The 71,382-nt window shown below is 43.7% G+C and overlaps 1 protein-coding gene across 1 annotated transcript; it reads left to right on the top strand.

Annotated features, from left to right (window-relative positions):
- The first annotated feature begins 17,547 nt into the window (after positions 1 to 17,547).
- On the top strand, positions 17,548 to 47,465 carry LOC115080421 (mesotocin-neurophysin MT-like). Its single transcript, XM_029584566.1, has 3 exons — positions 17,548 to 17,670; positions 44,578 to 44,782; positions 47,267 to 47,465. The coding sequence occupies exons 1-3, from the start codon at positions 17,548 to 17,550 to the stop codon at positions 47,314 to 47,316; spliced, it is 378 nt and encodes a 125-aa protein (XP_029440426.1). The 3' UTR covers positions 47,317 to 47,465.
- Positions 47,466 to 71,382: the final 23,917 nt, after the last annotated feature.

Here is a 71,382-nt window from a genome sequence, read left to right as displayed (position 1 = left end):
TATGGACAAGTCAATGGCATATATTGTAGCAATTTTCAAAACCCACTTAGATGGGTAAAACCCAGTTTTATGTGTGTAAATGATTTTTTAAAATCAGGTCTAATTGTACTATAGGACAAAAGTCAACCTGTGCCAGGCCTTGATGAGGGCATGATTGTAGGGCGTCTTCTTTCCAGTCTCTTCTCCCATTTCTTTCCCTTCCTTGCATCACCTTCCTTTTTCAATCTTTTCATTCTTTCTTTCCCCTTGCCTTTATTTTTTTTCCTTCTCATATCCTTTTACGTGACCCTTTTCGCCTTGCCTGTTCTCTTTTTCAGTGTTCCATGTTCTCTGTTTCCCATTCCCCTGCCTCGCTTCTCTCCTCTTGCTATTGTTTCGCTGCCTTTTCTCCTCATCCCTTCTTAAGAGAACCTTATGACAGTAAATTACTGGTTTGAACCCATAAGCAGAGCTAATGTGAAGAAGAATTTAGAGATGATCAATAAATAAAATTGTTAGTTCCTGTTTATAAGGGTTCTAGTCAGGTTCTTGGTATAGATACATAACCATCCAGAACTGTACAAGACAGTCTTCACCTGAGTGCACAGGTGTAAGACATACATTTGCCAGAGTGGGTTAGGCCAAAGGTCCATCAAGTCCAGTATCCTGTTTCCAACAGTGGCCGCCAATCCAGGTCACAAGTACAGGGCAGGATCCCAAAAGGTCGATAGATTCCATGGTGTTTATCCCAGGAATATCCCAGTGGATTTCCCTAAGCCCACTTTAATAATGGTTTATGGACTTTTCTTCCAAGAACTTGTCCAAAACATTTTTTAAACCCAGCCACTAATACCGTTTACCTCTTCAACAGATCTGAATTGTAGCGTAAGAGCCTGACCTAAATCCCTTACCTGTGCATACCCACAAATTATCCAGGTGAGCTGCCATATTGCATGTAGGGTTGCCAACGGGCTCCGGATTCTCAGGACATGTTGATCCAGTCCTGGTTTTAGTCCTCTGCATGCAGGTACCTGTAGTCTTGCTTTTCTTAGAGAATGCAATAGGGAAATCAGAACAAATTCCTGCATCAATGGGGAGGGTAAAACCAGGACTGGATCAATCTGTCCAGAAAATCTGGAGTCCGTTGGTAACTCTCATTGCATGGCCTCAAATCTGATGCCAGATTGTTGCCGTTCTTACATCGGGTTCCATTATGAAATTGGAAACTTGATGAATAGCCTAGACAAATGGACGTGGATGATGTGAGATTCAAAAATATTATAAGGTACCAAAGTACAAACTGAACTGGAAACCAGTCGTCAGTTATTAATTATTTTCCTCCTCAGTCCCCTCCAATCCACCTTTCTCTTTACCCTCCTGACCAGACTTTTGCTGAGACTAGTAGCCATAACAGAGTCATGTCTTGCAAAATCAAGCCACATTTTCAAAATCTTATTTTCCCAATGTGTGCGTGTACAATCTAAGGATGAATGAAATTCTTTAATTCCAGGGCTTCATGATTTATAATAACCAAAATGTGATTTTTTCTTTTTTAAATGAAATGTTTTTAATCTGCTCAATTGGCCTTTAAAGTGATAACTCTCTAATTAGTACTGTATTCTGGGCAGTAGACAGCTTTCCCCTCCTGTCACCCACTTTATTAGCAAGCATTAGCCCTAGACCTGTCTTTTATTTGAGTAATGAAGTCTCCACCAGATAAAGATGATAAATGCTACTTAGTAAACAACTGTTAAGTGTTTGGGAAGATGCAATAGTGAATTAACCAGTCATGCTCATTAGAGATCAAGTTTTCAAGACATTCTTCATGACTAAAATAATTTATGCTGGGAATAAAGACCTTAATAACACAAATGAAGATAGGGTCAAGGTGAAAGGAGAAATCCTGACTATTTTCACTATCTATTGATATCATTCATTAACAATCAGTAATATTTTGCATCAGTAACTAAGATTATGACACATCTTAAGTTTAAACTTTCTTTTTCTTTCCTTTTGACTCCTTAGTATACACAGAATATTTACAGGGATCAGAGCTGGTCAAAGATTGAGGCCAAAGTCAGAAAGTGGAAGGAGTCCACTGATCAAGTTACTTCACAAGGGAAGCCTACTGGGCAGAAATATAATTTCATGGCCATGGTAATAATGATACACATCAAGAGCTATTTTTAATTCATATTTTCAAAAATGAACTCAATAAAAGCAACAGCCTTCTTGATAGCAAGGCAGAGCCAGTGAGAGGCCACACCTACAGCTCGTAACCTTTAACGGCAGCGGAGCATGTGCACATGGGTTAAGCAGGGGTTTCTGTCAGTTTAGAAGAATGTTAAACCCATGCCAGGTCACTAGAGTGTTGTCATTTTCACCTGATGATTGCAATAGAACACATTTCATTCCTCAGGTAAAGCAGATGAATGTATTGGTGGGCAAAGAACCACTTTATGCATTACTAAGGTACTTTTTTTTTTTTTTTTTTTTTTAAATTCTGCTTTTTGGCACTTCAAAATTAGATTACAATCAGGAGCTGTAGGAATTTCTCTATTCCCAAAGAGCTCATATTCTACGTTTGTGCCCGAGACAATGGAGGATAAAGTGACTTGCCCATGGTTTCCCACCCATTGCTCTAACCGCTAAGCTACTTTCTGATGCCAACTTTCCAACTGCTTTTTGCTTTTGTTTTTTTTCTTCCTAAGGTTTATAACATGGTTGGTGTTTTGCATGTTTAACACGTTTGATGTCCTGTGGATTACAAAGCCAACCTTGCCACTGCCTCTTCTTTAGACACTGCCTCTTTGGAATGGTTTTGTGAGTTGATTTTATGTACAAGAAGAGTTGGTCTGATTATGTAGTAACAATTGGTCAAATCCTTTTAGTGTTGCCAACCAGATATCAATACCCTTGAGCACAAAACTATTTCAGACATTGTCATGTGGGTAGCCAAAAGGTAAGGCTGTTGGGTTTCCACTCTAAAAAATGTTATGGAAATAGTTTGCACACCCAGAGTATTTTCACTAGGAAATAAATCAAAATAGAAAATTGACATCAGAGGAATTTCTATAATTGTTGCATTCCGCGGCCGGGCCTGCTCACCTCTCCCAGCCGTCTACAAGCTCAGGTTTCACCTCCTCTGAAAGTCCCGGCTGTCCTCATTGCTCTCAGGCTCCCTCGGCATCCCAGGCCTCATAGCAGAGCTCCCGCCGAGGTTCCGCATCCAGCGTCTCCTTACCCTGCCTCTAGGTGCACACGCGGCCGACGTCATCCTCTTTAAAGGGCCAAGCGTGGGAAACCCAGCTGAGACGCGCTCCGATGACATCACTCAGTCCCAGCATAAATAGCGAGGTCCTGTCCCCAGGACCTCGCCTTGTCAATCGGGTCGATCACTCTATGATAGCAAGTTTGCTTTCCTACGTTTCCTGTGTCTCCTGTTCCAGTCTCTCTGTTCCAGCGTCTCCTGTGTCTCCAGTCCCAGCGTCTCCTGCTCCTTCGTCTCTCCATTCCTGGTACTACCCTTCGGAATGATCTCACCGTACTGACTTCTGCTTGTTCTTGACTACTCCTTGATCGCTGCCTGACCTGACCTCTGCCTGGAACACTGAATACTTTCGTCTGCTGCTGGGAACCCGACCTCCTGCTTGACCTCACTATGTCTGGACTGACCTTGCTACTGACCCTGCTTAGCTGACCATCCTGCATATTGACTCTGGCCTTGATTCTAGCTATACACTTGGACACTCTATTCTGGCCTCCTGCAACCACCAGTTCTCCTTATCTGAACACAGACTGTGCACCCTTGTTCCTGGTGGGCACTACTTTGAACTTCCTCTCTAGGAGATCCTGCGAGGCCCACCTAAGACCAGACGGCCCGGGTAACCAAGGGCTCAAGCTGAGGGAACCCCGGGTTGCTATTAGTGAAGCTCCAGCTAGCCTCTGTCTCCTCCTGTGCTCCGCCTCCTGGTGACAGGCACTCTCCGGGTCTGACCGGAGGGCCATACCAATCCTGCACCAGGCCAAGGGTCCATTCCCTGCGCAACAATAATCAAATTAAAGAATTTTATTTTGCTGGCAAATGGATAATTTTTCAGGTTCTTCACTTCTAGAAACAAGTGTAATTATTGAACAGAATAAATATTTCAATAGTGTCAATATTTTCAATGAGATATGATGCACTTCTTATGCACAAAATTTTGTATATTTGACTTGCATCGTAATTCTTTAACACGGTATTTTGAATAGAAACCGGTTCCTGTACAAGGATTACTTCTCACCAAGATACTATCAGGAAAGTATTTCTCAGTGAATTACTTCTTAATGAGAACAAATGTTGAATTCTTAACTTTAATTCAAGAAATATGATTCTTTGTATCAACATTTTGGGGGTCATTTTCAAAGGAGTTACATGCATAAATGTAACTACTATTGTAGCAATTTTCAAAAGCCATTTACTCACGTAAAGTGCACTTATGCGAATAAATCCTATGGACGATTCAATGGCATATATTGTAGCAATTTTCAAAAGCCCACTTACTCGAGTAAAGTGCATTTACATGCGTAAAACCCAGTTTTACGCATGTAAATGCTTTTTAAAATCAGACCCTTTATTATTACAGGCTCTTCAGGATATTCTGGAATCCTTTCAGGTAAGCATGACCAATTTTTCTCTTTAACTCAGTGCATCTCAATGATTAACTATGAACTCTTGTCTGTCCATGTGTGTTTGCACTGCTGCAATTTACCAAAATTATGTCACAGTTCGTTGGTACACACTTATCTTTATTTTATTTCTGGGTAATAAATTTTGGGAGCGCAGTTTTATGAACGCTGGATAGAGGGCGCTGAACCAGGAATGAAGTGAAACTTTGGTGGCTTGTTATCAAGGAATAGCGTAAGCTGCATGATGCGCAGCCTGGACCTGGACTACCACTCTGGCTCAGGAAGTCCCATGATACAGTGATTTACCTACTACACTAACGCAAATCAAATCAATAACAAAGACTGACTTCCTTACAACGCCAATCTTCTGAAGTCTACAATGCTGCCAGTGTGTGTCTCAACATTTAATTGAGTCTGGAGTTCTTGCTAACAGAAATCAAAAGATAATTATATCAGCCCTGTCAAAATACGCAGGCTTTGTGAGAAATTATAGAGTAAGAGAAATATTAAATAACGGCTCTCTGCCACACATTCCACACTTATTTCACTTATTTGCCAGTAAAGACAGAAACAAATTATAGGATTTCTATATTCCAAATATTTCAAAGATGTTTTCCTCTAATGAAACAATATAGAAGTACCTTTAGCTACAGCTCCTGAGATCAACACTGCAACACCTTTATCTACAGGGGGAGTGCACACAATTTGAAGTCTGTGGGATTTTCTGAAATACTTTTTTTTCTGAGGTAGAATGTACTTCTGTTAAATCAACTCAGACTCTGACCCATCAATCATCTACTTTTCTCACATTCAACTGACTTTCAAAGCTGACAAATATCGCAGGTCAGCTGAAGAAAAATAACCCTAATTTTAACTAATTTCTTACCTCAATAAACATCACTTTCACACACTGTCACACACACAACTAGTGTTTCCTAAGGTGTTTGGGTGCTCTTCTACTTAGTCTAGGCCTCTGTGACAGGAATGTGAGCTGGTCTCTCCCCTTTAGTTTCTAGCTCAACTCTGCTCCCAGTTTCACACTGTGCTTTCTGAAAATTCTCAGTAGAGATCCTTATTCCTCTGATGTCATTTTTAAATACTACTTACCTACTTCAGGAAACCTACTTATTCTTCTAAAAAAAACCACTTAAAACCCTAGTGGCCAAGGAAAACAGTTTTAAAAAGAAATTTTAGTAAGCTCAAAGCATTCTTTTTATGTAATTTGCTTCTTAAATCTTCCTGTGCTTTGGCTTAATTTAGTATTGTTACACAGACCTGATCTCTTAACTGCTTTGCATAAACACTGAGATGTTCTAGCATTGCTATAGTGTTACCACGGCGTTGTCTATGGGATAGCTTAAGGAGTATTATTTTTTCCTCTGAAAGCTGAACGGATCTTATTTTTGACAATTTTAACATTGCCCATAAAATGAATAGGGGAAATCTGTTAAAACTCCATGCACACAGTTTCAAACCACACCATTTTTTCAGGTTAGCTTCTCAATAAAAGTAATAAGTGTTCCACTCAGGCCCACTCAGTTAGCCTTACCCAGATGCCAGAGAAGAGAGGCCCTATCGCAGGTCCCCCATGAATAGACCAGGCACTGCCAGGTATGCACACTCTGCGGAGCAGCAGTCAAAGAGAGGAGTCAGCCTGGGAGGCCACGAGTGGACCCTGTCCCACCAGCAACAGAAGAGAGAAGGAGGCCCACAAGGCCACCGGTGGTTTCCATCCCACCGTCAATCAGGAAGAGAATGAAACACAGGAGGCTGCTGGTAAACCCCATCCCACCGGTGGTCAAAGAAAGAAGAGGCCCAAGAGGCAACCGATGGGCCCCATCCCACCAACTGCCAAGATGAGAGCTCCACCAGGAGAGAGCCCATTTGATTGCTTCTCCTCATGTGCCAGCCCTACAGAATTCCAAACTCTTGTAGCTAGTGCATGCTCAATGCTGATCTCGCGATCCATGAGATTAGCATAGAGGAAGTGTTAGCCGCAAGAGTTTTGTATAGTGCAGAGGCCAGTACACAAGGAGGAGCAGCAGAATGACCTCCCTATTCTGCTTCTGATGGAAAGGCTACTTGAGTTATGTGCTTGTGAGTGAATGGGAGTCTGCCTGGGTTTTGTATTGGTGTTAGTGGGAACCTTTCTAGGGGGTGTCGGTGTAAATGGGAGTCTGCCTGGATGTGTGTGTGATTGGGAGGCTGCCTGAGGTGGGAGTTGTGAATGAAAGGCTGCCTGGGGGAAAGGGGTGAATGGGAACCTACCTGTGGTTGTGTGAAAGGGAGCCTGTTTGATGATGAGTATGAATTGGAGCTTGCCTGGGAGGAGAAGATGTGAATGGGAGCCTGCCTGTGGTTGTGTAAATGAGAAAGAACATGTAGTTGTGAAGAAACTGTGTGTGAGAGAGAGCATGTGGGTGTGAGAACCTATGTGTAAGAGAGAGCGAGAGCATGTATGTTTGAAAGAGAATGTTAGTGTTTGAGGTAGTTGTGGGTGGATCCTTAGGCCGGTAACAGATGACCATGCTCCCGGGGGAAGATCCCAAGAGAGACCATCGGTCAGGCTCAGAGTATGGAGACAGACACACACTAGTTCTTTTATTAGACAGTATATGGAACCACCAGAGGTGGCAGTAGTGAGCTGGAGTGCCTGGCTGGGCTGTAGTCCTTCAGGCACTGGAACAGCGATCCTGGGTAACTGAGCTGTAGAGAAACTGAATATAGTGAGTAGGCAGGGTAGGCAGAGTTCAGGAACAGAACCTCAATGGTAACACTCACTCAATGGTCTCTTGGAAGCAGCCCAGGAGCTGGAATGGAGTAGGCCCTCGAGGAGCGAGTATCTGATTCTAGGGGATGCTCTGAGAGAGAGAAGGAACTCACTGATGTTGTAGGCAGCGATGACTTCCTGGCAGAAGTGGTATTCAGTAGCAAGTCCGGAGACGAGGGCCCTCGAGGAGCAAGTACCGGTTCCAGACTGCGATCTGAAAAGCAAAAGAGAAAGCGAGGCCCCCAAGGAGCGGGTAACCCTGGTAATTCCATGGAGGCAGAGTAGCTTAGGTAGGATAACCCTTGCTAACTCGATCCGTTAGCAATTTCTGAGACCTTAAATATCCGGTGCAGATGACGTCACCTCAGGGGGACGCCCCTGAGGTTTGCGCCACTGCTGGTACTTCAGTCGGGGCCGCGCTGCTCATGCGCCCTTAGGCTCTGGGGAAACATGGCGGTGTGCAGCATCTAGCCGATCCAGGGACGCCAGAGGAGGATGGCAAGAGGACGCTGCGACAGCCAAACTTCCAACAGGCAAAGAGGGAGTCGCCAAAGCTGTAAGGTGGGCGTAGTGGAGACTCGGGCAGCAACGGTCGCAACAGAGAGAGAGCATGTGGGAGTGAAAACCTGTGTGTATGTGTGTGTGTGTGAGGGAGTGTGTGTGTGTGTGGAAATGGGAACCTGTGTGCGAGAGAGAGCATGAGAGTGGGAGCCTTTGTGTGTGTCGGAGTGGCAGCCTGCTTGTGAGAGTGAGAGGCTGTATTTGTGTGTGTGTGTGAGCCTGCATGTGAGAGAAAGCATGTGAGAGCCTGTGTGTGAAAGAGAATGTAAGAGTGAGAGCTTGTGTGTGTCTGTGAGGGGAAATAGTAGCCTGCATGTGAGAGACAGCCTGTGTGTATGTGAGGGAACCTGCATGTAAGAGAGAGCATATGAGAGTGGGAGCCTGAGTGAGAGAGAGTTCTGGGAGTGGGAGCCTGTGTGTATGTGAAAGAGAGCATGCAAGAGCGTGAGCCTGTGTAAGAGAAAGTGTGTGAATGTGAGATAGTGCATGTGACACAGATTCTGTGTGTGTGCGCGTGTGTGTGTGTGTGTGTGTGTGTTTATGTATGAAGGAGGAAGGAAAGAAGACAAGAAGAGAGAGAAGAAACAGAAAGAATATCCTGAAAAAGGAATTAGGAAAAGACAGACAAGGGGAACAAAGAGACTGGGACCAACTGATTAGAAAAATAAAACAGATCAGATAAATATATATTTTGACTTTCAGTGATTGAAATATGCCATTTTTGGAAAAGTACATTTCTTATATATTTTGCTATTTCTTCAGTATTCCAGTGTTCACAGAATCTGGTTTCTCAGGCTTTCCATTTCAGTTTTGTCTCCTTGTTCGTTTCTAATTTGTAGTCCCTTATTTTGTATTGGGTAAAGGGCTGTCTGTGTTGTGCAAGTGTAACAAAGGTACATTATTTTGGCTAGCATGTAGTTTCTCTGTAGGGATTTGTAACAATTTGACTTGTTTTGTTTGCTCACTAACAAGTACATTTTAAAAGCCCGCCACGCGTAAAAAAAATGGGGGTTATGTGCCTGGCCGGGCCTTGCGCGTACCGCATGCATTTTACAAAGGGCCTGCCAGACACATAACCCCCATTACGCACTGAAGTGCCGGGCCCTGAAAAAAGGGTGGGCCGAAGGTATGGTCTGGGTGGGGAGAGGTGGAGCGGAGGCCAGCCAGCACAGCAGCCATTAGCTGCTGTCCCACAGAAATGCATGCCGACAGTTGGCCGACACACGGAAAATACTTCTGCTCCAGAGGAGCACTAAGTAGTAAAATAAAAACATTTTGGGTAGCTAGGTAGGAGTTAGGGGTCGGGGTGGAGAGGGGAAAGGGAAGGAAAGTTAGGCAATGGGGTAGGGAAGTTCCATCTCAGTCCGCTCCTTAATTGGAGCGGATTGGGAAGGAACTGAGAAAAAGGCCGATCACGTCACCACACGTAATTTGAAAATTCCCGCTGCAGATACGAGTCACCATCTGCCCGACATGTGCATGTGGATGTTAAAATCCGGCGAGCAAATGTGCGCGCAGACATCGGATTTTATAACACGCGTGTGCCAGATCGGCATGTCCATGTGCGCACGCCGGGAACCGCCCACGGTTTTGAAAATCGACCCCTAAATGTTGTGTTAGTGTTCTAGGGCTTGGTGTAATGCTTGCCTTTGCTGTCTTTTTGTAGATAAGGTTGCTGCTGTTTTGAGTCTTGCTGTTATGGTATGGCATGGCAAGGTTCTAGGCGTTGTTTAAATCTTAAGTTCTTATGATGAATATTATGATTACTGCTGTTTTGTTGCAACTATGATATTCTCTGCTTTTTTGGAAAGAGGATTCATAAAAGAATACATTGATATTTGTTTTATTACGTGATTGGACCTGATGTTTCTGTTAAGTGTTTGTTTTCTTTTTACATGACGTGTTATTTATAAATTGCAATAAATATAAGAAATTAATATAGATTAATAAGGTATTTTTAATACTGGTATGTGCTTGATATAATAGAATTTAAATATTTTAAAGCATTACTCATAATGAAACTACTTGGAAACCCATTGATGGGTGCACTCTTAGGCATTATTTATTTATTGATAATAGTACAACTAGTAGGGCTCAGATCTGTATGTTAACTGCCCACCCATGTTAACCTTGGACCCCCCCCAAAAAAAATTCATTTCTGGCTATGCTACTGAAGTGTCCTGTATGTTTTCATGACTACATTAGTTATTTTAAACACTTTTAGAACTAATTATATTTTTAACTTAAGACAGACATTTTTTCCCCACCCGTGTTTTTATGATTCCATCTAGCGACTGCCACCACCAAACTCCATTTTCTGACATTTGTTAATCACAGGGACCCCCTGGGGAAAACGGCTGGGATAACTTAATTAAAATTCACTTTTCACTCCAAATTTTAAATGTGGTCAGGTCACTGTAACCCCTATACCACACCAACACTATTAAAATATTCGTTTTTATTAAATTGAAGAAGTGTATTAAATTTATTGGCGTCAGGTCCTCCAGGGTACTTCCTGGGGGCTGTAACTAACGTGGGAGCCTCTCCTGAGGCTCCCCAACAAAATTGCCACCTTTTTGCATGTTTAAACTCGGTTTACTTTTCATTAAACTTCTAAAATTGCCCTCAGGCACTCTTTTGGGGAAGCCTCTCCTGATGCTCCTTACCAAAAACGCCTCCTCTTTTTGAACCTTTAAAATTGCTGGTTTTCGTTCTATTTAATATTAAAACTTTTAAATTGCCATCAGGCACTTCCTTGGGCAGCCTCTCACTGACATCATCCCCAATGTCAGGAATGACCCCCAAGCCTTTACTGCTAATGCACTGGGGCTTTGATTACAGCCCCAACGCTATCTGCCCCTTCAATCTTGCAGCGGCAGCATTCCTAGTGCTGCTGCTGCTGCTGCACTCTGGCCCCAGCTGCATTGTCGCAGCCCTCATTTATTTTTAAAAATTTGCTCACAGCATTTCTTCAGGCCACTGGGAGCTCCCCAGGCTCCCTCGGCCCCTTCCGCCCTCTTCGCGGCCACCAGGAGCTTCCCAGGCTCCCGCGACCCCATCTGCCTGGTTCACGGCTAATCGTGGTTCTCTGCCACGTCAGGGGGAGGGAGGGGGGTATCCCTAGAGCAGCTGGCCTCCCCTCCCATGTCACAGCTCACCGCCACTTTAATTTTGAGATGAAGCTCCAGTACCACAGCAGCAGGGTCACATTGCTCCTCCCGAGTCTCTCGAAAATAGAAAGAAACACCGGGATATTCTCCAACGGGCCTCCGTAGCCCCATCATAACATCGGGCCCCCTCTCCTGGGCTTTCTTAAGCCCCACCAACCACCGGGCAGAAAATTATTTTTTTTATTTATCCCCATTTACAGAAAGAACGGACCTATGGTGCCATTCTGCAAAAAGATGGCTCCAACCACCAGCAGGACTCCAGCTCTTAAATCTTCTTTTGGCTTCTTTGCTCTTCCCAATGCTCCTACTTAGCACACCAGCATCACATGTAGGCAAGGTCTAGTGAGATCTTTGTCACTTTGAGGGCACAGACCAGCTGTAGCCATACAATGCATGCTCAGCTGCGGACGTGGATGGTGGAAGTGATGGGAGAAAAGGAAAAGGAGAAAGAGGCATAAATGGAGGACAAAAATGGTCAACAGGGGGACGCAAGACACATGAGGGAAGAGATAAGAAGGAGTAGAGAAAACGATGACGTGAGTGAGAACGCTGAGGGATCGGAACAGAGGGGGCTTTAGAAATGATAAGTCTTTTTTTTTCTTCTTCTTCTTTAGGGGTCATTGCAGTTCAAACATTTTGGAGCAAAAATATATTCCCTGAGCTTGAGGCCTAAGGCCTGGAAAAAGGAGAAAAGTACTGCTAAGTATGGCAGTAAAATATGATTCTGCTTTTCCTTAAATGGTGTAGATACTGGTTTTGAAGCTCCAGCTCTCTAGTCTTAGTCCTTCCTCACAGCACTGTGGGCAATTATTTCTGAAACTGGAAGCCTAGTGCTACTTGTAGCTCTGCAATGATTCATTCATGTGAGACAATTCTAACACCAGCAGCACCCCCTGCAGGCAGCTCAGATGCATTTACCGTCATAAGCAGTGTAAAGGTCACTTCCAAACCTTTCTTGTCATAGATAAAGCTAAGGAAAGCAGCTTGTTACAGCAGCCTGCTGACTGCATTTTAAAGTGTTTCACAAGTCATACTGCGTATACACACACAGTCCATACAGTACAGAATAATTCAGGGAAGCACAAAAAAAAAAAGAGCAAAGTGACATTTGTTTGTCTAGCCGAGAGATGGAAGCCTAAAGACAAAGTACTCCAGGACTCAAAAGTAATCTCAGACACGTAGCATCTGTCACTTCCAACACATAAACCACACAACAGGGTCGGTTCTATCATCGGGCAAGGTGAGTCAGTTGCCTCAAGTGGCAAAATTAGGGAGGGTGACGGTAAAAGATGCTCACCCAAAATACTCCTGTGCAGTCACTTCACCTTGCTGCAGGATTCCAAATAGGCGCCTCGGACCCCATCCACTGCAGCCTGAAGAAAGAGGCCCAGTGAAGCCGCGATGGAGCCCCATCCCTCCACGGCCCAAAGAAAGGATCAGCGGGGACCTGGCAGACTCCATCCCGCTGTAGCCCGAAGAAAGAGGACCGATGGGGTCATGACGAACCCCACCGCTCTGTAGCCCAAAAAAAAGGGAGGCCCTGAAAGTTTGTGTGTGTAAAAGAGTGAGAGCCTGTGTGTGTTTGAGAGAGCCTGTATCAATGTGTGAGTGCATATGTGTGATAAACAGAGAAAGTGTGCATGAGTGCATGTGTGTGTTTATGTGTGAGAGAGATTAAGGTGTATGTGAGAGAGCTTATATGTGTGTGTGTCTGTGTGTTTGAGAAAGGCTATGTTCATTTGTGTAGGGGCGTGTGTGTGTAAGAAAGAGAGATTGTGTGTGAAAGCCTGTATGCATTGTGTGTGTGTGTATATGTGAGAGAGAGATATAAGTGAATGCTTGTGTGTGTGAGAGAGAGTGAGCCTGTTTGCATGTATGTCAGAGAAGGTGTGCATGAGAGCCTGTGTACATGTGTATGTGTAAGAGGGCAAAGGTTTATGAGTGTGTGTGTGTGTGTGTGTGTATATGAGGGAGAGAGGATAAAGTTTGTGTAGCCCCCCCTCACCTACTCCATGACAATGTCATGGTGACTGGAAATCAAAAGATTCCAGGTATGGAGAGTGGATAATTTTTTTTTTCTTATTAGTTTTAATTGTTGGTTGTTTTTTGATGTGTCTGTTGTTTTGACATATTTTATTGTTTTTTTGAGAACTTTTATTTTTTTTTAATTTTAATTATTGAATGATGTTCTGTTCATCAGCTGTTTTGAAATAGTTATTCTTTCTATAGTTTTACTATTTGTAATATTTAGCTGGTCTTGGGGGGCCTGTGACTGGCTGTATTCACCCAGGGCACTGCCAGACCATACAATGAGGTGAAGACATTACTGGAGCTCCTCTGTACCCCAATTGCTGACACCAGCCTCCTCGCACCGGTCTCCTCCATAGGTGTGAACGTCCGCAGCCACACGTACTTTAAGAGCTCTACAGTGGGAAAGCCGCTTTGCAGCGCCAGTAGATGATGTCACCCATGGGACTATATGAGGCCTGGCTGAACAGTTCCTCCTTACCTCAGCAATGGGTCTCCTGCCTTGATGCACAGTACGTGTTGCCTGTGTTCCTGCTTTGCCTTGCCTCACCCAGTCTGCCCTGTCCTGCTTTGTTCTTGCCTCATCTTGCCTTGCCTCTTCATGTCCTTGTCCAGTCAGTTCTGCCTCGTCCATTCCACTCTGTCTCTCTTAGCCTCTCCAATCCATCCTCCTTAGCTTGCTCCAGCCTGATATCATGGAGTTGATCTTCCCCTTGGACCTGGACTACTTGCTTGCCTGCTGCCTTCCATTGACCATTGCTTCAGACATGGACTACGCTTTCCTAGCTTCCTGCCCTGATCCTTGGCCTGTACCCAGTGATTCTTCTTGCCCTAACCTTAGCTTGGCCCCAGACTATCTCTTTCTCTTTGCCCTGTAGGACCATCACCTAAGTCCTGTCAGCCCCCTGAATCTAAGGGCTCAACCCATGGGGAAAGGGGTTGGTGAAGTCCCACCTCAGTCCCATCCCTTGGCATGTTGGCCAGCTGTCAGTGTGGGCCTAGGGGATTCTCCCACTAGGCTGTGCTAACCACAGCACAGCACAAGAGTCCACTCTCCTAACACTATTATGATTGATATGTTATATTGCTTGATTTTATTATTCTTTTATGAGGAATGATAGTCTAATGATTTTTCATTGTTGAGCTGCATACAGAGTCTAGCTTCTTGCGATTTCCAGTCCACTTTTTGTCTGCATGTTTCTATTTAGACTTTATGGTCTTTAATCCAAAAGTGTTGTATGTGATGTGGGGGTGAAAGATTGATGTGTACGGACCAACAGAGGGATTTTGGGGTGATAGTGTCTGGTGATTTGAAGTTGGCGAAGTAATGTAACAAGGCGATAGCTAAAGCCAGAAGAATGCTGGACTGCATAGAGAGAGGAATAACCAGTAAGAAAAAGGAGGTGATAATGCCTTTGTACAGGTCCTTGCAGAGGCTTCACCTGGAGTACTGTGTTAGGTTCTGGAGCCCATATCTCAAAAAGGATAGAGGTGAGATGGAGGTGGTCCAGAGAAGGGTGACCAAAATGGTGTGGGATCAGTATCGGGAGACTTATGAGGAGTGGCTGAAGGATCTGAATATGTATACCCTGGAAGAGAGGAGGTGCAGAAAAGATATGATAAAGACCTTCAGATATCTGAAAGGTTTTAATGATGCATGAACTTCAAACCTTTTCCTTTTGGAAAGGAAACAGTAGAACTAGGGGCCATAAAATGAAATTCCAAGGGGGACTACTCAGAACCAATGTCAGGAAATACTTTTTCATGGAGAGGGTGGTGGATGCCTGGAATACCCTTCTGGAGGAAGTGGTGAAGATGAAAACAGTCAAAGAATTCAAAGGAGCATGGGATAAACACTGTGGATCCCTAAACGCTAGAGGATGGAAATGAAGAAAAGGGTGTATGAGGGTAACTTGCTGGTGTGGCGGTTACTACTCTTAACCAATTAGCCTTGATGCTTTTGATGTGACTGCAACATTGCTCTCAGCTTCAATGACAGGGAGAAAATGGGAACTGGATTTAGGCAACAATCAACAAGTCCCCCGACTTTTATAGTCTAGGTAACTGATAGATGCAACTGCAACATAACTCTCCGCTTTGACGGTGAGGGGGCGAAGAAAGGAATTGGATTCAGAAAACAACCAACTTGGGCCCTGATTTTTACAGTCTAGGGTACTGATATGCAGACTTAAGGGAAAAAGCTTAAGACTACTTCTGTGGTCAAGTCCATAAGCAAAGCACATCAAGCAGCACTCTTTTCAAGAAGGCTCTCACCCAGTAAAAATATTGCTAGCAGTACGTTTTTTATGCAGGTATCTTTTGGCTTGGGGATACCTGCATAGAGCAGCAGTTGCTATTCTTAAGAGAAACATGGGGATAACCTGCATGGCACAGCAGATACCTTAAGAAGCTTGCTGGGCAGACTGGATGACCATTTGGACCTTTTCTGCCATCACTACTATGTTACTATGGTATCTTTATTCTGTATTTGGTGAGAGCCCGTGTGTGTTGTGTATGTGTGATTATAAAAAAACAAAAACTGATGATTGTATGGTATATATGATAATCACAATGAAAAAAAAAACACACAGCTTCGGAAACCTTTTAGGTAGTGTTTAAAAAAGTGGGGAAGACCACATATACAAATAATAGGTGCTGCTTTTTACGTCCTTTCTTAACAAAGACTAGCATTCACTTATTATGGTGAAATCATACATTCATATATCACCAAAGTGATTGTGCACCCTTTAAATATAATCATTGGGCTCTGCACTTTTTTGTTTCTAAAGGCACTCATATTATATATGCTACGACTTAATGCGCTCTAAAATAAAACAGAAAAGCGCTCTTATCTTATAACACCATGATACTTAATCTGCTCTAGGTTGGAACAATGGACACTCATGCATTTTATGCGGTTGGTTTCATAATACACGGTGTCACCTCACAGTAACAGCAGCACAAACACCTTCCACTGCCAGGCACATTGTGAACTAACACAAAACCCAGCAAAAAGAGGTGGGTGTGATGAAGAAATGTCATTTTGGCTTCCCCCCCCCCAATTCTTCTGTCTAGAGACGCCACTGATTTTCTGTGACCTTAAACATTAGTACAAGAAGGATTAAGGGGGGGATGCTGGAGAGGCTCACAAATGCATTGGCCCCCGGGCACCGGAGACCCTTGGTGCGCCATTGGGTGCGAGCCATATGAGGCCGCAAGCAGCGGCAAAGAGGAGTGGAGATTTGGCGGGCCGCGAGCAGTGCCCAACCTGCTCGCGACCCAGAAAACCACACAGTCGGTGGGCGTGATCGAATGATCGAGAACGATGTAGGAGTCGGGGCCGAGACCGAGGGGGGGGGGGGGGGGTTGGCGCAAGGGAGAAGACTCGCCTAGGGCACCTAATCCCCTTGCACCGGCCCTGCCTACAGTGCCAACATTTCGGGGGTGGCAAATGTACTAGCCCTGCACTGATCTATAGTTTCCCAGATGATTCCATGGAACCCTTTTTGAAAAATGGCAACACATTGGCCACTCTGCAGTCTTCAAGCACAGTGGCTGATTTTAATGATAGGTCACACATTGCTAGTCAAAGGTCTACAGTTTCACATTTGAGTTCCTGTAGAATTCTGGGATGAATACCATCCAGGCTTCATGGATCTGTTAATCTTTAGTTCGGCACATTACTCTATTGCTTCTTCCGGGTTCGCAATTCACTATAACCAGCTAAGCTCCCGCTCGCTGCACCTCTGACCTTTTAACTTGTATTGTTTTAAAGCACTTGATGTACTGGACACAGCTGAAGCCCAGCTTTGGTCTTGAGTGCACTCCTAGCTAGAAAAAGTGAACCTTCCCACTTGTGAGCATAATCTTACCTTCGGAGTGGGTATACATCAGGCAAGTCACACAAAGCATTTCCTTTCAAACTTGCATCACATTCTTTTAAAATTCTGAAGATGTTTTCCTGAAGAAGGAAGCAATCTTCCTCGGCACGGAATGCAGAAGAGGTGAAGCATGGAACGACTCTGAGCTGACCTTGTTGACTCAGAGAATTACAAGGATCTTCTTAGCCTTCCAAAGCATTATTTCTTTCCACGTCTGCAAATCTAAGAAGAAAATTATTCCTTCTCCACTGACCTCACATCCTCAACCTTCCATTATTAATTGAGAAATTTTGTGTGAAAAGGAATTCTGATTTTTTTTTTTCCTGTTAAGAAACTGAATTATGGTAGTGGTGATGATGGATAAGGGGTGCAAGTTAGTAAGCAGCCCTGCCTGGGGGTATATATACAGGTGTTCTCCAGCATGGAAACAGAAGCTGAATCGGTAGAAATTGCCTCTCCCCGAGAAGAGAGCTCGGAGCCACCTGCTATCATGACATACAGTGCATTAGTTGTCTGCATATTTTGCCTTTGGGCCCTTTCTTCGGCTTGTTACATCCAGAACTGCCCCATTGGAGGGAAGCGTTCTGTGCTGGATGTGATGGACGTCAGGAAGGTAAGTGTTCATTTTCTGTTTTCATGCATTTAAAGACGAACTTGAGTGTTGTCTTGTTTTCAAAAAGAATCCAAGTCTGCCAAGGTGATATGAGGGAGATGGGGGTGTGGGAGAGGGAAAGGTGAGCAGAATCTCATTTTCCTCCTCCTTCTCCACCCCTCCCCCAAACAAAATATGATGAAGCTGCTTTAGATGCATTTAGGCTGTAAAAGCAGAGTTCAGAAGTTAAAGCTAACAAGAACAGAGAAATCCCACATGTTGGTTCTTATGGATATAAAGTGGAGGTAGAATATACTGTACAATAGTAGCCGTACAAGTGGAAGTAAGGAATCAATGGATTCTTTTGCAGGCTGTGATGCTTTCTACTGGATCAGCGTAAGATTTATGCAAAAATATCAAATACATCTTTTTGAGGCCACCTGCCACCTGCGAGACTGCCAGTCCATTTTTTTCAGATGTGAACAGAAGTCCCTGACATGGCACTTGAAAAGGGCACCTATGTAGTTCTGCAAACTCATGTACAGCTCAGCGTTTGCTCACTTCCTATGCTGGCCCAATAACAAGGCTTCACGACCTGCAAAAAACATCCAGTTTTCTCTAGGATCAATACAGCTACTGTAACACTGCGCTGCATATTCCAATCAATCATGTTTGTACCCTTGTTGACCACAGTTTTTGCGCATGTTCTGACTCTGTTTTGTCTCTCTTCTGTTAATATTGTTCCTTTTAATTTTCTTTCTTTTTTCCTATCTTCACCTATATTTGTCTCTCTAACAAGCTCCCTTTCATCTCACTTCTCTCCCTCTTTTTTCTGTCCCCTGAATTATCAGTTTGGCATGTTTCTCCCTCTCTTTTAGACATCCATGTCATCTTATCCAACTCCACCTTCTTCCCCTCATGATTTCTCTAATCTCTATTTTCCCAACTCTCCACATCCCCATCTCGCATGTCCCCTGTCTCCTTCAAGATTCCCCCACTGTGACTCTTTCCCCTCTTGTGTTTAACCTCTACCTCCCACAGACCCCTTCTTGCTCTCCGCCATTCTCTCACCTTCTTGCTTTCCATGCTCATTCTCCTTTCCTCTTGCTTGCCTCCTCTCATTTTTTCTCTTGTGCTTTTCCTTCCCCTATCTCATCATCGCTGGCTTTCCTTACAGCAGCAGCAGCAGCACACACACACACACACACACACACACACACACACTGGAAAGGCAGACTCATTTCTATTCTAGCCTGGAAGCATTGGCCATAGGAGGAGTGGGTGCTACTCCAGCAGGGGCACTCCTCGCAGCCACAGCTCGTTTTCTTGCCCCCAGGCTCCTGCTCCTCCTCCGTTCTGCTCTGTTACAGCTATCCTCCCTCTGTCGTAGCACAGGTGTCTTGCTGTTGCACCTGCGAGACTGCCAGCCCATGAGACCCGCCAGGGGATCTGGGAGACTGGAGTGAGGGAGGTCAGCCTGGTAGTATTCCAAAAGCTCCAGGAAAATTGCCCCAACTTTGTCACTGAAGAGTCAGCAGATAGATGCATTTCATCAAAGACAAAGTAAAATAGAAGAAGCTGGCAGAAAAATACCAACTAGTCCATCCTATCTACCCAGTCATTCCTGTCTACACTGCCAAGGATATATCCCAGTTGCCAGCCATGGAGAGGGACCGTCTATGGGATATCATTCCTTTTCCAAGACAGTTTCTGCCGTCTTCCTGGACTGTACTACATTACCCTGGGTAGCTGAGCATGCAAGATTCCTTTTTCAGTTTATACTCAGGGCCAGCATGCTTCCTCTTCCACTTTTAACCAAAAGGTCCCACAACAACTCAGACAAAACAGGTTGTGGTAATCCAGAGATTTTAACTTAGTAATTATCTCACTACATTCAGGGAACTATATAGACCTGATACTTGTTAAAGAACAACAGCATTATCAATCTCTGCATGCCGGCTTTTGGTGTGAGCAACCTCTGTGGTTGCCATTGACCCCCAGCTAACTTAGTCTGCAGGGCCAACTCCCCCTCCCCCCAATTCCTTCCCCCACTGCTTGTGGGGCCAAAGAAGAGTATTGCTGCAATGCACAAAATGCAGGCAGAAACAAAGCACAGTTGCTGCATCCCGGTCTCTTTTCTGAGGTGGCCTGCAGGTCTGAAGATGTGCAGCTTCCTTTGTTAATCTACAATTCCTCTCCCCCAGCAGCCAGGCCAGCAGGAAAGTGAGACCGTGGTCAGTCGCTTCTAATCTGCCCTTGCAGCCATCAGCCTTTCCCCCTTCTGCATGAAACAGTGGATCTTAGCCACACAAGAAGGAAAGGAGCTGTGACAGCTCTGGGATCAAATTGGAAACAGCTGACCGCTAGCCCTGATTCTCCGTATGCCAGGATATGATCTGGGGGAGGAAGCCATTGGAAGATGAGGAGGAGAAAGTTCATGGAGGAAAGCGAAGCAGCTTTAAGCTCCAAGGAGAGAAGAGATGAAATCTAGGAGGGTAGGGATAGCAGGGACTTAGGGCTTTGAGGCGGATTTGGGACTGAGAGATTGAGCAGGGATTCAAGTATTTGATGGAGAGCTAGGATAGGAGCATTGAGTGGGATTTGGGGATGGAGGACATGAACATTCAGATTGGGGTGCAGCAAGAGACAGGGAGATAAAGGCATGAGAGAGTTTGTTTAATGGATGATGTGAAGGACCTGAAGGGCTGGATGTAGTGAAAGGGACTGAGGGCTCTGAAAAAGTGAGAGAGGATAAAAATGGGGGGAGGAGCTGAGGAAGGGGTGAAAGAAAGGGGAATTGAAGGCAGAAGAGTGCTGAGTGACAGGAAAAGAACTGGGGCTGGCAAGGAGATGCAAGCCAGAGGAAAGTATTTATTTATTTTAAAATGTTTATATTCTGTAGTTACAAACATCTGTTTTTCTAGGTGACTCACCATATGGAACACTCATAAAATACACCAAATAACAATACATAGACAAACATATTGACACAATTCTTAAATTTTTTTTTTAAATTCCTGTATTTTTACTCATCTACAATAAACTTTCCTGTTCTTCTAATGCCTTCAAAAAACCTAAAGTTTTCAGCTTTTTTTTTTAACATTTTCTATTTTGCTTCCAATTTAACTTCTGATAGAAGGTCATTCCAGATCTAGGACCAACCACTGAAAAGGACAACACACACTTTTTTTTTGTAATCAATATTTCTTTAATGAGGGCACTTTAAGCAACCTTCTGACCTGTGATCTAAGTGACATAGACAGAGTATAAGTCTCCAAGAATTCTTTCATACAGGCTGGGACTCCATCTTGATGAGACTGAAACACAATCCACAAAATCCTGAATTTTATTTGTTGGGCTACTGGCAACCAATCTTTACAGAAAAGGGGTAATATGTTTGCCCCTTCTTGCACCTGCAAACAAGTTAGTCCACTGCATTTTGGATCAGTTGTAATGCTTTTATTTTTTGGAATCTGAATTTATTAAAATTTATATTCTGTGTATGTCACAGAGTAGTTCAAAATTGATTCCAGATGAGAACATACATAAATTATAAAATCAAAACACTATGACATAAAATAAAATAATAATGATGCAAAAAACAATATAAACAAGACATTGTTCATACAAGGAGCCATCAATCAGAAGTCATTTCAGAGCAGATTCAATCTAAGTTAAATACCTGTTTAAACAAAAATGTCTTCAGAGCCTTTTTTGGAAGGCCTACAAAAAGTGTACTTTATTTAAAATTAGACTTTGCATAATAGTTCTCAAATCTTCTCTGGACAATAAAAATGTTAATCTGTGGAGTACACACAGTTTTAAAAATTACTCATTTTAAATCTAATATGATCTGTAAAAGCTAACTCTAAATCTAACCTCTAAATCTTAAGCTGTAATGGGCACAGGGAAAATCTCATTACTTAAAACAATTTCTTCAAATTATTAACACCTTTGTCTCGACTAATCCTCAAAAGTTCATGACCGATTTATCATTTCTCATTCCATTTCCAATTAAATGTTTTTAATTTACCGGTAACTTTTAAAATTTAGAACCTGCTGATCCACAAATCTCAGCAGGGAACAATAAAACATCCATAATTATATTATTATTTCAACATAAACAATACAATCAGACAATAAACAGTACAAAAAAATAAAACTAATTACATTAAAAATAACATCTAAATCATACCACCCTATGATATAATAAAACAGCAATTATCATCAGTAACTCTTATTCTACCACTAGTTTCATTCCACTAAATGTTACCAAAAGCGTCTATAAAAACAATGGTTTCAAGCTGCTTTCTGAAACTAAGTCATGAATAACTTTAATAGATTCAAGAAATGCATTCCAAAAAACTGAGCCAGCCACCCCAAAAATATAATCTTGTGATTCCTTTAACTGGACCTGGAATAACTAGCAGAAATTTAGCATAACAGCATAAAGACCATGAAGGGGAAATTTTGGTAGGAGATGCCTTATTGAGAGGTGTACCAATGGTAATAATGGAAAAAGGGAAATTAAGTGCTTTCTGGTGCCACAGCTTGCAGAGTTGGGCAGATTTATTTATTTATTTAGTTGTTTTGTATACCGTCGTTCCAAAAGTAGATCACAAAGTTTTACAGTAACAGCATTCATATACATGGGCTTTAATCATATATTTTGTGTCCACATTCCACATCTCAACACCATAGCAAGTACATATTCTAGTTCATAGTTATATATAATCTAGGATATCAACGTAGCTTTTATATAAATTTAGTTCATATTTCTAATTCAACACAACAGTAAATACAAATTCTAATTCTTATTGATACTTTTCTTGTTCAACATAATAGTGAATTCAACGTCTAATTCTGTTAGCAGTACCCTTTCTATCATGCATTAACTCTAGTACTGTCATTGCAAATATCAGCATATTGGCATTTTACATTGCCTTTCAGAAGAGCCAGGTTTTTAGTTTATGCTTAAAATTCTCTCTTTCTGTAATCTGGCATAATGGCTCTGGAATTGAATTCTACAGCTTGGGGCCTGCTATTGAAAACATTTGGTCTTTTATTTGTGTTAGGTGTGTGTCCCAAGTGGAGGGTACCATTAGAAGTCTTTTGTTTTGTTATCTTAGGTTTCTCTTTGTTGTGTAGGGTTGAAGTGTCATATTGTTGATGATATTGAAAATTAGGGATAACACTTCATAATGAATTCTGGATTGTATAGGAAGCCAGGACAGGGCAATCAGTGAGGGAATGATGTGTTTGAATTTCCTTGTCCCCATTAAGGGCCGGATTTTCAGAGGATTTACGCACTTAGGGGGGTTACACGCGCCAGGCCTATTTTCAAAAGGCCTGGTGATGCGCGTAAGGCCCCGGGATGCGTGTAAGTCCCAGGGCTTTACTAAAGGGGCGGGGAAGGGGGCGGTCCAGGGCTGGGGGCGGGGTCAGAGGCTCCCGGCACAGTGGCCATTTGCTGCTGTGCCAAGGATCACGTGCTGGCAGTCGGCCAGCGCGCACAACTTACTTCAGCCCTAGGGTTTCGGAGCGACCTGCGAGGGAACAGGGGGAACTGAAGAGTTGAGACAGAGAGAATTGGAGAATGAAGGGAGAGAAGAGATACAATCTAGCTGTGAATGTACAGAGGCAAAGAGAAAGAGAGAGAAATATCATCAAAGGGAAAATCAATGTCAAAGAGATATAGGGGAGGAAGGGAAGAAGACAGGAGGAAAGAGAAGAAACAGAAAATGGAAAGGAGATTTAGTTATTTTCTGCTTTTTAGGCACTTTCAAAGCAGACTGCATTCAGGTACTGCAAATATTTCCCTATTCCCAGAGGGTTTAAGTTTATATCTAAGGCAGTACAGGGCAACGTGGCTTACCCAAGGTCACAAGGAGCAGCAGTGGAATCTGAACCTTGGCTTCCCTGGTTCACAGTCCACAGCTCTAATCATTAGGCTATTCCTCCACAAAAGACCAACAAGAGGGAAATGGAAAAAAGAGAGCAGGGCCAAAACAATTGGAAAAATAAAATGCATAGACAACAAAAGAAGAAAAATAATTTTATTTTCAGTTTAATGTCTGAATGCCAGCTTTGGGGATGTTATCTCTTACATCTTTGTGTTCTGCACAGTGCAGAAAAAAAATCATTTTTGTTTTTCTTTCTCCACTGTTGCACTTCATGCAGTCCGGTTTCTTGGGGTTTCCAGTTTTTGTTTGCATATTTCTATTTCTAAGTTGAGGTCACTTACTCTGAATTCAGTGAGGGTCTGCCTGTGTTCTATGTGCGTGACCGAGGTGAAGTATTCTGCTAGCATGTGGGGTCTGCATCAGGATCTGTGCCCATCCTGCTTGTTCTGTTTTATCAATAGATGGTGCATAGGTGTTAGAGCCTGGTGTAATAATTTGCAGTGCTGCCTTTTCATAGATAGGTTTTTGTCAATTGAGTCCTGGGACTTGGTGCTGTAATGGAAGATTCACTATTTAAGTAATCAGTGAATTTTACAAGATTTTCTTTTACTTCACAAAGTGCCTGGTAGTGGAGGAAGTGTGTGCTGCTGTTACTGAGGTGACATCTGAATTTAAATTCATGTATGCATTTTGAGGTATTGCGGGTTATAAGGGAAACCCAGTTCTGCTTTGCATCCATTGTTTGGGGAGTTTCTGTGGATATGGGGTTTATTTACAGAACTTGAGGTGCTGGGTTTCTGCCCATCCTAGATAGACCTCAGACTTTGTTGGTGTTGTCAGACCTTGCTGGGGGTGGGGGGTTAGGGTAGGGATCATGCCGGGGTGGGGGAGATATCCCAGAAGAGGCTGCGGATAGTGGTGTGAGAGCATTTCTCTTTTGCAAAGGACACCGCTTGGCCCTAGGCAGAGGGACAAGAATTATGTTAGAAGGATCCAAACTAGCCCGGCGGTTCCCGAGTCCCGACAACCTGCAGTCACACAGCAGCAGGCGATGCTCTGCGGACGTTTTCCTCTCTCACTCGCCAGCCAGTCACCCCTGGTTTTGCATCCAGCTCCATACTGCAAACTGCAGGAGGCTAGAAAGGCCATGGCAGCTGATTAATAAATGTTTCAGTACATAAACAGAAAACATCCCATGACATTATATCCCTTTCTCAACTCGTGATATGAGGTTCAGTAATATCAAATGCTTCCATGCAACTTTAGGAATGACTCCCAGTGGGAGCTGATTTAGGGACCCATCCAAATTCTTATTGTGCCCCCTGCTAATTAGCTGCTGCCCTTGTTTCATCAATTCGGAGCTTCTCTGTTTTGCACTGCAGTTTTGCAAGCATTAAACGTGACATAACAAAAGAAGAAATCCTTTAGCGCATCTGGTCTTGAAAATCCACTTGCAGGGCGTCACCTGGTATTTTCAGGAATTCAGCTTCCTTGCATGCCCTGACCCCAGGGCCGCAGTACTAATCCACTTTCCTCTGGACACGCTGGTCTTAACATAACGTTTGCACGTAGAACAAAATAGCATTCATTTCTATCAGAGCACACATGAAGCAGTAGCTTGCACTGCATTTCTTAAATTCAATATTTCCCATTTGGTACAACATAAAAGGAACACTCTCTTGAGAGGGTTTTCGGGGGAGACAGTGGTACGAGGCTCTCTAACAGACAATGTTCAGAATGGATCTGGGGAGGAAATGATGATAATTTGTCCCTTTAGTTTCTGTTTCTCCCATTTCTTTGATTCTGCTGATGCAAACAGGTAATTTCATCTGGCCTGTTGCAGATCTTTCTTCTTTGCTTTATTTTTTTTTTTTTTTTGCAATCACTTAGTAAAATAAAATTAGGGACCAATGTGGTTTTAAATACTACTACTATATATCACTTCTAAAGTGCTGCTAGACATCTACGGTGCTGCACAAATATGCATGAGACAGTCCCTGCTACAGGGAGCTTACAATCAAATCAAGACAAACATACATGACAAACCAGTCTGTGAGAAGTAGATTTATTGTGGAGAAGTACTTAGGATTTAAAAGCAGCTCCAGGCATTTCTCTGACATGACCCCACTGCTGCCTGGGAGCTGGGCTCCACAGTCATTTGCAAAATTTGCAGGCCCATGCTGACCTCACAATGTGAGAACTAGCAAGCCTGAATACATTTAAAATTACTGTAGAACCCAACTCCAAAACAATCGGGCCGATACAGTAAAGTCCGCGGGAGAGCGGGCAAATGCCCGCTCTCCTGTTCACGCAATTCACTATGCAAATAAGGCCCGGCGGTAAAAACAGGCAAAAGTAGGAGCTAGGGACACTAGCACGTCCCTAGCGCCTCCTTTTGGACCGGAGCAGCGGCTGTCAGCGGGTTTGACAGCTGACGCTCAATTTTGCTGGCGTCGGTTCTTGAACCCGCTGAAGGCCACGGGTTCGGAAACCAGATGCCGGCAAAATTGAGCGTCCAGTTTTCGACCCGCGAGCCTGGGCCGACTTCAATTTATTTATTTTTTTTTTTACTTTTGATAACTTTTGGGACCTCCGACTTAATATCGCCATGATATTAAGTCGGAGGGTGCACAGAAAAGCAGTTTTTACTGCTTTTTCTGTGCACTTTCCCGGTGCCCGAAGAAATTAGCGCCTACCTTTGGGTAGGCGCTAATTTCTGAAAGCAAAATGTGCGGCTTGGCTGCACATTTTGTTTTCTGCATCGCGCGGGAATACCTAATAGGGCCATCAACATGCATTTGCATGTTGCGGGCACTATTAGGTTCGGGAGGTTGGACGCGCATTTTCTGCCCCTTACTGAATAAGGGGTAACGCTATCGCATCGAAAACGCACGTCCAATAGAGGGTTAACAGCGAGCCCGAATGGTAGGAGAGAGAAGATGTCAGGGATTAGTGGCAGCAGGGCTGGGTTCAGGGCCGGATTTAAGATCATGGTGCCCATAGCCAGAAGACTAGCAGTGAGTGGGGGGGGGGGGGGGGGGGGGGGGGGGTGTTGCCTTCAGAAATCAATGAGCTGCAAGGCGGGAGTCCCATGTTTTGGGCACCTTCAAATATTTGTGCCCTAGGCACATGCCTATGCAAGAATCCGGCCCTGGTTGCTCCACCGGCCCTGATGCTCCACCGCTTTCCTGCTGCCAGCAGCCAGGGAAAATAGGGTGACCGCCCCTTCCTGAGAGAACGCCGTGGTGGGTGAATGGGGAGTGGCATCCAGGGCAGCTCCCCCAGCCTCTGCAGGGAGGCAGCTGAGAGCTCCTTCCTCTAAATGAAGTCCATGCCAGAAGTGTAGCAAAACGTAGGCGTCCTGTGTAGTAGTTCTGCAGAATGGCAAGGGCGGTAGTGGGGCTGCATCTCAAGGTGAATGGGTAGGGGCTATGAGGGGTTCAGCCTCAGAGCACTTATCTAAGGATGGTTGGTAACTCTTCCCGCCAGTCAAAGTAGCTAATCTTCCTGCCAGCACACAGACACATACATGGGAACATAGTAATGACAGCAGAAAAAGATCTAATACTCATCCTGTCTGCCCAGCAAGCTTCTTTTGGTGGTAACTGTCGCTCCATGCAGGTTACCCCCAAGCCTTATGTTAAGGGTAGTAATATTAAAAATCAAAACCAAGCAGCTGTCAAACCCATAACAAAATTATTGCTAGCTACATTTTTACAGGATGAGTGATGAGCCTTCCTGATAATTCATACAATGCTGCTGCTTGACTGTGCTTTGCTTTTGGACTTGGCCATAGAAGCAGTCTTACACTTTTTCCCTGTCTGCATATCAGTACCCAGGAGTGTAAACGTCAGAGCCCAGTGTTCGTTGTCATCTGAATCTAATTCCCCTCCCCCCACCGTCAAAGCGGTGAGCTATGCTACAGTTGCATCAAAATTATGTTTCAGCTATTTGCTGCCGCTCCATGCTAGTTACCTCCCATACACCCTTTTCTTAATTTTCAATTCTAGCCTTTAGGGATCCATAAATACTATTATTTATCCCATGCCTTTTTGAATTTGTTTATTGTTTTCGTTTTCACCACCTCTTCCGAAAGGGCATGCCAGGCATCCACCAAACTCTCTGTGAAAAAATATCACCTGACATTGGTTCTGAGTTGTTCCCCCTGAAGTTTCACATCATGACCTCTAGTTCTACTGTTGCTTTCCTCTGGAAAAGGTTTGAGGAACATGCATCATTAAAACCATTCAGGTAACTGAATGGTTTTAATCATATCTCCCCTGAACCTCCTCTCTTCCGGGGTATATTCAGATCCTTCAGCCTCTCCTCATAAGTCTTCCAATACAGACCCCATACCATTGTGGTTGCTCTTCTCTGGACTGCCTCATCCTGTTCCATCCTTTTTGAGATATGGGCTCCAGAACTAACACAGAACTCCAGGTGAGGCCTCACCAAAGACCTGTACAAAGGCATTATCATCTCCTTTGTCTTGTAGCCCAACATATTTCTGGCTTTAGCTATCGCCTTGTCACATTGCTTCTCTACCGTCAGATCACCAGACACTATTACCCCAAGATCCCTCTCCCAGTCCGTGCACATTAGTCTTTCACCCCCTATCACACACAGCCCTTTTGGATTACTGCACCCCAGATGCATGACTCTGAACTTCCTGGCACTGAATCCCAGCTGCCAAGTCTTTGACTACTCTTCAAGCTTTCTTAAATCATTTTTCATTCTCTCTACTCCTTCAGGCATGTCCTTTCTGTTGCAGATCATAGTATCATCCACAAATAGACAAACTTTACCTTCTATCACTTCCGCAATGTTGCTCACAAAGATATTGAACAGAACCGGTCCCAAAACCGATCCCTGTGGCACTCCACTTAACATGGCTCTCTCTTCAGAGTAGGTTCCATTTACCATTACATGTGGTCTCCTGTCAACCAGTTTGTAGTCCACGCCATCATCTTGGTGCCAGATTCAAGTTTCTTATTTTATTCATAAGCCTCCTATGCAGGACTCTATCAAAGACTTTGCTGAAATCCAGCAGCTTTTTCTACCCTTGTCAGCCACCACCGACAACCTAATCTTTGTACATTTGTTTGGTTGATCTAATAAAACATATCAGTCTGCAAAGAATTCAGCATGGTGAGAAAGTTTTATGGGCAAGGCATGGAATTTTCATTCTCTGCTGTACAGAACAGAAAATCTCCCCTCTCTCTCAGGACACTAGTATTCATGGCCTGTTGGAGTATTGCTGATTTAAATGTTATTGTTGAATTGGTGGATAATACAAAGCATAGGTTAGAAAAAAAAATGCTTCACATCCTGTTTTGCTGCTGTCCAAAGTGTGCACAATAAAACACTAACATCTATTCAATATGGAAAGTAGCATACAAAAACAATTGAAATAAATCAAAGAACAAGACAAGGATGTTGCTTATTGTTAACACATTTTAAAATCTATATTGATCACCTGCTTAGAGAATGGATACATTTTCACACTGGAATTCCATAAAACTGAAAATGAACTTCAGAAAATCAGTCATAAATATCATCTCAAAATATCTTTAAAGAAAACAAAGACAATGGCACTTAACAAAAAATTATTATAGCTAAGATTTTGAATGTATTAAAAGTGTGTTGTCCACACTTTCAGAATATTACAAGGCAGATTTGATAGGGACATACATAGATCATAAAAACATATACAACAACACAATAGCAAACACTTAAAAAAATGGCATAATCAACTTAACACTAAGAGTGATATAAATACAGCAGCCATAATAGCATGGACAGCTAAGGAAGAGCATTGTCTCATGTTAATTATGCCAGGTTATCAAGGCTAGATGCCTTCCTAAATAAGCATGACTTTGGAGCGTGCTTAAAATTGTTAATGTTATCAAATATTCTAACACTATTGGGTAGGGAATTCCAGAACCAATGTCCTACTATCGAGAAGGCTCTATCTCTTGTTATGTCCAGCCGAGTCAGTTTTACTGTTGGAACCTCCAACAGATATTTCTCCACTGACCTTAAGACCCTAGGGGGTCTGTAAATTCTAAGTACAGCATTTAGCCAGCAGTTTGTATCCTTATGAATCATTTTGTGTATTAAATTAGCAGTGAACTGTGTATTAGATTGTCACTGACACTTACTTTTCAATATATTTATAAATGATCTAGAAAGAAATACGACGAGTGAGGTAATCAAATTTGCAGATGATACAAAATTGTTCAGAGTAGTTAAATCACAAGCAGATTGTGATAAATTGCAGGAAGACCTTGTGAGGCTGGAAAATTGGGCATCTAAATGGCAGATGAAATTTAATGTGGACAAGTGCAAGGTGATGCATATAGGGAAAAATAACCCATGCTATAGTTACACAATGTTAGGTTCCATATTAGGTGCTACTACCCACGAAAGAGATCTAGGCGTCAAAGTGGATAACACATTGAAATCATTGGTTCAGTGTGCTGCGGCAGTCAAAAAAGCAAACAGAATGTTGGGAATTATTAGAAAGTGAATGTTGAATAAAACGGAAAATGTCATAATGCCTCTGTATCGCTCCATGGTGAGACCGCACCTTGAATATTGTGTACAATTCTGGTCGCCACATCTCAAAAAATATATAATTGCGATGGAGAAGGTACAGAGAAGGGCTACCAAAATGATAAAGGGAATGGAACAGCACCCCTATGAGGAAAGACTAAAGAGGTTAGGACTTTTCAGCTTGGAGAAGAGACGGCTGAGGGGGGATATGATAGAGGTGTTTAAAATCATGAGAGGTCTAGAATGGGTAGATGTGAATCGTTTTTTTACTCTTTCGGATAATAGAAAGACTAGGGGGCACTCCATGAAGTTAGCATGTGGCACATTTAAAACAAATTGGAGAAAGTTCTTTTTCACTCAACGCACAATTAAACTCTGGAATTTGTTGCCAGAGGATGTGGTTAGTGCAGTTAGTATAGCTGTGTTTATAAAAGGATTGGATAAGTTCTTGGACGAGAAGTCCATTACCTGCTATTAATTAAGTTGACTTAGATAATAACCACTGCTATTACTAGCAACAGTAACATGGAATAGACTTAGTTTTTGGGTACTTGCCAGGTTCTTATGGCCTGGATTGGCCACTGTTGGAAACAGGATGCTGGGCTTGAAGGACCCTTGGTCTGACCCAGTATGGCATGTTCTTATGTTCTTACTGGGGTAGATCTTAAAAACATACGTGAGCGCGTACTTTTGTTCGCGCCTGGTGCGCGAACAAAAGTACGCTGGATTTTATAAGATACGTGGGGTGCACATTTGTGCAACCTGCTTGCGCCGAGCCCAGTGCGTGCTGAGCCCAGCGCGCGCTGTCTGTTCCCTCTGAGGCCGCTCCGATTTCAGAGCGGCCTCGGAGGGAACTTTCCTTCCACCCCCCCGCACCTTCTCTTCCCTTCCCCTACCTAACCCACCCCCCCCCCGGCCCTATCTAACCCCCCCCACCTTTGTCGGCGCGCGCCAGCCGGCAGCCCTGCTCCGTGTTCTGGTCCCGGGGGCTGGTCCTGAGGCCGCGGCCACGCCCCCGGAACATCCCCGGGCCGAAACCACGCCCGCGTCGCCACCCCTGAAATGCCGCGTCCCTCCGGGCACGCCCCCGACACGCCCCTTTTACAAAGCCCCGGGACTTATGTGCGTCCTGGGGCTCTGCGTGCACCGGCGGCCTATGCAAAATAGGCGCGCCGGCGCATGAGGGCCCTGCACACGTAAATCCGGCCTGATTTACGCGCGCAGGGCATTTAAAATCCGCCCCACTATGTATAAGCTTCACCTTATGATAAACTTGATTGTGAAATATCTTTTTGTTATGATGATGATACAACCAAAAAAATACATTGATTCCAATAAATCTGTGATATCATCCATAGACTATTAAAGGGGAAAACTATTAGGGAAATATAATTTACATTTTATATCATTTCAGCAGCAGTAACAATTTTTTATGGATCCAAAATATGAGTCATACATAATAAAGATATTAGTAGAATCCAGGCAGCAGGAATAACATTTTTAAGATCAGTAAAAAGATATAATAGATAAGATTAGGAATGCAGATATAAGTGTAATTCACTAGTCCAGGCTATTTTTCCATTTGTAGAAATGGGATCACTATGCCTATCTCACTAGGCACAGTGCAGGTTCTTTGGGGGGTTAAGGGAAACAAAATACAGTTTCAAGGTTGTCTTCTCTGATATGTGGCCATTGCTTTGCACACCAAAAATTCTTTCACTTCTTAATAGGAGCAGTAACTGAATGCGCAGACCAAGGATTCTCTCTGGATGTGCTTTGACCATTTCCTTCCTCAGAGATGCAACTTAACTTTACTGAATGAATATGATGAACTTTGAAATAGTAGAAATACAGTATATTTTGTGTATATATATATATATATATATATACAGGTAAATGAATATTTAACCAATAAAGTTAAGGGTTCTATTTAGAACCTCAAAAGACTTTGTATTAAAGCAACTAAAAATGTATTAAAGTCCTAAAAATAATATATCTGCAGTTTAAGTAAAAAAACAAAATAAGAGAGCTCTTTTCTTTTCCTTTCTTTAGAAACTCGCAGTTCTAGTTTATGTTAGACAATAGAAACGTGACGGCAGAAAAAGATCATATGGTCCACCCAGTCTTCCAATCCATCCAATTTATGTAGCCCTTACAATTCCTATCACTCCCTTAGTGATCCGCTGTTAAAGAGATCTGATGTAAAAGTTGATATCTTTATTCTTTAAGATAGTGGTTCTCAACCTTTTTTTCTGTTGGGACACACCTGACATCTGATGTAAAAGTTGATATCTTTATTCTTTAAGATAGTGGTTCTCAACCTTTTTTTCTGTTGGGACACACCTGACAGCTGATGTAAAAGTTGATATCTTTATTCTTTAAGACAGATGGTTCTCACATGCATGACACACTGAATACATGATCATCATGGGGCTAAATGTAAACATATATACTTTATCCACAGGAATCATCCTGACCCCCCAACAATGGGTGCAAAACAGAACATTCCCCATTCAATTTACTATACAAAAAAAGATATTTCTGGTGTCATCTCAGTAAAAGCAACATAAACACTCTCTCCTACCAGGCACAATAGGCCTTCTTATAAAAAAAATGGTAATTTACCACCAATACATGTCCTATTGAGAAAACACAACAAATAATATTGATACAAATACCTACATGCTAGTAAAATACCTCACCTCAATCACACACATAGATTCGGCCTTCACCAAGTACAAAAAGACCACAAATTTCAAATATGGAGACAAAAACTGGAATGAAAACCCAAAAAAGCACCCTGCATTCAGTGCAAAACTGAAGAAATGGAAACAGAAATATAGCACCTAACAGACTCCCAGGATCTGCAATAATGTACACAAACTAATGCTCACAAAGTTACACCTGCATTATGGAACTCGTTCAAATAGTAACAATCTTACCTATGTAAAGGCAACTCTATAAATATTTAACCAGGCCCTAAACACCAATACACCTCCTATTAGCCAAGCTGCTATAGATCCCTACACAGAAACTACAAGCTTGCAGAATACCTGTAACTGGATCAGACAACTAGAACAAAGACAGATACTCACCAAATACAGAATAAAGTGACCATCAATTAATGTTTTTGTTTTTCCATTGTTGCACTGCATACATTCAGTCTGACTTCTTGCTGTTTCCAGTTCAGTTTTTGTCTCCGCATTTCTATTTATACTTTCCTCAAGAAATGTAAAATAATAATTCTAAAACTAGAATATTAAATATAATGTTTTAAAACAACTGATGAACAGAATAACATCCAATCATTAAATACTTACAAAATTATTACAAATTCTTTAAACACCAATAAAATATTTTAAACAGCAAATTCATCATATAATACCCAATAATTAAAAAGGCAGTCAAGCAAGAAAGATAAACTTAAAAGGCTACCTTTACTTACCCTCTCCAGCAACTCTCCTACTCCTTTCCCTTGTAGGCCAATAGCACAAACTAGAAGCAACAATAGCTGTTGAAGCTCTGTCCTCACTCTCCTCTTCCTTAGGACCCATGACTAGTCTGTCTTATACACACATACACACACACACACACACACACACACACACACACACTTTCTGTCTCTCACACATCAGTCATCTTTCTCTCACACACACCAGTCACCTCTCTGACCAATCTCTCTCTCTCACACATACCAGTTACCTCCCTGACTATTCTTTCTTTTTCTCACACTCATACACCAGTCACCTCCCTGACCAATCTCTCTCTCTCACACACATACACACGTCACCTCTCTGACCACTCATACACACACACCAGTCACCTCCCTGACCACTCTCTCACATTCACCACACACGTCACCTCCCTGACCAGTCTCTTGCTCTCACACATTTTCTCTCTCTTAATTACATGCACATTCTCAATCAAACACATTTTCTCACACACTTACACACATGCTGACTCACTCTCTCTGTCTCACTCACTCACTCCCACCCACAGCACACATGGCAGCTACAGCACAAGCTAGCCAGGTATGCGGCTATTAAAGCAGAGTTGTGACAGGCTGGGAATTGCAGCAGGAGTGACATCCCCCAGCCCCCAGGGTAAGAAGGCAGCACTCAGCTGTTTGCCTGTGCTGCAATCATTGCGGCTCAGAGTGGTCAGCTGAGAATGTGGCTGCGGGGATTTCCTGCCCGGCTGCTGTTTGGGAAATCCGTCGATTAACTGCCCCAGGTCTGCCACATTGGGCAGGCTCCAACTGGGGGTATCAGTGCTGAAACAGCAGGGGGAGAGCACTGAGGATGAGAATTGATAGACATTGAAGATCTTCTGTGGACGGACGGAACTTGCTCAGCTTCCTTTCTGTAACCAGCCTGTAATACTTCTCCCTTTCCTTGCTTAACATCCCTCATCTCAAAACTCCAGGTCTGCTTAGAAATTTGTCCTTGGACTAAGTGGACAGATATAGGCTGATACTTAGTAAAGCAATGGTCTGCCAAATGACTCACTACATCCAGCGGAGGAAGAGCATCCATAAGTGAAATTACCCATGACAGTGATTAGATCACTGAAATGTGCGAAGTGCCTTTAATGTCCTCCCTTCCATGCAATTAGCAGGAGGCAAGCACTGATCTTATCTGGGAGGCAGCTTGCCACTTCATTCATCAGAGACCCAGGGCAGTTAATCCACGGATTTCCCAAACAGCAGTGTGGCAGGAAATCTCTGCGGCCACATTCTCATCTGACTGCTCTGCGCTGCAATGATCAAAGCACTGGCAAACAGCTGAGTGCTGCCTTCTTACCACTGCGGGACCAGGTGGGAGCCTTGGGACACAACATTGGCAGCGGCAGCAGCAGCAACATGGCCCTTTCTTCTTCCCGCGTCCCCGGTAAACATCACTTTTTCTTCCGGGCCGCAGGGGCGGGAAGAAGAAAAGGCCATGTTGTTTCTGGCTTCCACAAACACTGCCGCCGTTCCCCTCGGGGCTTGAAAGTGCTGATAGCATGGGCAGGAACGGCAGCAGTGTTTGTCTAAGAATTGTGTGCATCTCGCTGGGGTGAGGAGAGGGAGGGAAGAGCATCGGGAGGCCAGGATGAGCGCGACACACCTGCCGGTGCTTGATGCACACTGGTGTGTCGCAACACACCGGTTGAGAACCACTGCTTTAAAATATCTAACACACAGGCTTCCGTGGGGAAACCACAACTCATGGTTTTCCAGTCTTGTAAGTGAAGATGATCTCTGGAAATTCTTGGTTCTAAAAGATTATTCAGCTTCAAGCAGCTCAACCCTGTTTGTTCTTCAGGGGAACATGCTCTTCAACCCGTGGCTGAACACTCTGGCTCCCACTTCATACTCACATCTGTCTTCTAGACAAAGGAAATCCACAGGTGGTGGAATTTCAGCAGTTTATTTCTGGTTCTTAAGGGGCCAATGCAATAAAGTCACGTAGAAAGCGGGCGCTGAATGGTCAGCGCCTGCTCTCTTAACGCACGCATGGCGCCCCTATTAAAATTAGGGTGTTGCGTTAGCAAGGAGGCAGGCATTAATAGATGACAGGCGTTAATAGATGACAGTAAAATGTGTGTCCGAGATGCACTTTTTTTTTTTGCATCGGGAGCGAATGCCTAATAGCCTCATTCACATGCATTTGCATGTGAAGATCGCTATTACATTCACTCCGTGTTGGACGCGCGTTATATATGCGCTAATCCCCTTATTGCATTAGGGGATTGATTAGCGCCTATTCTACCTGCGTCTGACTGCAGGTTAACAGTGCGCTCGGCTCAGCGCACCGTATTGCATCGGCCCCACAGGTTGCAAGAACTTAGGTCTTTTCTCCAACTCCCCAGCTGCTCAGATAGCAGCTGCACACACACCCATCCCTCTCTGCAGCTCTCTCTCTCTCCAGCTCTCTGTCCTCTCCCTCTGGGGTTTGAACACAGTCATATGCCTCAAATACAAACTCACACCTGATTGGCTGAGAGATCTTGCAGAGTTATCTTATTTGCTTCTGGGACTGGATAAAGCAACAGTTCCACTGGGAATTCATTTTATATCTACTGGATAAAGTCATTGTGGATCCCTTCCAGTCTTTTAGCTCAGCACAATATCACCACACGGAAACTGAAGTGGGAGCCTACATAAGAAAATAACTAAACATCTGTCCTGAGAATGAGAATTCAAATATCATAAAGAATGAGGAAACCCACATGTAGAAAGAATAGAACATTCCCAATGGAAGCTTTTCAATACTGACTTACAGGAAAACGTGATCCAAGAAGACCTAGACGAGGAGGAGGAGGATACTTGTTTTATTTTGCAGAATTTCTTTCTTAAACAGCTTAAATGATACAAGATGTGTAGGAGTTCCTGCTTTATTGCCTCACCGTGCAATAACTCTTAACTCCTTCCCCTCAGGGAGCCATAAAAGTCTGACTCCAGTATTTTCTCTGTTTCCTTAGATATATCTCTTTGCAGATCTTACCTGGTAAAAAGAGAAGTAACCCGTGTAGTCCCCCACTAGCCACGAGATGGCAGACTGGTGATGGAAAAGAATGGGATTTATGTGTCACAAGAAAACATTTCCAGCATTGGGAGGTCAATGGGAGTTCCGGTGGGGTGTGTTATGCTTTAACATGGGGAACTTGCTGGAAAGGGAAGTTCAAAAGGAGGACAAAGGGTGTGAGGGCCGTTTACTTGAGTGACATGGGCCTCTGACCCTAAAGGGGGATGCACAAATCTGGGAGTATAAAATGTGCCTCTCATGAGGCAGAGGAAGGGAACAAGTTCTTTGAGGAAGCTGAGAGGAGTTGGGTGCTTTCACAAGTCCTCAGAGAGACTGGAAGAAGGGAAGTTTGGAGAAGTGAGAAAATGAAAACGTGAAGATTTCAGGGAGTAAGAGAAGTGTTTTGGATGCCTGCAGGACCTGAAAAAAAAGTGCTGTGCCTGTTTGGAGCTTCAGTGCAGTGCAGGGCTGGGGAAACTGTCTCTGTCTAAGAATAGGGGGTGAGATGGCCTGGAGCCAATCTGAACTGTTGCGAGTGACCGGAACTATTGAAGAGAGGCATTGTGTGTTTCTGGGACCCCAAGGGATCTGGGAAGGTGAAGAGAAGATTTGTTTTGAGTGTGGACTGTGATGTTGAGATTTGAACTGTTTATGGCTTTGTTTATGGCTGTACTGGACTGAGAACTGTGAAATTTTATTTTCTGTACTGGTTATTTTTTTAAGTAAACTATTTTTTTTTTGGAGCATAACTTTGGTGTGTACATTGTGCTTTTCAAGGCAATCTTAGCCCAGTTTGGCCTTGCAGGTGAGCCTGCCCCCAAACCACGAAACCCCAGAATAAATTCCCCCATCGCAATTGAGTATGACCAATGGCTCCCTGAGGCTGGGTAAATAGCCCCCCTCATGTGTCAGCTCTGGATTTTCTGCTGCCTAAAACACTGAACGCACATTCATAAGGGGTACAAACTTGTCCACATTTTTATAAAAGGTGATTCATGGGTGTGTATTAAATGTGGGCATGTAGTTGGCGTGCCACTAATGTACCTAACGGCATACTCCAGTTTTACATCCACTAAATGTAGGTGCATATATTTAGCTGTATAGCAACCCAATTTTTTTGACTCAGTGTTTACTTTGTGATGGAAACTCAGTCTGCATTCTGCGAGGGGCTTTCAAATATGCACAATCTTTGCAATTAGGTGCCTTGCAAATGTAACCTGAATTTCAGTTTACCCAGAAGCTATTAAGCATTGTGGCCTCTACAAATGATTTTGTTTTCAAGGCAACCAAAATATGTAAATTAGGCTTAGTACTATATGGGTTCCAAGTGTATTTTTTTTGCAGGGTTTTCTGGTTGGCACCACAGCAGTGCATGTTTTTCTGTACAACAAACTGGTGCCAGCCAGGGGAGGATTCTGGGTAAAGATTGTCCTCGGGGATTTTCCGCCCAGGCCGGCCCATTATGGTCTGCCGAGCACAGCTCTGTCACGGTCGCGCTCGGCAGACCACATGGCCAGAGCGACCGGCCCACCGGGGAATGCCCAATCCCCCGATAGGCCAATCCGCCCCAGGTGCCAGCTACAGGGCCCAGCCAGCATCAATTTTATCTACCGGTAAGTGGGGAAGGAGCACCTGGGGATCATTCCTGCACAGTTTAGAAATTTGAGACCTGTGGATGGGTAAAATAGGTTTGGGAGAGTGTGTTAATTTTCATAGTTTTGATTGCCAGAGGGAACAGGGCTTTTTTTTTGGCAGGGGAAGGGGGATTGGGACAGAATATAAGACTGACAGATTCTATTGTGTGCTGAAATGACAGGAGTCGTGAGGCACCTTATAGACTAATCAATTTATTAAAGCATGAGCTTTTGAGGATAGGTCACTTCATCAGATGCATTCTATGTTGGTTATTGGGGAAAACAACAAACATTTTGTGTTAAAAAAAAAATAAAAGAACAGGGGCGGGGGAAGGGCAGCACAACAATTTTTCAGACAGGGCAGCAAAAATGCTAGCACCGGCCCTGTCCAGTCCTGATTTTACTGCCATGCATGCAGGTACTTATAGTCTTGAGTTTCTTAGGGAATGCAATGGACCCCAGGTAATTTAAGACATTTTGGGGGGGTTCGGGAGGGTGGGGTATTTATTTTAAAGGGTCGGGGTGGGTTTTAGGGATGTTTTAGTGTGCCAGTTTTCCCGCCCTCCCCGATTTACGATTTACACGATATTTACAAAAACAAAACCGCGACGATTTGATTCCCTCCCCCCCACAGCCGAAATCGATCGTTAAGACGATCGATCACACGATACACATCTCTAACGAATACACTGAGAAGACATGTACCCTCTGTCACCTTGAGGAGCAGCGATGTCGAGAAGCCTTAGTAAGGTTTTGGATCCAATTCCTTCAGAAAATGGCCTGCAGCTCGCACTTCTTCTATGAGCTGGAGAAGAGGAGGGGCAAGTAGGATCAGATAACCTCCTGTTGTCTTCCGACAGAGCCTCCTTCAAAGACCCAGAGAGAATCCGGGCAGCTGTCCGGGATTTTTACTTGACCCTATTGTCCCTGGAGTCAGTCGACTCGTATTCCTGCAGAATCTTGTGGGAAGGGCTTCCCACTGTCAGTCAGAACAGCAGAAAGAAGCTATAGATACCCTTGGCTCTAATGAACCTTTCTGAGGCTCTGGACCAGTTGCCTAGCAACAAAACACCAGGCATTGATGGCCTGATGAAGGGGAGTACATCAAGGCTGTCCCTTGTCCGGGCAACTGTATGCCAGGTTTTTGATCTGCTGGGTTCCGATCTCCTGCAGATCCTAGAGGAAGCCTTAGAGACTGGAGAGTTGCCGCTGTTGTGTCGTCGAGCAGTGATAACTCTGCTCCCTAAAAAAGGGGATCCATGCAACTTGTGGAACTGGCGCCCAGACTCACTACTTTGCACGGACTATAAAATCCTGGCCAAAGCACTATCGCTGAGGCTAGGGTCCATGCTGAACCAGGTGATCCACCAAGACCAATCCTACATGGTCCCAGGCCACTCGATCTTTGATAACAACTTTTTAGTCTGGGACCTGATCCACTATTGCTGTGGAAGAACCTGTCAGTAGCCTTACTGTCTCTAGACGAGGATAAAGCCTTTGACAGAGTGGCTCACCGGTATCTCATACAGACTCTGCAGGAGTTTGTGTTCAGCCCTCGATTCATGGGTCTTCTCTGCCTCCTGTATTTGTTCACCGAGTACTTAGTTAAAGTTAACTGGTCCTTAACAGCTCCTCTGGAATTTAGAAGGGGAGTACATCAAGGCTGTCCCTTGTCCGGGCAACTGTATGCGCTGGCCATTGAGCCTTTCCTGTACCTCTTGCACAGGAGGCTTACTGGGCTGACACTGCAGGAACCCGGACTCCAGGTCACATTATCTGCCTATGCTGACGATGTGCTCCTCATGATTGAGGACCCACTTGATCTGGAAAGGTTGAGAGCCTGCCAGCAGGTTTATTCATCGGCATCCTCTACCAAGATCAACTTGGTAAAATGTGTTGGGCTTATGATAGCACTGCAGCGGGTGGACCTTTTCCTGAGAGTATTTGGTAATTTTTCTTGGAGCCGGGAATCCATAAAATACCCGGGGATCCATCTTACCATGCGAGAAACTGCAGCCTCAGTGAATCAGCAGGAGCTCAAAGAGAAGGGGAACGCTCACCTGAGGTCGTGGTCGGGGCTGCTATGACCAGTGTTATACTGTGGAGAGAGTCTTGGTAGCAAATTAGTTGGTGTCCAGCATGCTGTGGCACCAACTGACTGCTCTGAGCCCTCCTGCAGAGTTTCTAGCCCATACCCAGAGGAAGCTGCTGGACTTCTTCTGGGCAGAGAAGAAGCATCGGGTCTCTGCGGGAGTCCTGTCTCTTCCTTTGAAGGAAGGCAGACAGGGGCTACTGTGCCTTCAAAGCCAGGTTGCAGGTCCTGCAGAGATTTCTGTATGAAAACCCCCCTCCCTGTGGCACCCCCAGCCGCCTTTTTCGTTCACCAGGTGAGCGGGTTGCAGTATGACTGGCAGCTCTTTATTTGGTCAGGATGGTATGCTCATCACCTTCCGATTCTGCAACCTTTCTATTGAGATCTTTTTAAGTCTCCATGATGAGGAAGACGACTGTCCCCGAGGGGAACTACCTGAAAGAACCTCTTCTCTAAAGCCCAGCTGTAGGCATAGAGTTGCGGGGGTCCTCTGCAGCATGCAGTCGGCTCATCTCGGTGAGAATCACCAAGGTCGGCCACCTATTAATGGCTGACCGCACTTCATGGGTGCAGCCCACCGAATTGGCACAGCGGGTAAAAATAGATGACCTACCATCCCTAGCTGGGGCTGTTTGCGAGATTAACATCAAGGGTCCCATGAATCTGTCCACCCTATCATGAGGGGTGCCGGAGGTCCTTGCCCATATTCCATCCCCCCCTTCTCCTGTTAATAGGCCCCATCCTCAGAGCCCCTCCCTTGTCAGCTCCCCCTCCCCCATTCCAAAGCCTTAGCAGGCTGCAGAACATTCCACCTGCAACCTTTGAGGAAATACACCGTAAAAAACGATATCAATTGATGGTTCCAGTGTCCACTACTTAGCCTTAGTATCTCTCCCAGACACGGTTTGGCGGGCCATATTAGGAGGTGAGACAGGACCAGAGTGGACAAGCTACTACTGTGAATTGACACCAAAATAAAATACAGGAATATTTCATGGAGAACCATGCACGGGGCAATATGCACAGGAAGGATGCTGGAAGCAATCATACACGCAGACCCCCTGTGCTCTTTCTGCGCAGTCAGAGAGTCAGTGCAGCATATCTTATGGGACTGCCCGAGACTAATACCCTTCCTTGCATTCTTGAGAACTCTCTTCGTAAAATTCTGGTTAGCTTTTTCACCTAATCTCTTCATTTTATTTATTTATTTATTTATTTATTTATTTATTTAAAATCTTTTCTATACCTTTTTCCAAGTAACTGCTGAAGATGTCTCAACTGCCAACTGGAACTTAGCCAAGAGATGCCTGGATACCAACAAGGGCAATCGTTTTTAAAGACGGAATGCGCTTGTGTGGCAACCCATGGGATGTGAGACCACAGAATGATTGGACATTAATCAGTGATTTTTTTGGCCACTGTGACCCGCCTTCAGCAGCCCACAGCAGCACCTTTCTTTAAAAATAGGCCTGGTTAGTTCTGAGGCTCTCATTGGTCCAACACACTTCCTGCAACTTCACAGCTTGGCTGTCCTCAGGAGGGGAGGGGGAGACTTTGAAGAGCAGTGAACATTTATTCTGCATTCACTGTCAGTTCTCTGCAGGTTTTCTTGCTATAGCTCCCTTTTATCTCAGTAAAGAGCTGACATAGTTGATGGATGTTTTCCCTGCATGGAACTTAAAAGCAGCTTGTCAATATTAAATCACTTAAAATCTTTGTGCTGCTCAATCCAGAAACATATACACACTCATGGGGACAAGTACCCTTGTCACACCTAGTTGCAAAGAAATGAGGGAAAAGGAAGAGATCAGCTGGGGTCTTCGGCATTACAGCAGGAGTGAGAATGGGGAGACTTAGAAGGGCCTAACAGTTCTTATCTGCTGTCATATTCTATATTACAGTGTTTCAGATGAGGGGGTCATGCAGATGGTTCAGAGAAGCTGATATTGCAATCTGAAACCTACTACTCCTTTAAAATTTATAGGATGTATTTACAGCACAAACTACTTAAAACTGTACCAACCACTAAGCAAACTGCAGCAACCCATTGATCTGCTGAGGGTTGCTATAGCAACCCATAATTATGAGCCTCATTGAAATCAATGGTTTCCATGGTAACCCCAGCAAATCCAGAGGGACCATCACAAGCTGACAGAAGCTGCCAGTGCCAGGTTTGGCAAAAGAGGACCCTGCTCCCACGTGACCTGTCGCACTCAGGCACTTGCTTCCCAGGTTTAGGCAACTGCCAAAGAATTGTTTTTGGTCATCTCCCACTTGTTTGTATTCCAGGATTTGTTCTATTTTTGTCATTGAAAAATGAAAGGACTACAAATCCCAGAAACTTAGAGGTGAGAGAATCAGGACTTGTTTAAAGTGTCCCTGATAACTTGGAGTTAAGACAATGGTTCTGGTTGTTTTCTAGTTAAAAAAAAAAGGCTGCAAAAGCTAATGTTGCTAAGCTTGCTTCATTTCCACTGACCAGGCCGATCCAGTTCTGCTATCACGCCCATTGCATGCAAGGATTTATAGTCCCCATTTTACCTCGGGAAATCAAACCTACAAATTCCTACATGCAGTATTGTAAAAGCAGGTCTAGATAGGTCTGGCCAGATGAAATAATTTAGGGAAATTTAGGCTCCGTTCCAATTTATTTATATTTATGCTATTAATTAGCTGGACAACAGAACTATTAATTGGTTAACAAGATATCGTTATATTCCCTCAGCTTCTACAATCAGTAGGTTTTTCTTAAAAAGGGGGATTTTCCACAGGAATAAAATGGAAGGGGAAAAACCCTTTATAATTCAGGACTGCTATCAGGAACACTGCTCTGAATCCATATTTCCCCCATAAGCTAAAACAGTCCAGCACAGTTAACAGTGATGGATACAACTGGGCATATGTTCAGCCCTACCTCTCAAATGAGTCTGGTTTATCTTAACATTACTTAATGCTACAGTTATCAAATATGAGGGATTCAGCCCTGATTCTTTTAACATCCCAAGCCATTAAATTCAAGATTTTATAGGAACATCAGGGAGGCTAATGCTCAGCCTGCATCTAGCTGAACAAATTAGCAGTGTAGCCATAAGAGCATGCCATACTGGTCAGACCAAGGGTCCATCAAGCCCAGCATCCTGTTTCCAACAGTGGCCAATCCAGGCCATAAGAACCTGGCAAGTACCCAAAAAACTAAGTCTATTCCATGTTACTGTTGCTAGTAATAGCAGTGGCTATTTTCTAAGTCAACTTAATTAATAGCAGGTAATGGACTTCTCCTCCAAGAACTTATCCAAACCTTTTTTAAACACAGCTATACTAACTGCCCTAACCACATCCTCTGGCAACAAATTCCAGAGTTTAATTGTGCGTTGAGTGAAAAAGAACTTTCTCCAATTTGTTTTAAATGTGCCCCATGCTAACTTCATGGAGTGCCCCCTAGTCCTTCTATTATCTGAAAGAGTAAATAACCGATTCACATCTACCCGTTCTAGACCTCTCATGATTTTAAACACCTCTATCATATCCCCCCTCAGCCGTCTCTTCTCCAAGCTGAAAAGTCCTAACCTCATTAGTCTTTCCTCATAGGGGAGCTGGTCCATCCCCTTTATCATTTTGGTCGCCCTTCTCTGTACCTTCTCCATCGCAACTATATCTTTTTTTTAGATCTGGTGACCAGAATTGTACACAGTATTCAAGGTGCCACAATCCTAGTATCTTATAGTTAGCCGGATAAGTTTATCTGGCTAACTATAGGACAGCCAAATAGCTGTTCTAGATTTATCTGGGTAAGTAAGCCGGATAAGGCTAAATATTGGCACTTATCCAACTAAGTTAGAACACCCCCATCCCGCCCCTCACTTATCTAGCTATTTAGACAGCTAAAGGCTTGCTAAGTGGCAGGTACTAAGTGCAGTCAAACATTCAAACAGCGCCACTTAGCCAGCTAAGTGGCGCTGAATATCAAACTTCTAGTTCCCAAACTGTAAAAAAAAGTAAAAGGTAATCAGAAGATGAAGTCCGGCCTATCTCTGACAGACCAAAGTTACCCAGGAACTGGTCAGTCATAGGTACGTAAGCATCTGGATAAACTAAGCTTGGATTAACCAGATGTGATTTGGAATGCTGAGTGTCACTCAAGGGCTGCGGCGCCTCACTGCAAGCGCATGACCGATTACTGTTATCCTGTTTAATATGATATCCTCTCCTCTTCTCACACCCTCCCCCTCCCTCAGTGTATCCCTTGTGGTCCTAGGAACAAGGGACACTGCTTTGGACCTAGCATTTGCTGCGGAGAAGAACTGGGATGTTACTTTGGAACTTCAGAAACCTCGAGGTGCCAGGAAGAGAATTACCTGCCCTCGCCCTGTGAATCCGGAAGAAAAGCTTGCGGCAACAATGGAGGAAACTGCGCTGCCTCTGGGATCTGCTGCAATAATGGTAATAGCCTTATTGCGATGTGCCATGACACACAGCACTCATGCATGCCGGGATGGAGGAGGAGATAAATATGGAAATTCTTAATTTGCTAGTGGCCAGAAGATGTCATGGGTAGGCAGATGATGTAGTACAGAATGATCTGCTATTTAAAAAAAGAGATGACCAAAGTTAGCTTTGTTTATCCATAATTTTAAGATGTGCCTTTAAAGCTTTGCAGTTCATGGGGGCAATTTTCATGAGTTCCTGCACTGATGCAGAGTCTGCAGTTTCTTGCCCCAGAGTAAACATCCTTTCTCGTTGAAAATTCCGCAGGGAAAAAAGTATCCATGGAGATTTACACCTGTTCTTTCTGTGCATATTGTCTTCCCTGGAACATAAGGTGCAGATTTGGAAATGTAATCCCCCTGATCTATAGATATATATGTATTTATATATAAATATATATATATATATATTTATACATAAATACATATATTTATATACATATATAAATATATATATATATATATGTATTTATATATAAATATATATATATATATATATTTATATATAAATATATATGTATTTACTATTTATATTTATTATTTAGCCATTAACATTGTTCTGTTACCACTTGGTACTATTTCTCTCCTTTACCTCAAACTCTAAGTTCCTACTAAGTTAGCCATGTTATTTATACCCAATTGTTGGATGTAATTGTATATTTGTTTAATTGTTCAATCTGTTTGATGTAATTTTCTGTTCCTTGTTCTGTGAAAACCGAAGTGGTATGCACAAGTGCATGAACTCCGGTATATAAAAGCCTTTAAATAAATAAATAAATCTAAACACGTCTCTAGGACCATCTCATTTTTACCCATCTAAAAGCAGGCACGTTGTTGATTCCCCATGCATACTTTTAACCAGGTAAGAGCAGGGAAATTTTCAGATAGTTCAACTAGGCTTCTGAATATTTCTCTCCATATAACTGGGATTTCCAGTAGCAAAAATTCGGATATCGTATTGCAGCAGTGCTAGCCAGACTGCTCAACATTCTGGCAGATTTTCCTCTTTGGGTCTTAGTCTTAACTCACTTTTCTTTTCTGCACTACTATATGCACCTTCTTTTTTTTATTTAAACTTTATTATTTTCATTAAAGACTTCTTCATGAAATAACAGGAAAATATGTTATACATTTGCAAACAAAATCATATAATATCTGATAATATCATTAATTTGTTAACATATATATAATTGGGGAGAAAAAGAAAAATATATATATTTACTTATATATATATAACCTAGGGATCACCCTTTCAAAAAACCTTATGTTCCCTGGTTACAGATAAATATAAAGAGATAAGAGTTATTATTTATTTTGATGACCATCGTTCTCTGAAATCACAACTTGATTTTTATCTAACAAAAACATTTCTAAGTGTGCTGGGTCAACAAAGGCAAATTTTTTCCCCTGATATGTCACAAGACATAAACATGGAAATTTTGTTTGAATATTGGGGTAAGATTAATACTCGAGTCTTTCAGAAGAGAATAGATCTAACTCTATTGCATGCAGTTGGTGGTCATTTGAGATCTTTGATACACAATGGAGTACATTTTTACAGGGTTCGTTGGTATCTCCATGTAAAATAAGGAGTTGCTTGGGTTGATTTCCTGAATCTGCATTACTATATTTTCAGCTTCCTGAAAGTGTATGCATATTTTCAACAACATTAAAATGATATATTCTACGAGGAGGGGGCATTTTAAAAACTACATGCATACAATTAAGCTTCAAAAGTGTACCTGCATATTTACACCTTCATTTAAAATGGTTTACTGCATATTATTTATATGGCAAATTATTCAAACACATTTTTTGGGGTTTTATTTTTTAATAAGAGGTTGGTTTGTATGGTCTTAGAGGTACAAGCATAACTGTTAAGGTAGAAGCACAACTGAAAGTTTATCCTTATACTTCTATTGGCCAGTTTTTATGAGGCAGAAATATAGGCACAGATGATATGGCTCTTCAAAAGCAGGCTAAAAAAAAAATCTCAGAAAAAGATTCCTCCATAAAGGTTATCATCCTCAGTATGTTGAAAGGACTAAGACCATGGTCTCAGTTCACCCATAGTTGGAAGCCAATCAGTGTGAGTGACTCATGCTCATCAATGTAGCAGTGCCCCACAACAGCAACATGCGCAAGTTTTCCAATCCCACTGCAGTCTTGGGCTCCCCTGTACCATGTGCATAGTGTGATTAAAGTGGATGAAAACTGGGCATGTGAAAAAGGGTTTGCATGCGTGTAGAGAGCACAAGGGGTGTGAAAAAATGAGTGAGGCAGAGAGGCAAAGCCATGAATGACCAAAAAAGGGGGGAGGGGTGTGAGCAGGCATAGTGTGTTTTCCCATGAAGAAGGAAGGTCGAAGCGCGTGGCAGGAGAACTCTTGTGAATATCTGTTAACGTATCGCTTGTTTTTTTTGTGTCCTATTATATTTAGAGAGCTGCATCGTGGACCCAGCGTGTGACCAGGACCCAGCGTTTTCCTAGACCAAGCATATTTTTTCTTTGGAAATGACAAGAAAGAACAGCATATGAAGATGCAAAACTTGTAGACGTACAGCAACAGGAATCCTCTAGGTTGCAATGAAGTTGCAGCTGCGTGTGTTTCAAAGAATATAAATGTACATAGATGTGTATACAAAAAAAAATATTGTTGAGACGAATAAACCTTATAAAAAGCGATTCCCCCTTTCATTTAGCAATTTGATGTGGAAAAGGGAAAGTTTATGACTGGCCTTTGGATTTCGGAAGAAAGCACGATCTTATTATGCTTAGTGTTGTTAGGGCCATGGGGCACGATGTCAGTCATAACATTGTCTAAAACTGTCCTGTCACCCTCAATGGGCTTTTTACCCATCTCTTATGTAAACATTCAACACCACATTCCAGAGCATTAAATCATTGAAGACCAGTGTCAGTGAGGATTCATGGTTTGGATAAACTGGCCAGTATTGATTTTGTTAAGTCCCTCTTTTTTCTTCCCCCAGTAGCTGCTCTGCACAAGAATGCATTGAATAAATGGCTCTTTGTAGAAGAAAACCCCAACATGTAACTGATCAGTGGTCTCTGTGCAGTGTTTAGTTGCTAAAAATAATGAGGCCGATATTCAAAACACATTCAGCACTAGATAGCTGGATAAGTAAGACTGCTATGAAGCAGCTGCTGAATATCCGATTATGTTCAGCGGCCGCTAGATAGCTGGACAAATTGTAGGCGGGCAATGGGTGAATCAGGGTGGCATTACTTAGCTGGATAAGATATTCTGGTAAGTTAGACCTGCTCAATAGCAGATCTAAACTTAGATGAATAAGACTTGTCTGCCTAAATAGCACTTACTATGGTGATATTCAGCAGCATAGACATAGACATGCTGCTGAATATCCCGACTAAGTTAGCCGTATATGTCTATCTGGCTAACTTCGAAATCCATCTAAATTGTTAATATCAACCTTAATATGTATTTATATAGAGCTATTAGTTCCGCACAATGCTATACAATATAATTCAAATGGTTACAAATATCCTTTTTTCACAAAAGAGCTTTCCAACTAAATGAAACCCCCTTTCTACTTCAAGGTTAGTTAATGGAGACATCAGGGAGCTGTTGGGCTAGACTTCAATGCCTAGGTCCCCTGCGTTTCTTCCAACAAGGAGGAAGACCAGTCAAGACCCAAGGAACGGGCTCCTCTCTTTCCTTCCACATTCACAACAATTCAGAGATGTTTAAAAAATAAAAGTTCACCAAGGTACTTGAGACATGGTAATGACTTGACAAAACTATGCTGATATGAAGTATCAATGTTGTATTAGTATGCCATCATAATAGACTTTACCAGTCAACTCAACTGAATTTCATAGTCTTACATCTAATCATCTGGCAAATGTCACTCTTTTTTTGAAAATGTTTATAACTGCAAATAAAACATATCTTAATAGATCATAGATCACATCCCGTCCCAACATGGCCCGTGTTTCAAAACTTCTGTTTCTGCCTCAGGGGGAACTTCAAATGGAATGTAACCCTTGGTACATACTTTGTGAATCCATTAATTTACACAGAATGACAGAGTTAACTTAAAATGGTGGCATTTCTTCATCTGGTTGTCATTTGTATAGTGAGCCCAATGGATGACGACACAGAATCGTGTTTTGAACAGATATTTTGCCTCAGAGGGAAGCTAAGAAATCTTCAGTATCACTTCCTCTGATATCCCATCTTGGCTAGCATTACTGGCTATTCGAGAAGAGAAAGAAAGCCCAAGCACACTAATATTTTATAATAATTTAATAGATTAAAATACCTAATGTCTAAGCACTCCGTGTTGATTACTAAAACCTTAAGTGCTCGTTCCACACCATTCAGATTCACACACCCAGAAGTGAGCTCATATGCAGGCTTTTTTTTTTTTTTCAGACTAATAGTCCAATCAAAAGCTACATAGAAATGGCCCATCCAGTCTGCCCAGCAAGCCTTCAAACTTATTTTTCTCATACTTATCTGTTGCTCTTGGCCCTTATTGGTATCTTTTTGTTTCCAATTTCCTTCCCCCCTGCCATTGATGCAGAGAGTGGTGCTGGAGCCGCATCAAGGTAAAGTATCTAACTTAATTGGTTAGGGGTAGTAACCACCGCAATAAGCAAGCTACTCCTACTCTTATTTATTTACCCAGCCTGTGCAATTCAGTCCTTGTTCGTTGTTGTCTGAATATACATCCTCTTTTATTCATTCCCCCCTGCCGTTGAAGCAGTGAGCTGCGCTGGATATGTATTCCAAGTGAAGTATCAGGCTTAATTGATTCGGGGTAGTAACCACTGCAACAAGCAAGCTACTCCACTCTTTTCTTTACCCAGCCTGTGCAATTCAATCCTTGTTGGTTGTTGTCTGATGTCACTTCACACCAGGGCATCACGCAACTATAATTTCTCAACCGTGTCCTCAAAACATATAGTCCAAATAATTAAATTACTGTACTTCTACATTCAAACCTTGTGGGCAGACAGCCCCCAACATGAAAATCCAAAATTGTTTTCTGACATACAATCTTGTTTGACAATCTCCCCCTTTCTGATTTGACTGAATTTGTACTATTACCACTTTAATTGCTAAGAAGAAGGTCTCTGATCTAGACAATGCTGCACCATGCTAGTGGCAAGGCAACGCCGATGTTCTATAAGTCACGTCTTTATAGATCTCTTAGTTTGCCCCATAAAATTTGGATATGGACATATGATCACATACACTACAAAGGATAAACAGCAATCCATACTACTGCTTAGTTTATATACCTGTCGTGATATAGGACATAAAGGTTCCTTCCCTGTATTTGATCACAAAAGGAACACACTCCACATGGATGAAGGCCTACTGATTGATTCATATCTGTATTGGTCATCACTAATCAGGAAGAATTTACTACCCTCTCCTTAATATTTTGTCTCTGAGTGCATGCCACACACAGCTGCCCCACAAAACGTTTATGTAAAGCTAAAATATGTCAGTGATTACGAATGACTGGCATTATGGCAGCTGATTTATTAGAATACCATAAAACACAAATACATTTCAGGTGTGCCATTAACACTCAATAGCCGTATTGGCATATAATGCCTTTTTATACGAGTTTTAACTGCCATCATGGGATATCCACATGTTAAACGTCTAGACTTAGCTTGAGTTTGAATCTTAAAATCTTCTGTACCCAAATACAACAAACAAATTGACTAATAGGTAAATTTATTTGCAATTTGCATGAATGGAAACTTTCAAACCGAAGAAATGTATTTCTTTCTATGGGCTTTCAATATAGGCATGTACAAACATTGATGACTCTCAAGTATTTTATTATTAAGAAAAGGGAGCTTCTCATAGCTGTATTCCATAGAGAATTTCAAATTACAATCCAGGGAATTTAACCACCCTACAAATAGTTGTAGTTGTTCTAATGAATAATATGTCGTGAATATATCTAGACCACAGCACTATCTAATGGAGCCAAGCTGATTCATACAGAAAACACTCCTCAAAATTAGCAACATACAGGTTCGCTGTATTTGGGGCCATTTCTGCCCCTATCACTGTTTTATAAGAACATAAGAACATAAGAAATTGCCATGCTGGGTCAGACCAAGGGTCCATCAAGCCCAGCATCCTGTTTCCAACAGAGGCCAATCCAGGCCACAAGAACCTGGCAATTACCCAAACACTAAGAAGATCCCATGCTACTGATGCAATTAATAGCAGTGGCTATTCCCTAAGTAAACTTGATTAATAATTCTGAAGGTAAAAGTCTTGCTCAAAATGAAAAGAACTGTGGCATAAAGCAAATCTTATAAAACCTTCTTAAACCAACTTATATTAAATACAAATGAGAAACGTGGTATCAGAGAATTAATAGTACTCAAATTCAAATCTGTATCCTTATGCCACATAATGGGCTTTAGGCTGAATCATCGGTGGCACTTAAAAATAATTTACCAACTTACACAGTGCCCTTTTTTTTTTTTTTTCTATAAATCTTACCCAAAGGTCCATAACTGAGTGGAGGAGTAGCCTAGTGGTTTGAGCAACAGGCTATAAACCAGGAGAGCAGCGTTCAAATCCCATTCTCGCTCCTTGTGATCTTGGGCAAGTCACTTTACCCTCCATTGCCTCAGGTACAAACTTACGGGCCGATACAGTAAGGTGCGGTAGAAAGGGGTGCATTAGTGCCGGGCGCACCCGCGTTTGCCGCACGCACAGTTTGAAACACATACCGCTCGATACTGTATTTAAATAGCATGCAAATGCCAGCCGCGTCCAACATGCGTCCAGGAAGCGCTATACAGCGCCTATACAGTATCCTGGGTGCGCTGGTACCTGTCATTTCAAATGACATTTGAAATGACAGATACCAGGAAGTGGATACAGGAGAAGGGCTGACTGGCCCCTTAACTGACCCCCTAACTCCCCCCAAACTTTCCGCCAGCCCCCGCTCACCTGCCCTGGCCACGTCCATCTCCCGCGCTGACAGCTCCGGAGCAGCCCCAGTCCTCTCTCTCCCCTCCTCCCGGGGACAGCCGGCGGCGAGAGTGACTTCAGCAGCCTGGGGCGGATCGGGCGCTCCCCATGGCTCCCTATTCTCTAAAACGTAATGAGTGCATGCCGTGACTTCGGACGTCCAACCGGGCGCTCAGGTCACGGCTGGTAACTTCCTTAGATACCACTCTTCACGTTTGTATTTAATATACATTGGTTCAAGAAGTTTCCACATGGAAGAGAAGGATTCTCTAGTTTCTGAGGGGTTAGAAGGGAGAAGTAATCCCACTGTGAACAGTAATCCTTGGGTGAACAGTCCCAGTCCACAACTCCTACCAGTTCCCCCAATCAAATCTTCCCTTTTTGTTAACTTATCTGAGAGTCCATGATTCTGAGAACAGGAGGCAGACGGATCTTCTAGGCCTTGTGCATTCCCTTACTCAATATCTCAGTTAGCGATGAGCTCCCTAACATGTACATGGCAGCAATAACTATGCTGGAAGCTATGATGTTTTCAACACAATCTTTATTGAAACTAGATGAAATGATTGCAAGCTCTTTACAGCTGTCTCTTCTCAAGCCAGATTTTATACTTTTAGATCCAAATAGATTTGGGACTTCTCTTCTATTGTCTATTTATCCAATCATTTCAGCCAATTAACCATTCCTAAACATGATTCTCCTCCCTTCCTGCCTAGTGTAGGGCAAGACAAACATCCCTCCTATGTAGATGGTATCTTGATGGAATAGTTCAACATGAGTGCATTCAACGAAACAGTCTCTTGACTCCTAGCTCTCCAACAGAATTTCTCCCATATAATAGTACCTGGATGGTACTGAATACGCTCTCCTCCAGCAGATATAAGTGAATCCTACCAGGGATCCATGCAGACTCCTCTCTCCTTGTTTTCCCTTCTGAACAAGAGGATCACTCCTTGGGATGTCAAGATAAAACAAAAATCTGTCAAAATATTAGCATGCCTAAGGATAAAGTAGGGAGTATACAAAGGCATTTTCCCTTTCTGTGGGCCAAAGAACCTTTATGGTACTTGGGAGTCTAGACTGTGGGGAATAAGAAAAAGCTGAAGTTGCTGCTTTATGATGCATTGTTTAACAAACTTCTGAGAAACCTACAAATTTGGGCTGGCACAACCTTATGGCTGGGGAGAATCGCAGTGATAAAAATGAATGTGCCACCCTGCTTGCTTTACTTTTTTTTGAAACACTACCTATCAAGATCCTGAAAGAGTTGCTGAAAGTGTATTCAGCAGAAATTGTTGAATTTCATATGGAGGCAGAGGCCTTTATGAGTAGCTAAAAAGGTTTTGCACCAGACTAGAGGACAGGGGGGGATTGGAAGTCCCTAGATAAGATAATTATTACACAGCTGCCACAGAGCTTTATGGGATTGGTGAAAGGTTAGCAAGCCTAAATCTTGAATTCGTTTTGAGCAACATTATCTGGGGCAACTTTCACTTAGTCACCTACCTTGGGATCTTGTTTTGATCAGGTGCTTTCGTACTCTTGATAATCCTTACATGCGATGGACAATCCATTTATGGAGGACAACTCATATGAGGCTGATTTCTTGGGATACCTTTTCTCCCCTGACTCACATTTATTGAGGTTGTATAGCTATTACTCCATTCTGGGTCTGTGGTCAAAAGCTTCTTTGTGATATTACTGCCTATCAGGTGGACTTACACCCTGAGGTGTTTTTACTTAATGTAGCTTTGGAAGGTATTCTAGTAAAAGCTTCTAGATTAATCATTCATATTCTTCTGGCTGCTAGATGAGAAATAGCAGCACACTGAAGTAAAGTGTATGTCCCTACGGACTTCGCTTTGTACAAGTGATAATGGGGAGTGTATACAAACTGGAAAAATTGACTGCCATTCGAAGAGACAGGTATTCAGCATTTCAGAAAGCTTGGGAACCCTATGTTACATGGATTAATGGTAAACAGGGGGGTGTATGGGGGATGGGAGGGGGATGGGAGGGGGAACTAGGGTAGATTCTGGGTAAGAAGCTGGAGAGCCACAAAATCTAGACAGCTAATTTTATATTCTGTGTTAAATTACAGTTTGTTTTTTTCTGGTGGTATGATGTTCTTTCTTGTCATAATGTTTGACCCTCCTGTGTACCCCTGTACCCAAGAGCTGACTGGGATGGGGGAAACATACCAATTTTTGTACAGCTGAAATTTTTTTGGGCTTCAGGAAAGTATATTTGTTTTTGAACTACACCCAGTTGTGGACATTCTGTTTTTGTGATACTGTGTGCATGACACCCGTGTGCCTTTACAACTCTGCTGTCCCCCATGGAAGCATCCTGATCCAGAGCTTTGGCCAGGTTTTCCTTAACCTTTGCAGCCTTTTGAAAGTGGTCCCTTGCCTATTTCTTAGAGGGCCTGGAAAAAGGGAGGTTACATCAGCAAGAGTGGTGGCAAAAGCAAGGCCACAAGTGGCACCAGAATTGGGATGATAGTGCAACGGCAGAAGCTGCAAGGGTCACAAATGAAGCATTGTTCCATGACTGTTGCTGAGGCAGGGCCACAACAGTGGCATCTGCAGAGGAAGCAAACCTATATTGGATGTTGCTGGTGGTGGTACAGCTGCAGAAGAAACGTGAAAGAAGCCACGATTTTGAGCTTCAGTGCCGACAACAGCCAGATTTTGGGCTACGTGGGGCTGAGCCTGCAGTGCCTCATTGGATGGCAGCCACGAGGAGGTCAAGTGCCATGCATGCCAGAACAGCATTGCGGTAGGTGTTGTAACTTTGGGTGATGTCAGGCAGCAGGGTCAGAGGTGCTGGAGAGATCCACAAGACTGGTGGCGTTGGAAGATTTTAGGACACAGAATGGTGTGGGTGAAGCACCAGGATGCGTTGGCAGCTACTTTAGGGTACAGTGTTGGTTAGTGTTTCATGAAAGTGGCAGATATCCCTGTTAGCTGTGGGAATAGCTAGGTCGATTTTAGGTTAGTCAAGTTTTTGGTTGGGCAGAACCAGATCAACCATATCTGTAGTCCCCAAAGATTATAAAATCACAAAAACATCCAAAAATCTGGACTGGAGAGTTTCAGAAAAGAGGTAGTGGAGTCTTCAGAAAGGTAATTCAGAGATCTTTTTGTGCATTTTATTAAGCAGTAGGACTCTGTATGTCAGAATAAGAGCTCCTGTTGTGGAAATCTCCACAGTTACTCATTATGTTATTAAAATGTATGTCCAGGTTCCCTTTAGAAGCATTTTTCTGAAATTTGCCAGATTTTTAATTTGAAGGAAACCCTGCATTAGAAAGAGAAGCCTTGAAGGACAGAATTTGTTGTTTAGGACACTCAGATTTTTTTGATTGCCTAACAGAGTTGCCAGCATTATGTTCTTTTCAATATAGAATGGCAGTTATTTGGGTGAAAAATTATCTTGAAATGTCTTTAAATGCAAAGGATCACAAAAAAAGTAGATTTTCACCAAAAGTTTAAGCAGGAAATACTTTAAATGGAGATTGAAAGTTAAATGAAAAAATGAGTATTACATATATAGCCCTGGTACCACTAGATGGCGAACTAGTCCTATTCTTTACCAGGGCTAGGCTTCCAATGGACTTATGTTTAATGTTGAAGGTTGTGCCTTTGCTTTCTTTTAAACAGAGAATGTTTTGGTTAGAGAAGTTCATCCTGAAGCCACCGCATGGAGATGGCCAATGGGAGGAGAGACAAGGTAGCCCATTCTATAGAGGGTTTTGTCTAGTGGGAATTTTCCCAAAAGTTGAATTAGTTTATTTTATGGTTAAAATGGGAAAGGCTCCAGAGTGTGAGCCATGGATGGCCCAGTAGGTGTGTGCCAGTGGTGCGAATGGCAGGAGTGATTTTTAGCCAATGACTGGGTAAATATGGTGTGGTATAAAACAAAGTGTTGCACATGGACAAAGGGGCTGGTCGCTGACGAAGGAGCTCAGGGAACAAACTTTGGTCGAGCTATGCCATAGGGGTGAATGGATGAGTCCCTGGATGAGCCATGCCAAAGGGGTGAATGGAACAGCATGATACCTCCCGCTCAAGGTGACCAGCTTGCTGAGAATATTGCCTGATGAGAATTTTGGAGTAATAGAGGTGAAAAAAAAAATGAGTGGGAAACTACAGTCATCATCTGAAAGCTCCCATCAGCTTCCATGAGAAAAGGGAGTATTGTAGAAGTTGTGTTGAAGTGTGGAGAAAGAGAAGACATTTGAAGTTTGGAAGTTATGCAAAGGAACGGTGGTGGGGGAGGTTGGGGGGGCTGGCTGGACCGGGGGAAAGAGGTACTGACTGGCTATTTCATCACAGCGCTCAGGACCCTGCATTAACCCAAAGGAATGTGGTGCACCATCCCTGGAGCTGCTCCTGAAGCGTGATACCTGGATTTTGAGCTGCTTCGAAGTGCGAGTATGGTTTTGAGTGACTGCTGTGAAAGGAGATAGGACTCCCCTAAGGGAGTCTCTCAGTTCTTCCTCCTTAAAGGAGATTGGGATGGGAGAACTGAGAGAGACTGCCCCAAGGAGAAAGCTTGGAAAAGAAACTTGGCAGAGAGTAATCTGAGACCACAGAAGCTCTGGAGAATATAGAAGAGTTAAATTGTAACATCTGAAGAGTATAAGATTTTTTTACTGGGATTTGGGGATTTGACCTGTGGAATTGACAATTTTGCCTGAAAATGGACTGTGATTTTATGTTCTTCCTGTTACTACTTAAAATACACTTTTATTTTTTGGAGCACAAGAGCGCAGTGAACATTGGATTCATTTTGAGAGGTCCTCAGCCCAGTTTGGCCTTACAAGGAAACCTGTCCCCAACCCATGCTCAGAAAGAGAGTGTACCCCCATCTTGGCAGAGCAGCTATCCATAGTTGGGAAGATAACCCCAGGGAAAACTCTGAAGAGAGAGTGGTGTTAAGCAGAGTGCCGCAAGGATCGGTGTTGGGACCAGTCCTGTTCAATATCTATTAGGGATGTGCAGAGCAAAATTTTATGTTCATATTTTTTATGTCCGAAAGGGGGTCCCACTTGCGGCCAATATGGACATAAAAAAAATCCAATGAGTTGGGTATATGTACATATGTGCAAAAAAAAATTTAAACCCCCTCACCCTCCTTAATCCCCCCCCCAGACTTACCACAACTCCCTGGTGATCGAGCGAGGAGTGAGGACGTCATTTCTGCAATCCTTGGCGAGAAGCATGTGACGTCGGCAGCACGTCGAGTGACGCCGGCGTCACGTGATTCCCGGCTCGTTCGCGCCGGACGGCTCGTTCGGCCCAAAAAGAACTTTTGGCCAGCTTGAGGGGGTCAGGAGGCCCCCCAAGCTGGCCAAAAGTTCTTTTTGGGCCGAACGAGCCGTCCGGCGCGAACGAGCCGGGAATCACGTGACGCCGGCGTCACTCGACGTGCTGCCGACGTCACATGCTTCTCGCCAAGGATTGCAGAAATGGCGTCCTCACTCCGCTCCATCACCAGGGAGTTGTGGTAAGTCGGGGGGGGGGGGATTAAGGAGGGTGAGGGGGTTTATATTTTTATTTTGGCTCAACAATCGCGATTTCCCACATATCGAACATATCTATGTTCGATATGTGGGAAATCCGATCGTTTATGTCGAATCAATTTTTTAAGTAAAAAAAAAAAATGAGTTGCGTTTCACTAATGCGGTCAATCCGAATGCACACCCCTAATATCTATGTGAGCGACATAGCGGATGGGATAGAAGGTAAGGCTTGTCTGTTTGCGGATGACACTAAGATCTGCAACAGAGTGGACACGCCGGAAGGAGTGTAGAGAATGAGATGGGATTTAAAGAAGCTGGAAGAGTGGTCAAAGATATGGCAGCTGAGATTCAATGCTAAGAAGTGCAGAGTCGTGCATATGGGGTGTGGAAATCCAAAAGTACTGTATTCGATGGCGGGTGAAGGGCTGATGTGCACGGAGCAGGAAAGAGACCTTGGGGTGATAGTGTCTAACGATCTGAAGTCGGCGAAACAATGTGACAAGGTGATAGCTAAAGCCAGAAGAATGCTGGGCTGCAGAGAGGAATATCGAGTAAGAAAAGGGAAGTGATGATGCCCTTGGTGAGGCCTCACCTGGAGTACTGTGCTCAGTTCTGGAGACTGTATCTTCAAAGAGACAGAGACGGGATGGAGGCGGTCCAGAGAAGGGCGACCAAAAAGGTGGATGGTCTTCATCGAATGACTTATGAGGAGAGATTGAAGAATCTAAATATGTATACTCTGGAGGAAAGGAGGAGCAGAGGTGATATGATACAGACTTTCAGATACTTGAAAGGTTTTAATGATCCAAAGATAACAACAAACCTTTCTCGTTGGAAAAAAATCAGCAGAACCAGGGGTCACGATTTAAAACTCCAAGGAGGAAGACTCAGAACCAATGTCAGGAAGTATTTCTTCACGGAGAGGGTGGTGGATGCCTAGAATGACCTTCCGGAGGAAGTGGTGAAGACCAAAACTGTAAAGGACTTCAAATGGATGTGGGATAAACACTGTGGATCCATAAAGTCTAGAGGATGCGAATGAAGAGTGGGCGGCTCATGGGAATGATGACTACTACCTGGTGATAATACCCTTATTCAAAAAACATACCCATGGTTAATGCGACTCCAACATTGCTCTAAGCTTCAGCGGCAATGAGGAAATGTGGAAAAAAGGATTTGAATTCACAAAAAATGGGGGGAATAGCTTGCTTGTTACGGTGGTTACTACCCCAAACCAAATAAGCCTGATACTTCACTTTCAATGCATATCCAGGATAGCTCTCTGCTTCAACGGCAGGGGAGCAAGACTGATACTTCATTTTCAATGCAAAGCCAGCATAGCTTTCTGCTTCAATGGCAGGGGAGAAAGTTTGACACTTCACGCATATCCAGCTTAGTTCTCTGCTTCAACGGCAGGGGAGAAAGTTTGACACTTCACGCATATCCAGCATAGCTCTCTGCTTCAAAGGCAGGGGAGAAAGTTTGACACGTATTTATTTATTTATTTATTTAACATTTTTATATACCGATATTCATGTAAAAATTACATATTACTTCGGTTTACAGTATAACAGAAAGAAGCATGTACATAATGCTTTACATTAAACAGGGGATAAAATAACTTGGAGCGAAGGAACTAGGAACAAAGAAACGAATAAATGATAGGCTCTTCACACATATCCAGCATAGCTCTCTGCTTCAACGGCAGGGGAGAAAGTTTGACACTTCGCGCATATCCAGCATAGCTCTCTGCTTCAACGGTAGGGGAGAAAGTTTGACACTTCACGCATATCCAGCATAGCTCTCTGCTTCAACGGCAGGGGAGAAAGTTTGACACTTCACGCATATCCAGCATAGCTCTCTGCTTCAACGGCAGGGGAGAAAGTTTGACACTTCACGCATATCCAGCATAGCCCTCTGCTTCAACAGCAGGGTAGCAAGACTGATACTTCACTTTCAATGCATAGCCAGCAAGGCTCTCTGCTTCAACGGCAGGGGGGGAATGAAGAAAGGTGGATGTATATTCAGGCAACAACCAACAAGGACTGAATTACATAGTCTGGATAAACAGATAAGCATGAGTGTAGCTTGCTTATTGCGGTGGTTAATACCCCTAACTAATTAAGCTATTTCACTTAGATGCCGTTCCAGAGCTGCTCTCTACATTAATGGAGGGGGTGGAAGGAAAATAGAATCAAAAAAGGTTACTAAGAGCCAAGAGAAACAGATAAGTATGTGAGGAAGAAAAAAAAAGTGCAAAAGCTTGCTGGGCAGACTGGATGGGCCGTTTGGTCTTCTTCTGCCGTCATTTCTATGTTTCTATGTTTCTATATATGAAAAGGGGGTTACACATATGTAACCCTCCCCTCACGTGGGGATCATCGTCTCAGTCCCAGAGAGTACTTTCTTCACTCAACCAGAGTGAGGAATTAAATTATCTGGATCCTGTGGAATGGTGGCAGGTTCTCCTGCAAGGCCAACTATAGAAACATTAAGGGTGATATATCCCAATAAGTGAGAGATTAATCACCCCAGTCAGTGAGATTGAAGACCAAAGAGTGAGACTTTCTGGCAGCATGTCTGGGGTATAAATATCAAAAGATCTGAATGTTATATTCCTTAGTAAATAAAAGAAGCCACATAAAATAATATTTTGCTTTCTCAGACAGCTGAAGATGAGGGTTAAGACTTGAGACTTGGGGACAGGATGGGACATTGGGAGTATCACACTCACCCCTCTACTTCCCCCTCCCCCATCCCCAGCAATCTCACACACTCTCTCTTCTACTTCCCCCATCCCCAGCAGTCTCTCACACTGAACCCTCTACTCTCACCCTCATCCCCAGCAGTCTCACACACTCATCCTTCTGCTCCCCCCATCCCCAGCAGTCTCACACACTCACTCCTCTACTTCCCCCCATCCCCAGCAGTCTCTCACACTGAACCCTCTACTCTCACCCTCATCCCCAGCAGTCTCACACACTCACCCCTCTACTCCCCCCATCCCCAGCAGTCTCATACTCCTCTATTTCTCCCATCCCCAGCAATCTCACACTTGCCCCTCTGCTCCCTCTGTCCCTAGCAGTTTAACACTCACCCCCCACGCCCCTCTCTCCAAGCAGATTCCACAGCAGCAGCACTGATCAGATGAGCAACCTCAGGGCAATCTGTCTATTCTCCCCATCAAAACTAAACCCTGATCATCCTTACCTCTGAAATGAGAGGGAAGCTGGCCAGGTTTGGGTTGACACCACCAGCTCACCAAAGACAGTCACATCTATCCTGCAGCTACAGTGTTGAGATGGAGAAAATCCGGATGTGGATCCTTGGGCCGACCGACCCGAAGGAACAGTCGGTAGGCAGAACTCCCACTGGGCAATTGGAGCTTCACCTGGAAACCCGTGACTCCTCCAGAGGAGCTGTGGGAGCCCGGGTTGCCAGGACTTAGGAGTCTTCGCCCTGGAAGCCCGAGGTCCCCCCAGGAGGAGCCCGTAGGGACCCGGGCCGCTGGGACTTAGGCGAGAACGAAGAAACCCAGGAGTGGAATCCGGACTGGAGTCTGGGCAGGCGGCGAGCAAGCAGCAGTCGGGGTCACGAACCGGGGTCAAGGCAGGCTGAAGACAACAGGAGTCGAAGTCACGGACCGGAGTCAAGGCAGGCTGAAGAGAAGCAGGAATCGCAGTCACGGACCGGAGTCAAGGCAGGCTGAAGACAAGCGTGGTCAAGCTATCCGAGGTCAAAGCAGGAGACAGGCAAGCTGAATCAGGCAAAGCGGAGTCAGGCAAAGTGGAGTCAGGCAAAGCGGAGTCAGGCAAAGCGGAGTCAGGCAGGAAACAGGCAATCCAGGAACGCAACTCAGAGCTACCAGTAGTAGTGAACCTCGTTGCAAGGCAAGGAAGGCTAGGAACTGCAGGGCTTAAATAGCCCTGCAGCGTCTGACGTCAGAAACGGGAGGAGCCGAGTTTTCCCGCGCTGGTCCCCTTAAAAACGGAGATCAGCCGCGCGCGCGCGCCTGGGGGCGGGGCTAGCCACGAGAGAACGCCGGCGGCAGTGAGGGAGCTGGCGCATGGCGTCTGAAGGCCCAGTAGGGCCGCGGGAGGTCGGAGCGGCAGGAGGAAGCAGCGGCTGAGGTCCCGAGTCCGCGGACCGCGGGAGGAAGCAGCGGCTGAGGTCCCGAGTCCGCGGAACGCGGCAGCTCTCCGGGACCCGAAGAGGAGGTAAGGCCTCGGACGCCACGGTGGCGACCGAGACCGCAACATACAGGCTGTTCTACTCTTGAGTGTTCAACCACAAGGATTCCGTCTGCCCTGTGCTGCTCTGAGGCCACCTCCCGGATCCTTATTGTCCCCTTGCTGATGCTGCTACCACCAGGCACCTTGTCAGGCATTGGCCCACTGTGTGGCTACTGATGATGCTGAAATAGATTGTTTTGGGGTTTTTTTCATTGGCCAGAGTCCCCATAGCAAACAAAGCAGGAAGAGTTTGTGCTCCTGAGCTGCCAGGCAAATGTGTGAGAAGAAGGGTTCACGGAGGGGTTCGCAGCATGACAGCACAAGACAACTTCTCCTTGCGTGAGTCTCACACTTAATGTGGGAGACTTGGTAAGTCTGCAACTGGGCAGAGGTCACTTCTAAAAATAAACACACAGTCCACTCAAGGCTGGTGTGCCAAAATGAAAAAAAAAATCTTTAATTAAGAAAATGTACTCAGGTTTCACAGCCAGAAGAACAGCCAGAAGTAAAACAATAGAAGCAGAAGAAAAATCCAAGTTCAGAAATACAAAGTCCAAAATTCTTTCAATTTAGTCTCCAAGTTCATACACTGTAATGTCACTCCAAATAGAAACCCTCTGTTTCTTACATCCCAGGCTTTCTGTGGCCCCAGTAACAAGTTACAGAGATCACAAATTACTCACATTTGCTGAAATGGCTCAAGACAACTTCTCCTTCCTTCGGGCAGTTGAAGTTTCCTAGTCACTGGAGCTCCAAGACAAAGTCACAATCTCTGGCTGGCCTTCTGGCCCCCAGTATAGCTCCTGCTCATTTGCTTCGATGTCCTACATTTCTTCCAGACTCCCCTGAATGCTCGTGAGAGCACTGGCTCCAAACATCCTAATCCTTCTAATCTCCTAGAATTCCAAAACTCCCACAACAAATTCCACCCAGAACGTTGTGGAAGGCAGTTTTATATCCAGGTTGTTCCATCACCTTTTGGGGAAAATAACCCCACCTTATCACTCAGATAAATTTTACACACACCTCTTGAACTTCCTCTGAACCTTCTTAGCTAGAAGACTTACCCTTTGTAAAAGATGGGAGAATATTTCAAAACACCTCTGACCCTTAGTGGAACTTCCAAGCTGGAAGGTTCCACATTACACTGCCAGTTTACCTCTAGAGGCCAAGCAGGGGCCACATTAAGTATCAGTTAATTAAATTGATTCACTAGAAAACAATGTCTGATGCTTAAGAGGTTTTTGACAGTTGAATTGTATACATAAAGATTCTGTTAGTAATTTAATTGACATTGAAATTAAATAAAAACAATAAGAATTCGGGGAGTTTGGCTTGCAGTGAGATGCTGACAATGAGACTGCAGGGAATAGAATGAATTTTATTGGTCAGAATGGGATCATGCAACATTAACATCAGTTCTTAGAGGAAAATGAAATGCAGAATTCTGACTTCCTTGCAATCCCTGAGGAGTTAATTGTTATGCAAATACAAAGAATCCATTCGCTTATCACAAAGTTCAGTAGATCCAGATACCCCAAAATATTTCTGTGAAATGTTGTATTTATTAGTGGTAATGTAACTCCCTGATGGGCACAAAGTGATAGAGGGGTTCTGATGCCTGTATGTGAGCTGAAATAAAAAAAATGGTCAAGCAGATGGTGTAGTGAGCCCAGCTCAAAGGCAAGGTATGTGTTTCCCATGCTGGATAGGGAAAGAAACAACAAAACACTTTTTTTCTTCTCTGTGACCCATCTGACTGCACCTCAAAATTACCTTACATTAACTCCTCCTTTGAATAGCAGACTCCACTCATGAATCCGCGCCTTAGGATTAAGAATAGTTTCACTCAAAATGAATCTTCAACAACAGAAACTTTAATTTTATGGTTTTGGGTTCCAGCAGTCAAAGGAAATAAAATATTAAAATCTGACATCTTTATTGGATTCACAAGTTCAAACACAACAGAGAATTAGCAGCAATGACAACAATAACATAACACAATTCCTCTATATCTTCCCAGACCAAAATAGCATCCCCTCCTTCTACGTCAGTTTCTCCACCACAGGGACAAACATTTTTGTCCTTTTTTCCTCAAAATAGATGGCATAAGTGTTCATATCTTCCCATAGAATTCTTCCTGGATAAGGAGTTTGACCCAAATAACCAAGTGGTCCATAGTGAAGCTGGTATCCATGACTCCTCATAAGTGGTCAGGTGGACTGCTCAGGCAATTCCGAAGATATGGCCTTGCTGTATATTAGCACAGTGGTTCCCAGCCTGTGGTCCGTGGACTCCTAGGGGTCCAGCAGACTATAAGAGGGCGCCCTCAAGTTGTGAAAGAAGAAAGAAAAAGCCCCCGCAAAGAAGAGACCTAACAAGCCACTGCCAGACTCCATCCCGTGGTCCATCAAAAAGGGAAGCCCGAGAAGCACCAGCTTCTGAAGGAGGCTGCCGGATTGGGGCTAAAGGAGGCTGCTGGACCACCGGCACACCCCAATCTCACCGGCAGCTGAAGAGTGAGGAAGGCAGCTGGGCCACCAGAGCAGCCCATCTCGCCAGTGGCCGAAGTGTGAGAAAGGGTGCAGGGCCACTGGCAGCCTGAGTGAGGAGCAGGCCATGGGACCCTTTCTCTTCTGCAGACTCCAGCAAAAAGATAAGGAGAGGCCAGGGTGAAAGAGAGGGTGTATGAGCATTTGTGTGTGAGAGCGAGCCTATGTGAATAAGAAAGAGGGAGCTTATATGTGTGCATGACTGCAAAAGATCATGAGTGTTTTAGAAAGCGGGAGCATTTGTGTGTGAGCATATGTGTATGAGAGAAAGGGAGCATGTTGTGTGAGAGAGAAGGATTGTGTGGGAAAGGGAGTATATGAATAAGAGAGACGGAGGATTTGTATGTTTTGGAGGATGTTTGTGTGAGAGAGAGGTGTGTATGTGTGGGTATGAGCATGTGTGTGGGTGTGAGAGGGAGCATGCGAATGACAGAGCATGTATGTGAGAGAGCATGTGTGTATGAGACTGAGAGCATGTGTGTGTATGAGAGAGAGGAAGCATGTATATGTGTGTGTGTGGGTGTGGGTGTGTGGGTGTGTGTGTGTGTGTATATGAGAGAGAGAGGAGAAAGTTTGTAAACCCTTCCACCACCTCTACTATTCCACAGCAATCTCAGGGTGACTGAAAATCAAAAGTTCCAGAAATGGAGAATGTGGAAATTTTAAATCCTTATTAGTTTTAATTTTGGCTGTTTGTGTCTGATGTTTTGAAATATTTTATTGTTTGGGAAATTTAAAAATAATGTGTATGAGTTTCATATTATTGGATGTTCTATATGTCAGTTTTGAAATGTTCTTTTTATGTATAGCTTTACTGTTATGGATATTTCATATTTCTTGATTGTTTTATTTTATGTTTTATGAGGTACAGCAACCTTTCTGTTTTTCCATTATTGCAATGCATACAGATTCTGGCTTCTTGCGGTTTCTAGTTCAGTTTTTGTCTGCATGTTTGTATTTAAACTTTTGGTTTCTGTATTTGGCGAGGGTCTGTCTGTGTTCTCTATGTGACTTAGGTGATGTATTATGCTAGCATGTAGTGGTTCTGTTTGAGTCTGGTAGTTAGGGTATGGAAGATTTCTTATAGATTGCGTACTTTTTTGCAGAATTTTGTATAATACAATGTTACTGGTAGTGAAGTGAGTTTGTGTTGCTGTTACTGAGGTGAAAACAGAATTTGAATATTTTTTGTAGTGAGTGGTAAGGGGAAATGTCTTTGTACCCTTTGTTGGGGGAGTTTCTGAGAATGCAGGGTATTGTAGAACGTGAGATGCAGGTTTTATATTACTTAGAGGTTGAAACTGCCCAGGAATTTATTTATTTTTTTTACTTAGAAAGTTCTGTCTAGAGATGCCACTGACATGCATGTCCAGCGTTTTGCAATAATGGTGCAAAACGTGTGTAGCAGTGCCTCTTACTTTATGAGCCAGAGTATCCTGTGTCTGCATATATGGAATTTAGTAACAAGCAGATGTGACTGTCCCTGTCAAGATCAAACTAATAGAGTGATTTCCCTGTCACACATGATTTTCTTTAAAAATAATAATTTTCAAAAAAATACCATGTTGGGGGTGGGGGCTGGGAGGGAAATATGTGCACCAAACTTCTCTCCACATTTCCCTTTTAGTGATGTGGGGCTCTCTCAAACATCCTTTCTTTGCCCTTCCTAATCAGTCTTTCATGCTTTATCTTTGATCCACCTGCCATCCCAACCAGTCCCCCTCTTTCCCTCCACCAGTTACTGTCTCTCTCTTTCCAGCAGTCTATCCCAACCACTCTTTCTCTCTCTCCCTCCACCAGTCCATCTCCACCACTCTCTCTCCCTCTATGAGTCCCCCATCAGTCTCTCTCTCTCTCCCTCCACCCTCCACCAGTCCATCTCTGCCAGTCACTCACTCACTCTCTCTCCCTATCCTCCTCCAGCAGTCTATTCCCCCAGTGGCTCCAGATCCAGCTCTGTGGGTACCTGTATTTACTACAAAAGTTACTGAACATGAATACATTCTTCCAAATTTACTTCTGTGCTTTGTGTTGCATCCGTCGGTCTCAGACGGCTTCGACCTCTGTGCCTCACCTTTCTTCTTTCTCTCTCCTCAAGCCTTGGGAAGATGGCTGCTGCCGCGTCTTCATGCCGCTCTCTCCAGCGTCCCCAGATCGGCAACGGCGACGGTGTTCGCCATGATTTTCCTGAGGGCCTCCTAGGGTGCGTGCGCGCACGCCACCCACGTCTATATCCACGTCATGGCGGGAACCTCGGGGGCGTCCCCTCCGAGTGACGTCATCACATCCTGGTATTTAGCCTGCCCTTCGTTTGCTAACAAACCGAGTTAGCAAGGATTGGATTGCCTCCGGTCTAAGCTGCTCTGCCGCTTCCAGCTGCCGCAGGAAGCTCTCTCTGCCCTTCGGGGTATTCTCTCTAACCTGGGTACCCGCTCCTCGGGGGCCCTTCTGCTCTATTTCAGGTACCTATCTTGGGACACCGGGTAGTCACTTCTCGAGGGCCTGCTCTCCCTAATCTGGTGCCTGCCACTGAACTACTTCTGCCTGCCGGGACCTTCAACTATACAGCTTCTGCTTCAGTGAGTACTAACCTTCAGTCTGTCTTCAGGTTCAGCTCTCCGCTCTACGTCCGGGACCTGTTCCTGCTACGCTGCGCTGCCTATCACCTACTCGAGTGTGAGACTGGTCTTCTCTGCTGAGGACCCCTGGACTACTTCACTGGATCACCTTCACTGCGGCCCACTCCCCGCTTCTCTGTGTCTGCATGTATAGAGTCTAGTCTAGTACCGCGGTTCCTTACGGGGCTCCTCCCCATGGGAGTGGCCATCTCCACAGTACCCAAAAATCCACTCCAACACTTCAAAACCATAACACTTTGCAATCATATGCATTCTGTTTATATCAGGAAGCATTATTTAATATGTTATATATATATTATGAATGAGTCTGATGTGCATACAATTATTTCTTTGTTATCACATTAATAACTTTCCTATATACAGCGTATTACCACGGATAAAAACAAAAGAGAAAAGTGGGGCTCCGTGAAAATTCTGAAACTTGAAAAGGGGTCCCACTCCCAAAAAGGTTGGAAACCCCTGTTTTAAAGTTTCTTCTCCAGCCTTTCTTCAGCCTCTGGGTATCCATTGGTTGTGTAGGTTATCCCAAATATATTTAGCACAATAGAAAGCTAGAGTTGTGGGAACATGGTAGGGTTTTCATTGTGTGGCAGGGCCCTTAATTTGAGTCATGCTCCAGGAGCTTATTGTATGCTGAAACTCCAGAGTACCTCATCTGGACTCCAAGTTGTGCTGCAGACCTGCCTGTAGGGTGGCGGCACTATGCAGGCTGCCATTCTGTTACAGCTAGGGTGAAGAAATAAAAATGTTCCAGGACCTCTGTGTGTTTCCTTGCACAGGACAAGCATTGCTGCAAAACCAGCATCTGCAGGGTTAATAAGGTGAACAAGTGGAAGTCCACTCTGCTCCACCTCTGCTAAGAGATCAGCTAATGCAGGAGCCGATCAGAACAACTAGATCACCCAGGAGGGCTGGGTTTTTTTTGTTTTTTGTTTTTTCTGGGCTGGGATAGGAAGAGAAGGACAAGAAAGCACCAGTATTGAGAACAGGGAGAGCAAAGCTAACATCTACAGCCTCGGAGCGGGCAGCATTGGAGAGAGAGAGAGAGAGAGACAAGGCTGGATGACCAGAGAACAGCAGCAGTGTGGGGTCCCCTTCAAGATTTCCCAATGCCAGGATCATAGGCTGGTCTTTCTTCTCAAGGACTGAAATAAGTACAATATAAACTGCCTAAGAGATACTCTAGGGACATTCGGGTAGAGGTCTTTGCAGCCTTATTGTTGTAGCAGCTCATTTCCAGTGCAACCCAGACACCCCTCGGTGGGTATAGCCTTGTAGGACACTGTTCTCTGTGCCGGGGATCTGTTAAGTACATTTTTATTTCAGCCTGCCCCTTCTTTGGAGGATTCAGAGGATTGGGGTACTCCGGGGAAAGTAAAAACTGCACATATTACAGCACTCATACTCTGGATGTCTACCCACTGCGATTATCTCAGTTTCAAAGGGCCTCAGCATGTTTTTCCTTCTTCTGGGTGTGCACATCACAATAGAGAGACTGGTTATAAGTAGGGTGCTGGATTCCTGGGGTAGAACTGGCCAGTGGGTAGTTAACCATTGTTTACTTTCCATATAAGAATATTATCTGCTGAGTTAGCTGTCATTATTACTGCACTGTTAAGTTATATCTGATATCCTCATTGCCTTTTGCCTATTATTTTCTTGTTTTATCACAAGTTATTAGTAAAAAATATTTTCTTGATCATCACTGATGTGGCACTAAGGTGCAACAAATAAAGAGCTTCTTAAGGAAAAAGCATGGGGCATGATATTGGGATTGGGAAAGCTGTCTTGACCACGCCAGGCTGAGAACCCATAAGCACATCTTTTTCTTCTATGGTGATTTCCCCCCTCCCTTTGCATAGTGGAAAATAAAATACCTCAGAGGTGGGGTTAAAATTGTAATTTGTTATTTAATATACCACCATTCACATTAACATTAGTTAGTTCTCACCAATTGTATGCTTTATTAGGTGTTAAATAGTGGTAAAATAATATTATTTAGACTCCAAACACTAAGCTTATCCTTTTGAACCATCGTGACAGAAAAATACCCACTAGCTACTCTAATTGTGGTTTACATTAATAAGCACCATTGCAGAAGAGGCCATAGAGGCTGCACAGAGCCAGAATATTTAGGCCCCAGATCATGCTTTTGGGCCAATTGGTTAGTAGGTATGTTTTGGGGGAAGTAATGGCTTGGAATTTGTAAGTCAAGCTATAAATAAAAAGGACCTAAAGACATTCCTTGGTTTACAAATTTGAGGAGGGAAGTCTAATCATTTTTCAGCTCTTCTAAGAACAAATGGACAACATATGATATTCTACAATAATTGCCTTTTATTGCACACTATAAATGCAAAACAGTGGCAAATGTCATACAAATAAGGTATAGAAAAAAACAAGTACAAGGCACAATTAATTGCATTCCCCTCTCCCACTCCTAAGATTTACCCATTAGCAGCAGCAGCTCCTCTGCTCTTCAGCACCAGTGGGATGAAATCCGTTGGTGGTCCCAGCCTTCTTCCATGATTTTGGCACCCCAAAAGGTGTGGTGCTCTAGGCGGCCACCTAGTTTTCCTAATGGAGGCACAAGCCCTAAACTGCTGATACAAAAACAAGGCTCTTAAATTTCACAAGTCGGAAATAGCAATGCCTAAAAATCACAGTTCTAGAGGCAGAGATCCAACAGAGAGTCTAAGGCAAATAACTCTAGGGAAAACAGCATGGTCAGACAGGCAATCCAGCAAGTAATTCCAGAGAAGGCATCATTAAGTGCTCCCATTGTAGGGCTGCAGACATACACCAATCACCTCTGGATGGGGATGGCACATCTATCCACCCAACAGTATTAGATAAATGCTCCCTATCCTGTGATGTGGTAGCATGTAGGTAGAACAAGTCTCTATAGCCAGGCTATAGCCATGTCTCAGCCACCCAAGAATCCTTCAACCTGTTCAGATCTCAGGTCATCCTTCAGCTTCTTCTCAGCAGTGCTGAGCATAAGGGAGCATGGCCTTCTTCCTTCAGTCTTGGCAAGAACCTGTATCTTTCCTCAAAGTAGTCACTTCAAATTCTTATACCTCTTCTGACAGTAGTCCATAGAACACCAGGGCACACCTAAACTGCTAATGGCCTGTCACACAGAGTAGATAGTGAGCCCTTAGGCTGCAGTCAAGTGGCATTGCCTATTTTGAATGAAAACACAAAATAGGCCTTGGCAGGCAGCAACCGAGTCAACCCACCCAAAGATCTTCTGCCTAGCCAACCACCTCCCCTTTGGATTGAGCCTTCAGGTTCTGGCAACTGGCAGGACTTATAGTGTAGGTCAAGGTCCAGTCCTGCGGTTGAGGCTAGCTGAGAGCAACAAGCATAGTCAAGTTCCATTCTGAGGTGGAGGCAAGCTGAAAGCAAGGCATAGTCAAGATCCAGTCCAAGGTTGAAGTAGGCTGAGGGCTAAGTAAAGTCAAGGTCCAGGTTAAAGTCAATGCAATGAGAAATCAGGCCAGGGAAAGAAACTTATCAGCAGGGGCAAGGCAGAAACAAGGCAGGGGAAGGACATACAGAACAAAAACTAGGATGAAAGCAAAAACACATTGTAGCAACTAGCACTGCTGAGAAAGCAGGAGACTTGTTGCAAAGGCATAGAGTGGTAGTTCTGACCTTCCTTTATACTAGGGAGGAAGTGATGTCATCAGGGCATGTTACAAACAGCAGGGCCCATAAGAAGGGCAAAGGAACTGCAGGAAGTTCAGCAGTGTTCCTGCGATGCTGCATGATGCTGGAGGTGCATCAGACTAGAGACCATAATGATTGCCTTCTACAGCTTGTCCTTTGCTACCATGGACCTCTTGCTATACTCTTTATTTATTATTATTATTATTTACTAAACTTGATATACCGCAAATCAATATACCTCATCAATGCAGTGTAAAAGTCAAAAGAGTACTGGTTGAGGAGGTCCTGCACAACCAGTTGATAGATTTCTAGGACATACTGCTTAAAGTCAACCACTTGCAGTAAAAAAAAAAAAAAAAAATGTATTCCAGACATCAGCGTTCACTTCATACTTGTAACTTTCAGTTCCTTCCTTGAGGCATCAAGACTTCCCCAGTAAGATACTTTGGTAAACAATTGTAGGCTAACCCAATTTCTAGGACTATGCAGAACCTACTTCCCAACTGTGCTTTTTGCAGATTTCAAATCCCTAACCAAAGGCTCCAGGCATGTCTGCATCTGAGTGTGGGTAACCTCTCCTTCCTGTCTACCTGAAAGGCAGTGCTCTCTGGTGTAAAAACCACACAATGACTCAACACAGCAGCCTTTCTAATCAGCTTCAGCTGTGTCTTCCAATTAACAACAGACTTTTCCCTGGCTGCTGGCTTGATCCTAATTAACTCTCTGCCAAGGATATCAAAGCTATATTTCCCAGCAGACTTGTGCTTCCTGTTCCTCATCGCTTTCCAGTCCCCAGCCAACTCTGGTCTGCTTTTCCTTTCCCCTGGACATTTTGTACAGAGCTCCCTCTGCCTTCTGAAGTTTCTGTCTTGTCTTTCCAGGCTGCGTCACTGTGTGTTGCACTGTTCCCTACATTGTTCATTGCCTG

This window comes from Rhinatrema bivittatum, chromosome 1, assembly GCF_901001135.1.
Source record: "Rhinatrema bivittatum chromosome 1, aRhiBiv1.1, whole genome shotgun sequence".
NCBI lineage: Eukaryota > Metazoa > Chordata > Amphibia > Gymnophiona > Rhinatrematidae > Rhinatrema > Rhinatrema bivittatum.
Note: the sequence above shows the minus strand (reverse complement) of the source record. Positions and strands in the feature narration are given on the sequence as shown.

Excerpts from the sequence above, each read along its gene's own strand:
- LOC115080421 (XM_029584566.1), top strand. The coding sequence starts at position 17,548 with ATGACATACAGTGCATTAGTTGTCTGCATATTTTGCCTTTGGGCCCTT. Across the intron at positions 17,671-44,577 it reads ATGTGATGGACGTCAGGAAG|TGTATCCCTTGTGGTCCTAG; the intron begins GTAAGTGTTCAT and ends CCCCTCCCTCAG. Across the intron at positions 44,783-47,266 it reads TGGGATCTGCTGCAATAATG|AGAGCTGCATCGTGGACCCA; the intron begins GTAATAGCCTTA and ends TATTATATTTAG.